This window comes from Brachypodium distachyon, chromosome 1 (genome assembly GCF_000005505.3).
Source record: "Brachypodium distachyon strain Bd21 chromosome 1, Brachypodium_distachyon_v3.0, whole genome shotgun sequence".
NCBI lineage: Eukaryota > Viridiplantae > Streptophyta > Magnoliopsida > Poales > Poaceae > Brachypodium > Brachypodium distachyon.
Window position 1 is genome coordinate 32,953,269 of NC_016131.3, and position 68,460 is coordinate 33,021,728.

The following is a 68,460-nucleotide window of genomic DNA, read 5'->3' on the forward strand; positions in this document are numbered from 1 at the left end:
GCCATCCACCGGGAATCCGGTAGGCCTGCGTGGTATGCTGATGCAAAGAATGCCGGTCGTGCACAACATGCCCATGGCCCCGGATCATGTCAGGGTGCAAGTGGACTACGTGCTCCTGGAATTTGACAAGATGCCGGTCCCTTATCCTCCAGAGGAGGAATCAATGACTCTAGGGCTATGCCGGGGCACGTACATCCAGTGGCCCAGGAGGTTGGTTGCCCTCGCCACCCAACCTTCTCCCTCTCCGTCGTGTCCCAGAGCGTCTCCACCGGCTTCCGCTCGACGACTTCCCTCTCCATTGCCCCTTGGCCCATCCCCCAATAAGCCGGCACGTCCGGATTCACCAACGTCGGGGCAAGGAGGCTTCGATTTCAAACCAGTGCAAGATTGCAGCGATGATGACGCTGCACCAGCTCATGTGCCGCCGCCTAATCCGTCGCCGCCCCACTGTAAAGACAGCCACCCCTCACAACCACCACGACCTGCACCCGTGTCACGGAAATCTGTGGCGGGCGCGCTGGAGTACGCGTCTGGCAAGCAGATCTCCCAGACCTTCAAGGATCAAGAGGAGGTCGAGTTTTTGAAACGCCGGCGCACCAATAAGAGGGGGTCCAATATCAGCAAGAGATCCAGTGACTCGAAGAGTAACGAGTTGCACTCAACGGGCAAGCAATCCGCCAATAATCGAAGGGAATTGGGAAAACCGGCCAGATATTTTGAATATGAAGCCCCCCCCCCCCTGTAGCTGGTGATTTAGTCGGCGGAGCCTATTTCGTGGCAAGGGAATTTGATAAAGTGCTGATGTTCTACCCTGGACAACCGATGGTCAGCCTTAAGGACCTAAGGAGCCTGCCGCGAGAGATGCAAGAGCTACATGGCTACTACATGGCATCATCAGCTAATTCTGCACAACATGGTCAACAGATGAATGTGAAGGTGCCAGAGTATATGGCTTCTAGGATGCTGAAACGGGGGACCTGCAGATAAAGGAATTTACCTTCGGCGTGGACTTCCTTGACTTGTTTCACGTCTTCAACAAGAAGTGCTTAGACAACAACATGTTAAGACTCCGGTGTGTATACTTCACAAGGGAGTCCTTCTGCCTGAAAGAACCACACGTTGCCATCGCCAATCCTCTCCTGTTCAGCAAAACCATCGGTTTAGAAGAATGGAAACGAGGTTCGAGAGAGAAGGCAATTTCATACCTAGCTAAGTTCTTCGCAATGCACAAGCAACGCCGTTATGTTCTTACACTCTACCATTTAGAGTAAGTTGTTCTCACGACCATTGCTTTCTTTCTCGTTCCACTAAGTTGTTCTCTTTTTGGTTATAAATGTGTGTTCTTTTTGTAAACAGCGAACATTGGGTGGTGGTGGCCTTCTCTTTCGAAGAAGGGTCCGTGACGTATCTTGATCCACTCCGACGGAAGAAAGGCTACGAGCAGCTCGACTTCAAAGCCGTCGGAACACTCTTCGAAGAGGCGTGGAAAAATGCGGTGACTGAATATTAGTTGCCAAGCTACGGCAGGAAGAAAATAACCCATCACAGAAACTTCCCGTGCATACAACAACCGCAAGGTACGGTCTTCTGTGGATACTACTGCGCATACATAATCCGCAATTGGATCACCAATTTCCAGCCCAAGACGAAGATGACCTACCAGCAGATGGTGGATTACTTCAAGACGGAATCAGAATATGGACACAACCCAGCTGTTCTTGTGTTCGATATTCAGAGGGAGATAGCCACCATTCTCAACAAAGAGGTTCCGAAGGAAAATGGTGATTTTTATGAAGGCGGGGTTGTGCTGATGTATTGAAACTTTGATGTACAATGTTAAATATTGAATATCTGTGTTTTTGTAATAAGTTTTGTGAACGGATGATGTTATCTATCATGGATGTGTGATTTTCTCATATATATTGTGTTATCTATCATGCTGTTATCTATTACTGTGCTGTGATATATTCTGTTACAGGAATATTCTAATATAAAAAAAATATTTTTTTAAAACTGAAAAAGAATAGTGGCGGTTCCTATTCACCGCCACTGGTAGTCCCACCGCCACTGGTGCAGTACCAATGGCGGTGACAGAGAACCGCCATTGGTGCTATGAAAGCATACTAGTGGCGGTGAGGCATCACGGCCACTGGTATACGACCGGTGGCGGTGGGTAAGCACCGCCACTGTAATGTATCAGTGGCCATGCGTACTCACCGCCATTGGTACACTACCAGTGGCCGTGATGACGCACCGCCACTGGTATGTAACAGTGGTTGTCCTTCTCACGGCCACCGGTGCACTTTCTGAAGCTCCCTACTGAATACCAGCGGCGGTTGTGCAAACCGCCACTGGTGCTAGGCGGGTATCATCACCGCCACCGGTGCTCGTTAGCACCAGTGGCGCAGGCTTAGTGCCGGTCCGGGTTACCGCCACTGGTGTCTAATTCGGACCGTCACTGCTAACCTTTTCCTGAGCAGTGCAACTCTAGGTCAAAACATGTGTCGTCATAAGTGTCCACGACACTGCTGATATATGACTGCGAGAGAGAATAGAGGAGAGACGAGGGATGATGTCAAAAGGGGATGTCAAGCATCATCCTAAGGCCATGGTCATAAAAGACGTAGTAGAGGATGGCCAAATCAGTTAAGACGACAAAAGTGCAGGACTTCAAATGTAGTCACACCGATATGCTCACGGTACAACTGAGGGCGGATGTTAGATATGGTTCGGACGGGATATAAGATAGAGTTAATTAGTTTAAACGAATCAGAACTTATACCATGGGGTCAGATCAATTATCAGACAACAACAGCTAATTAGGCTTCAGTTTCATCATTATATAGTGATAACACGCAATATTTTGCTTGCTGTAACGTAACACAGCCGATCACATAATTAAACAAAGTGAAAGCAACAGAATCTATTAATCCGAACACGTATGCAGGCCCTCAAAATTAAAATGCAGTACGATGTCAATCAAACTTTCCTTACGTGGTCTGAAGAAGGGAACCGGCCGGTGAGAATGCAGGCGGTTGGGAAAAAAAAATTACTCAAATAATCAACTACTCCAGTATCCACCAGATTTGTCTACTACTCGAGTCGTGTCTCCGACGTACGTGGTAATTAAAGCTGGAGCATCTTACAACTTGTGGAAATGATATATCCTGTTTGTATCGATCTCAATCTAGCTGTAGGTCAAATTGAGATGTGGAACTTAATTTATAGCACGACACGATAGCTAGATACATCTCACGGCAATAGTATATACATAGGATCTGAGCATCAAATTTCAGAAATAAAAATCGTAAACATTTGGTAGCACTAGAGTTGATCTCTCCACGGTCTCCACACGGTGGTTACAGGCAAGAAGTTGAGCAAACCACCACCGCGCTCCTATAAAAACCCTGCGCGCGGTTTCGCTCCACGCAGGCTAGCTGAGAACGAGAACTATATATCGAGCCAGGCTAGCAGGCAAACAAAGCAAAAGAAGCTAGCCATGGGCGTCTTCGCGGTGACCAAGGTGTCCGAGGGCCCCGTCCGGCCGTCCGCGGCCACGCCGTCGGACACGCTGCCCCTCGCGTGGGTCGACCGGTACCCGACCCACCGCGGCCTCGTCGAGTCCGTGCACATCTACCGCGACGCCTTCCAGCCGCCACCGGCGCCCGAAGCAGCAGCGGCCGCCGCCGCTGAAGAAGAAGAAGATCAAGAGAAGAAGAAGAACAACAACAATTCCAAGAAGCCCCCGGCGGCCGTGGTGCGGAGCGCGCTGGCGGACGCGCTGGTGCACTACTACCCGTTCGCGGGGCGGATCGTGGAGGACGCGGCCAAGCCAGGGCGCCCCGCCGTGCTGTGCTGCGCCGAGGGCGTCTACTTCGTGGAGGCCACGGCCAACTGCACGCTCGCCGACGTCAACTTCCTGGAGCGCCCGCTGCTGCTCGGCAAGGAGGACCTCGTGCCGTACCCGGCACCGGAGCTCTGGGCCGTCGAGCCGCACAACACCCTTGCCATGATACAGGTGTGTGTGGCGCTTAATTTTGCTTTTTCACACCGTTGTTTTGTTTTGGTTCATTTTGTTCTCGTGTTTTCTGCCGGCCGGGCCGGCTGGCCAGATGCTCCATCAGGAAGCGGTTGGGGACCTACTCTACTGATTAAAATATATCAACCTTTTGTCCTAACGGATCGCATGATCGATCTGTACGGGCGTAAAGTCAAATGTCAATGCACTTAGTTGCATAATATAGTATGTTGCACAGGGGTACTGCAAGTCAGTTATTCCTACTACTGTATACGCCAATACAGTTGTCAGAGCTTCCAAGTCTTCTCATTCTCCCAATCCGGTTGCATGTAAACAAATACTTATTAGATAACTCAAAACAAGTCAGGGTTAGGAACCAGTCGTCAGATGATAATTGTTAAAATTGTTAAAAGTAACTCACGGTTGTAATCATTGGATTTAGATCCAATGCCCCAGATCCATCTCAAATTCAGCTCTGAAGTCTGAACATGACAGAGAGCTTGACCCATTTTTTGCTGCTCTGAACATGAACAGGTGACGACATTCACCTGCGGAGGCTTCGTGCTGGGCCTGCGCACCAACCACGCGGTGGCCGACGGCACGGGCGCGGCCCAGTTCCTGAACGCCGTCGGCGACCTGGCCCGCGGCCTCCAGGAGCCCCGCGTGAAGCCTGTCTGGGCCCGAGACCGCTTCCCGGACCCGGACATCCAGCCCGGCCCACTCCCGGAGCTGCCGGTGCTAGCCCTGGAATACATCGCCTTCGACTTCCCGGTCACCTACATCGACAAGATCAAGTCGGAGTACAACGCGTGCAGCGGCGGGAAGCACTGCTCGGGCTTCGACATCGTCATCGCCAAGCTCTGGCAGTCCCGGACGCGCGCCATAATCGGCATCCCGGAGTCATCACCATCAGCGGACGTCAAGCTCTGCTTCTTCGCCAGCGCGCGCCACGTGCTGAAGATCGAGCCGGGCTACTGGGGCAACGCCATCTTCCCGGTCAAGGTGACCGCGGCGGCGGAGAAAGTGGCCGGGTCGTCGGTGGTCGAGCTCGTGAGCATAGTCAGGGAAGCGAAGAAGCAGATGGCGGAGGATTGCCTGAGCTGGGCCGAGGGCCGCACGGGGGGCCGCGACCCGTTCCAGATGAGCTTCGACTACGAGTCGGTGTACGTGTCGGACTGGAGCAAGCTCGGGTTCTCCGACGTGGACTACGGCTACGGCACGCCCATGACGGCCGGCCCGCTCGTCAACTGCGACCTCATCGCGTCCGTCATCGTCATGAAGGCGCCGGCGCCACTCGCCGGCACGCGCCTGCTGGCCAGCTGCGTCACCAAGGAGCACGCCGAAGGATTTGCCAGCCGGATGAGGGAGGACATTGCCTGAACTGCCTGATCTGAAGGAACCGTTAGAGTTTACTTTGTGTGTTTTGCTCTTTGGTACAGTTGTGCAAAAGTGCAAAGGGAAGTGCTGCCTGTGGAAGCTATGCATACGTTACGTACGTACGTGCTGTCTGATGAATACGCGGAAGTATATGCTTGCCTGGTTGTGTCTTGTGTGTGTAATTCCTTCCTTTTCTTTTGAGGGGTGTGTGACTGTGTCAATGTAATTCCGTGTTAACAGGTAGGCTAAATTAAGTGTTATCTCCAAAACAATCATATATTGAGGTCATCAGGTCCAAATTCCGAAAAGAAATAGTACCAATTTCAGTGTGGCAAAGAGATCAAATTTAAACAATTTTAACACTTGAAGAGGCATGGACATCTGGTATTGAAATTGAGGCACCAAACACATGGATCTGACAATAGAAGTGAAACCAAAACTACATGTTTTCTTCCTCTCAAAAAACTAAGACATTTTCTTTACCCTTTTCTTTAACAGTATATACTACATGTCCTCCTAAATTAACTGCATGAACAGTAGTCCTTCTCGTTGATCCCAAAATTGGAGTCCTACTAAAACAATTAAAGCTTGATTTCTTGCAAGAAACGCCAAAGAGTACAGTGATGGTCTGCTCGAAGTACGTGTTCGGCCAAGAGGCTTGCTACGTAACCGTTTCTTTCTGTCCCCTTCGGTCCTAGTATCATGCATGCCAACCGACATTCATTGCAAAAGACTTTCGTTTAAGCTCACACCTGAACACTGTTTTTCCTTGACTCTTTTGCTTTCCTTATTTTCATACTATAAAAGAGTCGGAGAAATCAGATAGAGTATCACATCAAACTCTTCATGAATAATACAAGGACAATGATGTATTACATAGGGCCGGAAGCTTATAGTGCGTGGCTTCATTCCTTTCCCATTCGATTCTCACTTGCCAACTCGGAGAAAGTAGGTACAAGAAGGCAATATCTGGTCCAGTAGTGCAGATGATAAAGGAATAAGAGTGTGGAACCAGGAGAAAACATTTACCCATCGGGTGAACCTGAGCAGGTCATTGCCTGATTGGTATATATCGCAAAAAAGAAACGGTTTTGCTATTGATAAGTCGTCCGTTTTTTAGTTAGTGATCAATCAATATGTTAGCCATTCGATTTTAATCCAACAATAGCAAATGAGAGATGAGAAAATGGAAATGACCCTCAGATCTTAATCCAACGATTTTGAGACGTCGATTGATATTTAAGACTCATTTTTAAAAAAACGGGCAACTTAGAAATAGTCAGAACCAAAAAAAAAGGAAAAGATTGCATGATTGGTAGATGACACTTCTGCTGATGTTTTGCGTGTGCCGTCCTCGCCCGGCCATGATGCCAACTTTGCGAGTCACTAGCGGTTTCCGTCCACGTATTTTTTTAGGGGAGTTTCCGTCTGGAGCCCTAATCCCAGGCTTATTTGCGTGGGTTAGGGAGCCCATGTACATTACCGAAAAAACTGGACCGGCCCAATTTGCGGCTGTATTTCTTATTTCTTATCTTTCTTTCTCTTTGTTCCTTTCGCTCTTTTCATTTTTTTTATGAAATGCATTCATTAATTAAGAACGAAGAGAACAAGACAGAAGCCCTGGAGTAGCTACAAGAATTACAAAGAAAAATGGAGCAACTGAAAAGGCTTACACGACGACCATCGCCACAACGAGGGACACATTCATCGCTCTTTTCGCTTCATTGTGCATACTCAAGCCTAACCTGGTCATAACTCTGCACAGTAGCACCATGGACGGATCCAGTTTATACGCTATGGGGGACAATGCTCCCACTCAATTTTAATATACCAATGTAAATGTTAGAATTTCACCATTGATATCTCCTCTAATTTAAGTTATACTCTCTTAAGAAAATCTAAGTACCCCCTCTCAACTTTTCTCCTGGCTCCGCCCCTAAGTAGCACGTGTACTTTGTACAAACCGGATTAGGCAAGCTTATTCCAACAAAGGGGGAGTATAATTTTTCACAAGTACTGTAGTTAAGAGGGAACATTAGAAGGAACAAACTCGGAACACTTTTTCAGCCATCCGATTATGCTAAATAAAGCACGAAAGTTTATGTCAAAAACCCAGAAATGAACGGCATCGGGTCGTTCTTGCAGCTCGTGCCCGAGCTCGACGTGTGCTGGAGAGCACAAATATGACCATCTGCAAGCCAGCACAAATTCACTTGTTATCGAGCGAGCGAGTGAAGCAGAGGTCTTCGTGCGTCCAGCGTAACTGAGTCTATTTGTCTGACATATTTAAGAAATTTGCATATAAGACGCAAATCGATGGCTGAAACGTGACAAGTAGCAATCGCGTAAGAACAAGAAGCCATTGGGCAGTCAGCATTCAGCATCGACTCTCCAAACTATTCAACACAATCGCCGCAGAGTAGTATACAGCAGGAAAGCAACGGTGTTGTACCGACGTGCCGGCGTTGAATATTCCATTGCTGCAAGAGGAAATCGCCACGGGCAACTTATGCTGATCACTAACAGTAACAGGTGACAGCGGCTCCGTTGAAACATCGACTGTATTGCCGAAGAAGTCCGGGCGATCTGCGTGGCATCTCCCACCAGTCAACAAAAGGATCAGTCAACCATGACTGTCAGTCGCTCGACCGAGCGTTGTACACTTGTACACCACCACATCTGCCAAGATCCTCGATCGATCCACAGCTGAATCATTACTGACAACTCAACCATTTGCGTGGCCGCGCGCAGCTCTGGTCTGCTCCGGTCAGACAGACATGGCGGTCGGCGTCGGCGTCCTCTCCGGGAGCTCCGGCGGCGGCAACGGGAGGGTCACCGCCTTCGTGGTGCTCTCGTGCATCACCGCGGGCATGGGCGGCGTCATCTTCGGCTACGACATCGGGATCGCAGGCGGCGTGTCGTCGATGGAGCCGTTCCTGAAAAAGTTCTTCCCGGAGGTGTACCGGCGGATGAAGGGCGACGGTAGCATCAGCAACTACTGCAAGTTCGACAGCCAGCTGCTGACTGCCTTCACTTCCTCGCTCTACGTCGCCGGCCTCCTCACCACTTTCCTCGCGTCCACGGTCACAGCCCGGCGCGGCCGCCGCCCGTCCATGCTCCTGGGCGGCGCCAGCTTCCTCGCGGGCTCGGCCGTGGGCGCCGCGGCCGTGGACATCTACATGGTCATCCTCGGCCGGGTGCTCCTCGGGGTCGGCCTGGGCTTCGCGAACCTGGCCGTGCCGCTGTACCTGTCGGAGATGGCGCCGTCGCGGCACCGCGGCGCGTTCAGCAACGGCTTCCAGCTGAGCGTCGGGGTCGGCGCGCTCGCGGCCAATTTGATCAACTTCAGCACGCAGAAGATCAGGGGCGGGTGGGGGTGGCGCGTGTCGCTGGCACTCGCCGCCGTCCCCGCTGCGCTTCTGCTCGTCGGCGCCATCTTCCTCCCGGAGACGCCCAACAGCCTGATCCAGCAAGGCAGAGACCGTCAGGACGTGGCCGTGCTGCTGCGGAAGATCCGCGGCACGGATGACGTGGACGCCGAGCTGGACGACATCGTGGCCGCCGCGGCAGCTAACAGCGAAGGGGCAGCCGGAAGTGGCCTGCGGATGCTGCTCACTCAGCGTAAATACCGGCCTCAGCTGGCGATGGCCGTGATGATACCCTTCTTCCAGCAGGTGACGGGGATCAACGCGATCGCGTTCTACGCGCCGGTGCTGCTGCGCAGCATCGGCATGGGCGAGTCGGCGTCGCTGCTGTCGGCGGTCGTCACGGGCGTCGTCGGCGCGGGCTCCACCTTCCTCTCCATGTTCCTCGTCGACCGGTTCGGGCGCCGCACGCTCTTCCTGGCGGGGGGCGCGCAGATGCTGGCGTCGCAGGTGCTCATCGGCGGCATCATGGCCGCGAAGCTCGGGGACGACGGAGGGGTGAGCAAGGCGTGGGCCGGGGTGCTCGTGCTGCTCATCGCCGTCTACGTGGCCGGGTTCGGGTGGTCGTGGGGCCCGCTGGGGTGGCTCGTGCCCAGCGAGATCTTCCCGCTGGAGGTGCGCTCGGCGGGGCAAGGGGTGACGGTGGCCGTGAGCTTCGTGTTCACGGTGGTCGTGGCGCAGGCGTTCCTGGCCATGCTGTGCCACATGAGGGCCGGGATATTCTTCTTCTTCGCGGCGTGGCTGGCGGCCATGACGGCGTTCGTGTACCTCCTCCTGCCGGAGACGAAAGGGGTGCCGATGGAGCAGATGGCTGCCTTGTGGGCCGAGCACTGGTTCTGGAAGCGGGTCCTCCTGGGCTCCGAGGAGGCGCCAACAGCGAGCGGGAAACTCTGAAGAAACAGAGCAATGTTTTTAGAACAAAGGAGATCAGCACGCGTTGCATATCTGCACGCACGTTGTACCAACCCTGATCACGAGGCACATGTGTGGCCATTTGTTTACGCGCCTACCCACGGCATTTCGAATCGTTACAAAACTTGTACTCCCTCTTATTTTAGGATTTGCATTAAAACGACGACAACAATTTAGTATGGGAGGAAATATTGTTTACAATGGGACCACTTGCGTATAATCGATTTGCTTTTGGCCTGATCGACTGACATATATCAAGGGGTTGTTTGGTTTGAGCCCAAAAATTCGGTTGAGATTTTGCTTGCTCATGAATTGATCGATTTTTTTTAAAATGAACTAGAAATGATGGTGGGGCATTGGCTTACCAAAAAATTGGCTTTTTTTTCATCCAAACAAGAACCGAACTTTTTGTAGGGTAAAGTTTGGTCACCATCCAAACAATCCCCAAGTTCACGCCACGTACAAGCCCACGAACATGTAGCAATTCTCGGAAAATATATAATGCTGCAGCAACAAACCAATGCCAACAGAGGGTGAGACACCCATTGTTCATTTATAAAGACAAACTGCAAAACGTACTTATGTGGACTTTCAAACTTCAATATGTGCAGACTGTAAAATGCATATTTCTAAACCCAGTATTACATAAATGTAATCATGTTTAATTCGGAACTAAATAATGTGAACCCTACCAAATAGCACATTTCTAAATACAAGATTGCACAAAAACAATCACGTGTCGTTTCTATTTTTCCTTTTCCTTTTGTTTCTATTTGCCCTTTTCCTTATTTTACTTTACTTTATTTTATTAATGATCTTTTTATAAATATATTTAAATTTATTTTACAAACATGGATGTTTTCTAGAAAATATATGAACTTTTTTTTTATAAAAGAACATTTCTTTTCAAATGCTTGTTTTATTTTGAAATGCGTAAATTTTAGAATACATTAATGTTTTCGATTGATTTAGTATAACAAAATCCTACATATAGCACTACCTCTTTTATTTACAAGAATATTTTATTTAATACTCCTACGTGAATTGCATGTACAAATTACCAAAATGGATGGAACGATTTTAATTGACCTGTGAAAGTGATTTTAATATATACTATATGTTCATTAAATTACTTTTTGATAATAATTTGAAGTTCGTACTTTCTCAATTCCAAAATACACCTCATATAGATTTGTGCACTTGGACCAAGCCAGCTCTCGTTTCTAGTGCTTAACCATCATATTAGGTTAATAATAAATGGATGTGAGCAGTTATTGACCGGATGCGGGTAACAAGAGAAAATGAGATGTATCGTGAAAAAAATGAAAAAAAATCTTTATGCGTTGTATTGTGGAATGGAGGGAGTATTATTTTTTCTCGTATTTTTTTTGAGAGGTTTTCGAGATTTTGTAATAAAAACTGTATGCGTTAACGCATAACGTTATGGCCGGCCCATGTGACAGCGCTCAGGCGATGCGGCCTCTGTTTACAGCAAGTCCGCAACGGTCTGTAGGGACGAACTGGTCGGGTTCGTATAACACAGAAGGCCATGACTTATCCTCTAAAAAAAAGAAGCCCATGACTTCTAAAAAAAAGAATCCCGTGACTTACAGGCTGTAGGCGCTCATGTCAATTGCCGCTCTGACTTACACGAAGGAACGAGTCAAAGCGCGACACACCTTCGCCGTGCCGGTGGAGCCGTCGATCCCACGGCCCAGTCGCGAAGACAACAAAAAACGACGTTGATCCGATATCCGTAGAGTCCAAGACCTGCAGCAACTCAATGTCTCAATCAGAAGTAGCAGCAGCAGCTGCCATTAATCGAGCGAGCCAAAGCCGCCGACCACGTGTCGCCGACAACGTCCAACCCGGTCACGAGCACGATCGTCGCGTTCGAATCGGTTCGCGGCTCGATCGATCAGCTGCCGGCGCTGCCCGGTCTCACATGGTCTGCGCGACGGCGAATGGGCGATGGATGTGGGCCTGTGTTGACGAATTCCAGACGTTCTTTTCAGCGGCTAACTTATTGGAGCTAAGCCAGAGTAGATAAGATTGAGCGATTAGAAGAACCTGGGGCTGTGGAGAAAGGAAATCAAGCCTCCTCCAGACCATAGCTAAGTCACGGCGTTGTCACGTCCATATCCTACGAGTCTACCAGATAAATCAATACCGATACAGGGTACGAACACTCTCAGCAACAAGACCCCGTTTGAATGTTTGATAGGTTTTACTTGTGGTTTTTGATTTTAGTCTACGTTTTGGTTTATATCCTACGAATCTAAGAGATCGATCAATACAGATACAGAGTTGCGGACAAAACTGGGCTAAACGAACGCTCGACAACATGATTTTAGAATTCCGACATCTTTGAGTACTTAAAACAGAGAGAGACAAAATGAAAGAATTCCAGCGTTTTGAAGCCAGCGGCCGCCACCACAGTTGAGTGCAAGCAGGCACCGAAAGCTAGCTGAGAAAAGGCGACGTTTGCAGCGAGAAGACGACAGAAGGTGCTCGGGACTCGGGGTATCATTCCAAGTTCGGATAAGCCATCGGTGCGCTCCCCCCCCCCCCCCCCCCTCCTCTCCCCTCCCTACTGTTCACAGAGCAAACCCTAGATCTAGACTGGAGCCCGGCCCGATCCCAGCCCCTTGCCGCCGGCGAGGCCAATCGAAAAGGGGATGGGGGAGGTGCTCGGTGCTCCATAGTTGCTAGGTTCCCCTTAGGGGTCGTTGGCTTGATGCCGAGGTGTGGCGATATGCTGTTAGGAGGAGGTCCGTGGCCGTGGGCGAGTAGCAGTCGGCGGCGCTTGGCGACGGAGATCCCGGTGGTGGCCGATGGAAGGTCGCTGCTGAGAGGGTCGTTGACAACCTCCAGAATAATCTCGAAGTCCTTTCTTTCCAGGTAGTACTCGGCTCCTCCTCTTGCTGTTGCAGTCACCATGGAGGTGGTTCTTCAGCGAGTTGTAGGAGGCAGGTTGAAACTTTCCTCTTGTGGTCGATCTCATCAGCGGTGGCTACCGTGGAGGAGATTCGGTGCCGGCTCTCGCCGTGCCACTGCATCTGCTAGTCGAAAGGCGGCCATCCTTTCATCTCCCGACTGGTGGGTTGCACAAGCCTGCTGCGACGGCCTCGTCGTCCCAAGTGGCGTAGTCCCCGGTGACGGCGAGGAGATCTCCGATTGGGAGCTGAGGACCCAATTGCGTTTCTTCATCCCCTTGCAGGGTCCTTTCTGCAAAGTCCAGGGACTTGTTTGTAATTCGGAGTCTTTAATGTTTGTATTTTGTGCTAAGTTCGCTGCTAATGAATAAAAATCTGGATCCTACCGTTTTTTTAATAAAAAAGTTTGGATAAGCCGTTGCAGAAGCTTCTGAACTTTTCACTCTCGAAATAGAATCTTTTTTCCTTTGGAGTAGAACAGAAGAGCTCTGCTCTGCCGTCCAGAAGCTCCGAAAATGTTCCAGCAGAACAAGAACAGACAAAAATGGGCACCCCAATTGGAGTAGAGCAACTCCATCTTCTACACCTCTCGTTGTAGCAAAATAAAAAACATAAGCGGGACCACAAACTACTTTGACGAACATTATCTTTCTGGACTCGTTTACCGTCCTTTTCTTCCATGGCACTTACATTATCTTTCTTTACTCGTTTAACCATCCTTTCCTTATTTACATGGTTGCTACGCAAAACTCGAGACATGGCGCACGAAAACGCCCCTGTTTAGTTACATCTATGCATGATTCTGTACATGCGCCTGAGCGTTCAGATCTCTAGGAAGCAGGCAGCCTGCACGTGCCCGGAGAACTCCGGCGGCGCCGGCGCGCGCGCCCAGGAAGCGGGCTTCCCGGCCACGTCGCGCAGCATGTACACGGTCTGCTCGCCTCCGTGGCACCCGGAGCCGATGACCACGACGTGTCCCCCGGGGATAGCGCAGACGGTCGACGCGGTGCGGGCGTCCTCCGGCACGGGCGCCACCGTGCGCCACGCGCCGCCGCCGCCATCGCGCGCCACTAGCTGCCCGTCTCTGAGCATGTACATGCGCTGCCCTCCCGGCGCCGCGCAGCACGTCCTCGGGCACGCGCCGTCCTCGAGCAGGCCCTCCTGGACTTGGGCCCAGGCCCATGTCGCCGGGTCGAAGGCCTCCGCCGAGCCCGCGAACCGGCCCTGGGCCTGCGTCGGGTACCCGCCGACGACGAGGAACCTGCCGCCGAAGCAGAGCCCGCGCGGCTCGTCTCGCTCCTCCGCCATGTCAGGGAGCGTGGCCCACGTGTCGGCGTCCGGGTCGTACGCCAGCGCCGACCGGAGCGCGTTCTTCTCCTCGTCGTGCCCGCCGGCCACGTACACGGCCTTACCGACGGCGGCGCAGGCGAAGAAGGACCGGCGCGGGCCCGGCATGGGCGCCCCGCGGCGCCACGCGCCGGTCAGGAAGTCGTACACGTGGACCGCGTCCGTGGGCGCCCACGTGTCGGGGTCCCACCCGCCGACGACCACCAGCCGCTTCCTGCTCCTCCCATGCTCGCCGTCGACCGCGGCCACCTGGCAGAACAGAGGCAGGCTCCCGGTTGGGCCGGGCAGCACCGGGATCGGGGCCCATCGGCCCTCCGCCGGGTCCAGCAGCACCATTCGGTAGTCATTCGCCGGCCCACCGTTGGCCGACGAGTGTTTGTGGGCCGGGCCTGGCTCGACGGGCTCCGGCTGGGCCTGGACCAGAGCGAGCACCGGCCGGGCCAGCCCCTCCGCGCGGCGAAGGCGGCCGTAGTCCGGCGACTCGACCTCCTCCTTCCACTGCCGCGAGATGCGCCGCACCGCCGGCAGCTGGTCGAACCCCACACGGATGAGGCACTCCCTTGCCACCTCCTCCGGTAACCCAGGGATCAGCTCGCTCATTGCGGCTGCCAGTTAATGGCCAACGCGCTTCTGATCAACTAACGCAGCGTGCTGGAAATGAGCTGAGCAAGGAACGAGTGAGGGGATGAGTGAGAGAGCTTTCTTTTCTTGATTTGTTCTGAGAGCTGCGTGTTGATGTTCTTGTGTGCGGCGAGTGGCGGGAGCGGGGCGCCGCGTATTTATACGGGATGCTGGAGGCTGAGGAAACAGGGGAATAATCCGTTGATAGATTTGCGATTTGGAGGTTGGAGCTTATCGTCGCGTACTGACTGGAGTGGGGTTGGATTCTTCTAGATTTTTATTGCGGTTCGTGACGGCGACGACTGCCGTGCTATACGAAGCGACCATATGTGGTATGGCGGCGGCACAAGTGAAGAGGATAAGATGGATTTTTCTGAGGTTTATCGCTTATCCTGGACCTAGAGTACGTACCATGCGTTTAGCTGATGTTCTTTTTTCGTAAGGTTGCATCTAGTTGAGACAGATTAGGTTCACAAGCAAGCAGTGCCAAAGGATATCGTCGCCTGGCTGGAGATATATGAACTGTGTGCTGTACGCATACACATGCATCCGAACTGGTTTACTTGACGAACTAAAAAAAATGGAATGCAGAACTTTCCCTGTGCTTCGAACACGCGTAGTCCTCTGGGAAACTTTTGTTCGCAGCAGCAGAAGCAGTTTCTGTCGCAAATACAGCATGCCGCATGCCGGTGCAGCGTGCAGTTGATTGAGCATCGGGAGGAGGAGACAAGGTGTTTTCAAGAGGAAAAAAAAATCTGGAGGAGACAAGTTGCATTATTACCGATAGCAGCAGCAAAGGTTGTGGAAGATGTGCGGCCTGCGCCCAACACGGATAGAAAGCAACGGTAGCGCTGCACCACATGGATGATCCATGTGTCCGGTTCGGATGCGGTACGAGTTTCAATATGAAAAATAGAAGACCGGAGACCGGAGGTGGGCTGTCGAGCGCAGGTCGATCCGCTTCCGCCATGTGTCGGACGGTTGGACGGTTGCAAGTCGGGGCCGTTCCGGCACTGCCGGCGTTCCAGTCCCATACGCCTGTTGTTGACACGACACGACAGCCGCAGGCCGTCCCTGCCCCCTTGATCGGAAGCTGGTCGCGTCTAGAGTGATTCTCAGCTCATCCCTTATCTTGGACGATTTCTTTTGTTGTTGAATTGAAATTCATGGGTGCATGCGATGTCCCTTGCTCAGAGAAATGATACTACTCGGGATAGAGCTCCCGCTTCGAACCAAGTACTACTCGGGTATGCATGGTCACGTATAGCGTACCGGCCGGAATCAGTTCGCATCCGTTGTCCCATCGGCCTCGTGCGATGCGGCCCTTCCTTCGTCCCACGTCCCAACTCGCGTTCACAATCAGTCAAGTTGTGCTATCATTCCCGTTCCGTTCCGCTCCCCCCATCTCGCCGCGGCGCCGCCCCTTCGTTACTTGTCAGCCTTATCCCCACAGCAGCACGGGAGCCCACTGCCCACCCCGTCGTCTCCTTTACGTTTTCCCCTGATGATAGAGCCGGTCGTTTCAGTCCGTTGTGGGCCGGGATTGCGCGCGGAGACCGGAGACGGAAGATCTCTGTTGAGACAACAGGGCCGACGCGACGTCGCTGTCCCGGTCTGGGTTTGGGGTCTGGGTTTGGGGTCTGGGTTTGGGTTTCCTTTTTACAGAAGGGTCATCAGTTCGTAGATATGTATGCGTTAATGCGTATGCTAGGTTCGGCCGGCCGAACCATTGTTTTTCAGTCCCAGTGTTAATTTTTCCAAAAAGGTCCTAATGCCTCTGGTTCTTACACAACATAGACATGGCACATGTCATATGGTATGAAACGCTGGCCAGTGGCACCGCAGAAGGCAAACCCGAATCCTGATGTTCAGTTTTGGTCAAAGAAATGACTGAATCAAATGGCGATACTTCAACTGGTTTCAGATACTGTATTTCAAGCATTTATTTATTGGTTCGATGGGTATAGTATTCATGTTTGTAATATCTTAAATACTAAGGAATATTCAGGCAGTAGTAACATTATGGGTTGCTGTAGAAAATCATACATTCAACTCAGCTTCAGCAGCTAATGGTTCAAAAATCGATTCAACCTCATCGGTATTTACATCTTCCAGAGTTGGTGGATTCCACTTTGGATTCTGCAAAATGGGAAGCAAATTCAATAGAAGGATTAGGGGCAATGATACTGATCCATATTCCTTCAAGTTAAATGAGCCACTATCATGCTAGATTTACATCGTTCCACCCCAAATTACTTCCTCCGTCCAAAAAAAGATGTTTCAAGTTTGACAAAATTTGGATGTATCTAGACATGACTTAGTGTATAGATGCATTCAAATTAAATCAAAGTTGAGACAACCTTTATTGGACGGAGGAAGTATTAGATTTAGGTTAGATAACCTTCCCTGGTACAAACATAAATGCACAATATATGCCGCCTCTTCAGTAAAAGGCACAAATATATATTTGATCTGTGCCAATGTGCCTTGCATCTTAATTTTACTTTCTATATTGGAAACAAAGATACTTTGTAGTTTGTACCTCATCTTGAAAGGTAACAACTGTCCAAGTTGTGCCAAAGTTTAAATGTAATTACCGTTTGTGCAGAGCTTACACCCAGTTTGCAAGACATTGATGACAAGGTATCCGGTATCCCATAGCACCCCCCCCCCCCCTCTCTCTCTCTCTCCCGGATACTGTTTTTGCGCCAGCACATGTGGTCCTATCGTGGTATCGGGAAGGAGAATGATCTAACTGGTTCAACATCCTCTGGGTTCAGAGCATAGATCACACACATCTAACAGTATGTGTCTGGTGGACATTAGAACCCTTCTGGACGAAACAACTTAAGAAATAGGAGACTGAAACCCTATAGATAACTTGCCTGGTCCTTGTCAACTAAGACAGCACGTACACCTTCAACAAAATCATTTCGAACTGATGACCTCAAGGCAATGCGATATTCCATCTTCATAACACCAGCCAACTGAAAACAGCGAACTCCAGAATTAGCAATGTAACAGAAATGGTAACTTCAACTGTACAAGATACCAGAGCCTACCTTAGATAGACCGTGTCCATTGTTCCCATACGCTGATGCAACTTGAGAGAAATGCTTCTGTGTTAGGCAAAGAGAAAATGGGGCACCTTTCTTAAGTCCTGCTAAAGCATCATTGGCCCATTCTGCCACTGAAGCCAACAAAGGAAAGAATAAGTACATATATAAAGTCATTCTTCTCTTGGCAGTACTGTACTAGATTTAATTTTTGTATACCCAGGCCCTCTTCAAACGAAGATGCAGTGGGCAGGTTCTGCTACATTAGTGTTATTTTGGTGCCTTAAAAGATGACGTCTCGGGGAAGATTACCTGCAGCATCACCACTTTGGCTACACTTTTTTAGCTCTTCAACAGATTCAGCAGCTGATTTATCAGGACCAAAAGAAGAAATAATATGTTGTAAAAGCTTTTCTAGTTGTGGCTCTGTCTCTGGCTCCTTCTTGTACCCAGCCAGGAGTGTTTCGACATCTTTGTGAGGATCAGCAGTGCTGCAAAAAGACGATAAAACACAGATGTCAAGATACCAGTATACCACCAATATTTTACAGAAATATATCGATGAATAATAGAAAGATAGTTATAACTTTTTTATCTTATTTGCTAACTTTTAGGATGTTTTGGCCAAACAAAATTTAGAAACGCACAGGTTAGCACTCAAGAGGGATTCCTTGAGCGACCCCAAGTCCCCAGAAGGTACATAGTGAGTTCCAAGACCTATGAACAGAGCATCAGCAGGTGAAGATATCCTTTTCCCTGTCATCCCAAGGTAGGCTCCTGAAAGTGGCAGATGTGGCTTTTGGTTAGTGAAGAGAACTAAAGTACAGAAGTATCATTGTGTGATATAAACACACTTTACCCATGTGGGGACATAGTTTGTTCTCAGAAAAACAGACAAAAGCCAGAACAATGCCGTAGGAGTTTTAATAGAAAGATCAAGCAAAGAGAAAAAAAAAAGGGCATAAACAATGATCTGTCATATTGTCCATTCAGGCATTCACTATAATTGAACAAGATTTGCATTGCATGCAGTATTTAGAACTGTCGAACACATTCCAGAATAAAGAAAACCGAGAATGTTCACTAAATCGACTTGATTATGCTCCACTAAAAATTATCATCTTAAAACACACACATAGTGAGACCACAGTCCTGCAAAGAAAACGAATGGAGACAACAGAAAACAAAACGAGGTGTGAAGATCAAGATAGATAGAAGTGTATCAAATTCAAGAATCTGGAAGGATTGTAGGCAGGGAGGCTATGTGTTATGTCCCATAGTTATCCAATCAGGATGTCATGTGGGGCATGACTGGAGATTAGGAGGGAGTTGGTCTAGCTTAGGGTGCAGCCGACCTCCAACCAGCAAGAAGACTTCCAGCGTGCAGCAGTTAGGTGTTAGGGGGTAGGCACTGGATGCAGAAGTAGGAGATAAGGTTTCTTCCTTTGTAAGTTAGTGTGTTTCCCCAGTCCAAATCTTCTCTAGTCCCTCCCTCAGCAAGTTTGTGTGTTTCCCAACGCATAGCTGGCTATAAGAGTCTGGTCATGATGTATGGAAGAAGGCAAAGCAATTAATCAAGAGTTTATTTCGTCTTTCTTGGAGTAGTTTAGCCTAGTTATCCCTGAATGATCCAAGATCCTTCCAATTTGGTATCAGAGCCAACAGCTGATCTTCCATCGATGGCAAGCGGCAGGGTTTTCAATCCTATTGCTGTATTGCAGAACAATCTATCTGTAGCCTTGGCCGTACTGCCAGGACTCCAGGCCAGCCATCGTCAAGCAAGTGGACGGTTGCAGCAAAAGAAGCACCGGAGGATGGAGGAGCCACCCGGTCCCCCTGATGTAGTGGTGGCGCGCAGAACACCTATGCATGCAGCACAACCTTCAGCAGCAGCAGCAGCAGCAGTGCAGCTCTCCCTGCAGCGGCAGAAACGACAAAGGGGTCGCACTAAGCTGAACTAGTGACCACAATGCCCACATCCGCCACGACGGTGGGGTGGTCTGCATCGACAACCACTGCACAACTTACTCGCTTGATGGCCGCAGTGCTCCACCCTCTAACAATGATGCCTGCCACGCTCATACTGATGCCACGCGCTGCATTGTCGATGGCAGCGCGGCTCGACATGGAGGTTTGATGTTCCTCGTGGCACAGATGACTGCTTCCACAATGGGGAAATGAACAATCGTGGATGGAATTGCTGCCTGATCCTCCTGATTTTAAGACAACGGTGCTGCTTCCAATGGCAGCGATAGCAACTCCTACACAGCAGGTCACAACAGAGGAGGTGCTGTCTAGCGTGTCGGCTACAGCGGCAGCTTTTGGGCTTTAGCGGAGGCGTAACGCTGGGGCCACGGCCTACGGCCTGATGTAGCAGAGGCCAAGAAACAAGAAATTAAGAGTAGCAGCATCAGTGTACATTGGAGGGTTGCCACTTGGGCCAGCTTGATGGGTCCATCAGGCAGGAAGGACACTGATTGTGCTGATGGACTGCATGTGCATTGTGCATAAAGGTTGGGTTCTTGCATTCCATGCTCCAGTACACTAAGTATATTCAGCTCCAAGTACAAGACAGCACCAAGTGTGGCTCCGCTCTTTCTATTCTAAGGTCATGGAGCGGCACCACTGTTATTTGTCGTCACTGTGGAGCTTCCTCAGGCTTCAGCCATAGCTACCACCACAGCTCGACGACGAGCTGCATGTCGAGGAGGCGAGAGCTGTTTGGTCCCCTAGTTATCCAATTAGGATGTCATGTGGGTCATGGCTTGGAGATTAGGAGAGTGCGGATCCAGCTTCAAGTTGAATCCAGCTTAGGGTATAGCAGACCTCGACCAACAAGAAGAAGACTTCCAGCATGCAGCAGTTAGGGGGGTAGGCGCACGAGATAAGGTTTCTTCCTTAGTAAGTAAGGGTGTTTCCCAAGTCAACTTTTCCTCAGGTTCCTTCCTCAGTAAGCGGCTATAAGATCCTGACCATGGTGTATGGAAGAAGACAAAAATTTGAATCAAGAGTTTATTTCAGATTTCTTAGAGTAGTTCAGCCTAGTTATCCCAGAACATTCCAAGTTCATTCCACTATCAAGTTAGAAAAGTTCGACGATGATAAAACAACACAGAATTAGTAGCTGAAGACACCACTTATGAATTACTGCAGGGGGCGGGGCAGATACAGAAGCATACCAACTGCACCCCCTCCTGGAGCTTTTGCACCAATGTAAGCAAAGCCAACATCTGGGAACAAGCCAATACCATTTTCTGGCATGGCCAGGAGAGTCCTCTGTAACAACAGCACATCGGACAAACATGATAAGTCTTCATAATGAAAAAGTAAAAAATAGAACAAATTAAAATAAATAGAATACTGAGTGACAAGCAAAATTGCCTCGGTAATCACACGGTAGCGGCCATGTCCTGACAATCCAATTCCAAATCCCATGGTCACTCCATCCATCAAGCAAATGTAGGGTTTTACATACTCATGTATCTTACAAATCAAAGAGTACTCGGCTGTGAAGACCTGAAAAGGAACAGTGTATCTCGTAGTGATGCAAATGATAACAATATGCTTCACAAAGGACATGATAACACCATAAATATTTCCATTTACCAATGCAACACCTAAAAACACACCAAGGAGCACTCACAAGTCACAAGCTAATGTACTACTCCCTCCGATCCATAGTAAGTGTCACTGATTTAGTAAGAGTGAAAGACCAGCTCAATCATGTCTTTCAACATTAGTTTATTCAATAGTAAGATGTATATGGCTTTTCTCAATAGTTTAAGGTCATTTTGAATCAGCTAAGCATACAAATCAACACTACATCAAAATCACATTTGCTACCAATGCAACAAAAAGAAACAGACCGAGGAGCACAAGACGAGGTACTAGTAAGGTCTACTTAGTTTGGATGTATAGCCCTGAGACGACGAACAGAAATGCTTTCATTTCCTCAAACTTTAGAGGGGTTCATAGAACCATAGTTAAGGTATATGTTATTCAAGCCATCAATGGAGAACCCCCAATATCAACAAGATACAGCGGGTGCTTCTCAGTTCTCAGTAATACAGCAGTTAAGTTCATTGTAAACCAGCTAAACATTACAAAATCTCAGCACTATAAATATATAGATTTATTGTGTACTTGTAAAGAAGTGAGCATAATTATATTTACAATGTAATTTTTAGATTGTAAGTGTAAGAGAAGCAGAGAGTGTTAAGCCAATAGATAGTGACTTATGTGTGATATATAACTGAATCTGTTTGGAATATATGCACACATTCCACAACTCAAGAGTCAAAACAGGAAGAAATGAGCATCAGTATATCGAAACTATAACTTGTTATCTTCACTTTCCATGTAGAATAAACCAATAGAATGCTTGCAGCTTGGTTTCTTCTTCTTTTCTTAATGTTATGATAATCGACCAACGGAATGCTTATATATCTGTTTGTTCTATAACTACTCATGTAATATGAATTGACCAATAAAATACCACATCACTGTCAGGTTTTTGATAATGTACAGGCTGTTGGATTTACAGTTTTGTTTGGTATCCTCAAGTTTCCTCTTGGAAATTCAATTTCAATAATCTCATCCCAATAGGACCTTTAATTCATATGTTACATGGTAGAATTAATGGTATGAATTTAATTATAAAGCAAATTTCAACACAATGTTCGGATGCACCGATGAGTAAAATAGTACTAGTAAAATACAAATTCAGAACATTGCAGAATGCTTGGGATATTGCATTACTTTGAAGTTGGTTCTGGAGTTCAAATTCTAACTATGTTCAATTGTCCCTTCAGATTGGACTGCAATTTCAACTCTACTCCAAAAGTACAACCCATTTCTCATGTACAAAAAAAGGCCACAGTTTTTAAGATTATAACAGAAATGGCCTGGTCATTAAAACGTTTTCCATCAAGCAGTGTGAAGCTATGTCCAAGAAGGCATTACTGCACTAGCCATGCTATTACTAGACCTCTATTATCTCTGGCATTGTGCAATCATTAGCAAGTCTCTTCACATCCCCACCTGCAGTTCACACTAAGCAGTAGTCACTATCCATGCAAGTTTGAGCAAAGCAATAACCAACACCATATACCGATGCCGCATAAAATTTTGAACATAAATAAATAAATAAAATAACCATGAGTTCTCAAAGTAAACTCAGATAATAAAAACTCATGAAAAGGTGAAGACCTTTTCCACAAGTGATGTGCTCTTGTCCTTTTGAATTTCTGCTGCAACACCCTTAATATCCATCCCTGCATTGGCCATGAATCTTATTTGAAAACATATCCAATGCTCCGGACATAAAAAGGCAATACATCATGTTCAACATCCAAAGCATAGCTTATTTACCAAAGGGATCCCTTTATCAAAAGAAGGGGAGAAAGTAGAGGACAAACTTACCTGCTGAGAAGGCACGTGGAGAACTGCTTTCCACAAGAATGCACTTCACATTCGCATTTGTTTCCCAATCATCAAGTAGTGCCTTGTACCTAAGATCCATTTCTGCATTCATTTGAGATCTCGAATATGTGAGTGGAGTGCCATAAGGTATCAAAGGGAGATAGATGTAAGTGGACAGCATCTACAGGACATATATAATCATAATTCATATTGTGATTCTGAGAACAAAATTAATATGGATGTTAGTGGCTGCTTAATCATGTGCTCCAGCTCACATCCCAAGGCTTGACACCAAACTGAAGGGTAAAGACACCAACATTTCCGTACGTTAATCAGAGTTGTTTTCCTTAGGGGCTAAGTAAGCCGTCCCTATAAAAGGAGCAGGATGTATCCATTATCATCCATCCAAGCAAGAAATAACTAATCTACCTTCCATTGCCCCTCTTTCCCCAGGCCAGAGCTACCTTGAGTCAGGCTTAACGCCTATCTACTCTTGCATCAGACCTGACAATCACAACATGATCAGCATGTATTGTTCTGTTGAGTCCATGTTCTATTTCATCAGGTCTCGGTTAGTTTAAAGAGCACGTGCAACCGGCAGTAAATCCAACAAAATATGTTCTGCCGGTATTCTGAGTTACAGATAACTAGCAATACACCTGCCTCTTAACATGTCCAAATTTTCTTATATACGGGTAAGAAAGTTAATATCCCTAGACTGGTGGAGAAACCTAAGGATGTTAGTTCAAAAGTGATTTTTTTTGTTCAACTAAATATATGCAATCTCATTTTCTCCGAGTGATGAAGACCATAACTATCTATAGGCATAGCATAATATATCTCGTGAATATAATTAGAGTCTCTCTGGAATGCTGGAATTTTACAGAGTTCATCACCGAGACACTGTCAATTTTTAAATTTCAGATTAGCATATGCATGCTACCCTTCCCATGATGATGCCATTACATGCCTTAGTCAGACCCGATACTCCATAACATAAATTTAAGAAAAATTGCATCCAAATTGTTCTGGAACCACTGGAAATTTAAGCAATGGTTTTTTCTACAACTGGCAAACATACATTCCAAAACATACATAAACTGCCCTAGGCTTTCTTCCAAAGTCCACCTTTCTCCCCCACATCTCTTTAGCCTCTCTCTCTCGGCTCCCAAATTACCTCAACTGAATAGTAAATTCACAATTTCTGCAAATGGTAAACATACAGTTTTACCTAAATTAACCTGGTAACACAAGCGGAGCTGAGGGAAAATTTGACATATATTTTGTACTAAATTGCACCTCACATCACCTCCATTGACACATGTTACACCCAAGCATCTAGATTTGTACATCAGGTTCATGCACCGCAAGGACAGAAGCGCAAGTCACAACATAGGGACAACTCCTGCAATCTTTTCCATGATCAACTGGGACATGATCACCGCGCGGCAAGAAAGAAGACAGTCATGGCACCCGTGTGACGTGTTCATGTGGGACATGCTGTCATCAGGTCAGCTTGGAGTGGCTAGATTAACAGGCTGGTGCAAGCAGCAAACAATTGCAAGAAAATGGCAATATGAAAAAATTGGCGACATCTGGTGCTGTGTAGCTCATGTCCGTTTAATTGGGTGAATTGTACACTTTGCTCTATATATTTCAACTACTGTACCATCCGGATCTCAAACCACTTTACCTTAAAAAGAAAGATCTCAAACCACTTAACCCTCTGCTATTTAGCAGCGAATTATTTTGGTTGCGATCTAGTCAGTGCTTCGAATGTATAAGTGGAACTAAAATCTCATACAGTGCACTAGTTAGGAACTTATAGAAACACTATAAGTTCAAAAGCTTCACCAAACGTGCAGCACGAATTTCACCTAATTCTCTGCAACCAAGCAAACTAGCATGGTAAAATCATGAATCCACAGTTTGTCTGAATCTCCATGCTAAATCGACATATTCCTGCTCAAATCACACCACATGACACACCCAACCAGGCAAATAAAAAAAAACGGGAGCGATTCGCACCGAGATTCATGGCGTTGAGGGCCTTGGGGCGGTCGAGGGTGATGACAGCGACGCCGTTGGGGAAGACGCGGCCCTTCACGAACTCCTCCACGGCGGCGCCGGCCATGGCAGCGAAGCGGCGGACGAGGCGGAGCGGGACGAGGATAGGGCTCGGGGCTAGGGTTTTGGAGGTGGCGACGGAGTAGGAGGAGGAGGAGAAGGAAGCTGTTGAGATCGGGATGCGAGAGAGCAGAGCTCGCATAGCGACGTGACTGAGACTGGAGGACGAAGCTCCGAGCCGAGTAATAGGATTTTTCTAGAGTGGGTTACTCGCCGGCTGAAGTGCCGTAGCCGATGGAGATGAACAATGAGATAATTTGATTTGATTTTGTAAAAAGTTTAAACGTGGCATACTTTGAACTGGAAAATGTCCAGAGTACTTTCTTTCTCATATTGGAAATTGGCACGTGAGAAATTACGCCACTTTAAATGTCACAACTCACATCCCTATATTACTATCATGCTATGTGATTTGTGAACAAAGGTTTTTGACATATGAAAACTTTGTCACAACTTTGGTGTGGTGAATCTTGCCATGTCATGTTAGCACGATTCTACGATTCTTATTTAGAACGTTCTTCTTTCATGATCGATCTCTTCATTTTCGTACTAATTTGTCTCCTTGTGTAACACGCAAGCGTTTGTATGCTTAATGCAGGAGCAACTGTTCAACATTTAGGGCCACTGGCCTTCACGTCAAGGAAGAGGGGACAGGGTGATCGTCGTGTATTATGACAGTGCATGTAATGCCTTTAATGTGAGATTTTTTGCAACACATGGCCTCTGGAGCTTGCAACAAAGTGGGAACGGGACGAGAGGCATGGACCTATGTTACTAATTTTTCGACACTTATCATGAACGGATGAAGTATTTATTTTTAGGAAGATTCGACATTTAATCAACACGGATAATATAAATCTATCTCCCATCACTTCATTAACCTTAGATCCTTGTCAACATCTTAGATCCCGAATCACTCGACTACAATGGAAAGTAAACAGATGAAGAAGGTAGCGAGCAAGAATTTCTGGGAGTGTTTGTTCATCCAGATACCAAAACCGACCGGAAGTGTGGGTTAACCGCCGATTTCAGCAAGTTAGGGACGTAAAAGAATATTCACCCAATCTGCTAAGCCCACTTCGGATCTCAAAGCCAACTGGTACCACACCACGTCACACTCAAATGTATCGTGCCGGCTGGGAGTGTGTGCTCCGTCAGATATCAAAGCCCACGCTACGTCTACACATGTCCTGAACTCCACATAGGTCGAGGTCCGTCGGATGCCTCCACTGCAATATGCCTTCCTTATTATCCGAAATGTAGGTTGTTTCTGCCGGCCCCCATTGAAAATGAGAGCATGTACTAGTTTGTCAAAATGAGTGCTTGAGCCTCCAAACACTAAATACAAATGTCTTGACCATCAAAGCCAAAGAAACGCAAATGACTGGATCAGGAGTCAGAACGGCAGTGAGAGGACGGCACCAGTGTCCAGATCGGCCGGCCGCCTATGACCTATCGCCGTCCTTGCCCTCTGCCTTGCATGATTGCCTGTTAGCTTAGGTCAGTGATGATGATTTGGCTTCCATGCACCGATGACACAGCATTGCAACTTTTGACGTTTGTTCTTTTCTCTTCGGTGGTCGGGCTGTAGAGTCTTTTCTTCTTTTTATAATTCGGATGATTTTCAGTCGCCTGAAATTTTCTTTGGTTATCTTAAGTACAATCTTAGTTAACTTTGCTACAACCTCTTATCTAGGAGTATACGTTATATGTGTGGATAAGTGGGAGCGTACATCTGAAGCTCGGGATATAGCTTAGGAATTAGGATGACTCAGATTAAGACAATCGGCTCACCTGTGACCTAGATACTACTCGTGGTGTACATGCTTACTTCTTACTAAAAAAAAGAATCAAAGGACTCTCAGCGTAAACGAGTGGCGTACCTGGTTACCAATAGATATGTCACTGTAGCTGCAGATTGTGGAGCGTGGACACCTGACGAGATGTGGGCAGCCCTGCCCTGTCCGCATAAAACGGAAAAAAACACTCCCTAGCTCTCTGATCACGCCTCCACACAACACAAATCGCTTGCCAGATCGAGCCAGAGGAGGAGAGCATCCATGTCTCCTCCGCGGCCGCACTTCCTCGTGCTCACCTTCCCGCTCCAGGGCCACATCACGCCGGCGCTCCGCCTCGCCAGGCGCCTCCTCGCCGCCTCCCCCGACGCGCTCGTCACATTCTCCACCACCGCCGCCGCGCACCGCCGCATGTTCCCCCCGCCGGAGACCACGAAGCCGCAGGACGACGGCCGCCTCGAGCTCCTCCCGTTCTCGGACGGCACCGAAGGCGGGTTCGTGAGGAGCAGCGACCCACAGGCGTTCAACGGCTACATGGCGTCCTTCCACGCCGCGGGCGCGCGCAGCGTCGGGGAGCTCCTGGTCGCGCTCGCGGCCCGCGGCCGCGCCGTGACCCGCGTCGTCTACACGCTCCTCCTCCCGTGGGCCGCCGACGTGGCCCGCGACAGAGGCCTGCACTCCGCGCTCTACTGGATCCAGCCCGCCGCCGTCTTCGCCGTCTACCACCACTACTTCCGCGGTGGCCACGCCGCCGCCGCCGCGATCGTCCAGCACGGCCATGACCCTTCGTTCCTCGTGCGGCTCCCGGGCCTCCCGCCGCTGGCCCTCCGGGACCTCCCGTCCTTCCTCACCGAGTCCACCGACCCCTCGGACCAATTCCACAGCGTCTACACCGCCATCCGCGACCTCTTCGATTTCGACCCACTCGACGACAAGGACGCGCCCAAGGCCACCGTGCTCGTCAACACGTGCCAAGAGCTCGAGGCGGGCGCGCTCGCCGCCATGGCAGAAGAATACGACATGCTCCCAGTCGGCCCGTTGCTCCCGACATCATCCGGAGACGACGAGGCCGGCCTCTTCAAGCAGGACGAGGACGCCAGGTACATGGAGTGGCTCGACGGCAAGCCGGCCAATTCCGTGGTGTACGTCGCGTTCGGGAGCCTGGCGAGGATGGAGAGGGAGCAGCTGGACGAGCTGCTCCGCGGCCTCGAGGAGAGCGGGCGGCCGTACCTCTGCGTCGTCCGGAAGGACGTCAAGGCGGAGCTCCTCAACCCCGAAGGGACGACGTCGGCGGGGGAGACGGACGCCGGCGATAAGGACGGCATGGTGGTGGAGTGGTGCGACCAGGTGCGGGTGCTCTCGCACCCGGCGGTGGGCTGCTTCGTGACGCACTGCGGGTGGAACTCGACGCTGGAGAGCGTGGCGTGCGGCGTGCCCATGGTGTGCGTGCCCAGGCTGTCCGACCAGCGGATGAACGCGTGGCTCGTCGAGCGCGAGTGGCGCGTCGGGGCTCGCGCCGAGGTGGGCGGCGACGGGGTGCTGCGAGCGGCGGAGCTGCGGCGGCGCGTGGAGGAGGTGATGCGGGAGGAGGAGGCTGTGCGGCGGCGCGCGGCGGCGGGGGAGTGGAAGCGTGCGGTCGCGGACGCTCTGGGGAATGGCGGCTCGTCAGACCGGAATCTGACGGCGTTCGTCCGAGGCGGCGGCGTCAGCGTCGGGACCGGCTTGCAAGCGTGACGTGTACTATTCTGTCTGTATCATACTGGCATTGATTTCAGCCTGGTTGGTCAAACGGGAATACCTACGGCGTGTCAGTGCGAATTTGTTACTGCCAGAGTGAACCAATCGAGAATGTTAATTTATCAGTCATTGCTCTTGGTCAAATTTCGGATGCGATCGTCCAAGACTTCGAAGCATAAAATAGTTTTGGATATCAGGCGGTTGGTACACTGGCCAGCAATTCCTGTTATATCTGAACATAGAACAACTCAATTTATTACTCCATTAAGAAAGAGGAAGAGAAAATTATCTACGTAATTGATTAGAAAAAACCAGGCAAACCCGTTACAAACGTGCACGATACCATGGAACATGACCGCACAGAGAACCACATCGGGTGCAAAGATACACAGGCAGATTGCATGGGTGAATAGTATAAACCTGACCGTCAAACATTAGGAGTTTATTTCTTGCAAATGATTTCTGAATTCCAATGTACCACTGCCACAGTATATCAACTAATCAGCCACACTAAACAGAGTATCACCAAGATTCAAGATACAATATTAGAAATGGGCCAAAGAGGTCACTAGACTGCTCAAAATCATTTCAACAGCCAGATCCTTCTTTCTTTTCCCTGCCCCTCAGCTCTTAGGCTAACTAAGCTCTTTATTAGAGAATCAAGCCTCACTGGAAAATGTATACCTCTACCAAAATAATGTCTAAGACGATACCGTAGGGCTGTCAACCGCAAGCCCCATGGTATTAAGTCCGTTGTCGACATAAACAGTCGAGCCAGTGATAGCCGAAGCCAAAGGAGACACCAGGAATGCTGCTACGTTCCCAACTTCATCTGTTCAGGATGAAAATGTTCTTTGTAAGATAGAAGTACAGAGAAAAAGTTGCATTTCCTTGCAATTAAAACAAGGGAAAGCGTTAGCGAACCATATACTAGAGAAAGAACTATTTTAACCTGCCAAAAGTTCCTTCTGCAATGGTGCATTAACATAAGAGTACTCGATCATCTTCTCAATGAATCCAATCGCCTTAGCGGCTCTGCTTCCCAAAGGACCTAGAGATGCATCAAACAAATCACAATGAAGCAAATTTGATACACTTGCAAAGTGCTGCCGAATTGTTAAACCCATATAATCCTTAACAACTGTGCAGATGGTATATGCACAGGAATAACATATGATACCTACCAGTCAAGCAAAGCAGATTATCATGTAAGAGTAATGTAACTATGACATGTAGGAATGGCTTGAACAAACATCTAAGGAAGTATTGATTGATCTTTTAGGTAGTAACTAAATTCATTCATTTCATTCCGATGCCATCTCCATACACCTAATATTGACGTACTGCAATTTAAGTGCACGGATTTATGCTGGTAGCTTTCTTCCAAGATAGTCAGCTACGTTCAAGACTAATCAGTTATGGAAACAGTGTTCATTTATGAAGGATACCTGCAGATATGGTGTTAACTCTGACTTTGCCTTTGTGTCCAGCTTCAAAAGCAAGTACCTACATTGGTTTGGAAAAAGAAGTAATAAAAATAATATTCATGCCAATCCAGAACTGATGTTCAAAATATGCATAATCGCAAAGAGTATCCTACTCTTGTATCACTCTCGAGAGCTGCTTTAGCTGAACTCATACCACCACCATATCTATAAGCAAAAAAATAATTCAAATAATCAGTTGAAAGTAAAGATAGCTTGATAGCTTATCACCATAAATCTTTGAACATTATTTACCCGGGAATTGTCCTTTCAGATGCAATGTATGTTAGCGAGATACTAGCACCACCTGGAAAAATATTTAAATTCATAAAGCAGTGCCAATAAAATGAGTGTGGCGTTCTGTATCAAAACAAATTATTTCACTAAAGAAACTGAGTCAGGTCACTAAAAGGTGAAACAAATATTAAGCATTGATGTCGACACAAAAGTTCCATGCATATGAGGTATGTTATAAAAGCTGAACAATATCTCTACTATGATTCACTGGCACAGTAAGATTGCAACGAGACATCATGCAGTATTTGAAGATTTGATCCTAGGAAACTGGATTTTATGACATGTGGTCTGTATGTCTCCACAGATGTTTAATGCTAGAGGATAGATTCAAAATTCACCACAAATAGAACATGCACAGGTCTGAAAGTAGATTGAATGGTCGTGGATTTGGCTGGGTACAACACTAGTGTGAAAGACACTGGTATCAGTGCCAGCATAGTAGTGAGGGTATGAGCATTACCTGAATTCATAATAGGGAGAAAGTGCTGAAGCAAAGAAACAAAGGAGTAACTGGATGCTGAAATTGCAGCAAGATATCCACTTCTTGAGGTCTCCAGCAAAGGTTTTGTAACCTTTAAGTTTAAAGTTAGACGATTTTCAGTGAAGGTGCTTCATACATATTGAGCACAATGTCATGCGTGCTTGCATGCACAAACAAAAAAGATAGGGCAGGACAGATGGAGGGTACCTCAGGACCATTAGCAAGAGAATGCACAAGTATGTCAATGCTGCCAAAATCTTGCTTGACTGATTCAGCAACTTCCTATCAATTGAAGAGATATGTACATCAGTCAAACTCTAAAGCTATTGGAAAGCAAAAGAATCGCATTGCAAGAGCTGTATTTGCCGAATTTGGAGAGATATGGCAAATGGAACTTGTACTGCAATGAGGCCAGAAGCCCAGAAGAGATGACATATAGAACCATAGGAGACACGAACCTAACAACCATAACAATATTATAATACCACATAACCCCTTAACATACACACAATGTTACACTGCTACCCGTAAAACCCACCTTCAAATTCAAGGCATGGTGCAATAGCGCAGAGTTTGAAAGGGATAAGGTATAAGTGGTTTTTTCTTTTTGTAATGGTATTTATAGTTGCGTCTTTTGTTGACCTAACATTCACTCTGTTACACTACAAACCTTAACAATATTATCTGTAATGTTGTTCTGAAACAAGTTTAGCAATTATGTAGTCACATGTAATGGAGATGGTGTGCATCTACATACCTTCACAGTCCACTTTGAGGACCCTGCGTACCTTTTGTTTGCTTTGACCTAAAATAGTGAAATACAATGTTCATGATAAAGCCATATTGGGAAATCAAAAAGAAAATGCATAAAAAAGAAGATTACATCTTCAGGAACATCATCGGGGGAATCATAGACAGCATCAAGTGGATAAACTTTAACAATCTCCATAAGAGATCCATCAGGCAGCCTGTAACAACAGCAGACCAGACGACTGTTAAACGATAAGTTCCAAATAAAACTAGGAAATACATGGAAACTATCTAGAACTATAGTACATACTTCCGTGATTCGTCAAACTTTCCACGCCTCAGGCTTGTCTCGAATATGTTAAGTGCCTGCCAAAAGGTACAATTATCCATGAGATAATTGATCAACAAAAACCTCCAGTATGATGAACAACGCAAGCACAGATCAACATACCGGCACCCATGTACCAACAAGAATTTCAGCACCAGCTGCAGCAAGAGCCTTTGCAATGGCCCAGCCATAGCCATTATCATCAGCAACTCCAGCAATAAATGCTCTTTTACCTGAAAAATCACAACTAAATGAGAAAAATGTAGTAATCGTAAAATGCTAATATCAGATTGAGTCTCTCGAAAAAAATGAGTAAACCTTTGTTCGGTATGAGAACATATGTATACCATTGTATATTTCATTATCTGGGTCTCTGAGAAGCCAGTGATATAAACAAACATGCATGAAACGTGTTTATCAGTGGTATCTAGGTTTTATTAAAATATAATCCATATGAAGCTGTAACAGGCTGCAGGCTGTCGGATAACAATGTTTTGAATGGATCATTAAAATATGACACTCACCAGGAAACCCAATTTTCAGTTGTTGCAAATAAGAGATGATTTAATCATGCCGATGCCTAATTCGTTAAACTCTGGCGAATCCATATGCGTAGTGGTAGGCATAAATCCAATCGCATAAGAAAAGAGAACAACAGATACTGATAGGTGAAACATAATAACTATCCATGCATTAGATCTATATAAACACTCAAATAAAATTACAACTAGATTGTGGAAATATATAATTTTACTCCATATGCGTAGAATTAACAAACATAATTATCCTGATAAACTTCTTTCCCTGATATTGCTTACCTCTAAGATCAATGGGTAGCCCTTGAGAGCTGCTTGCTCCAGACATTGCTCTCACGGAAACACCACTGCGCTTGGAAGAACTAAGAGGCCTGGAGCTGGAGATTCTGGGACAGCTCGCAAAGCTACTAGTGCTGAGCGCCAGATCGACCCGTGAGACGGCTGCCCTCGAGGTAAGCATCCTTTGGGAGGCCGAGATGGCGGGGCGCAGAGCCATCATCTGCACACCGGCAGTTGCAAAAGGTGCCATCTTCCGCAGTACTAGCCTGTTAAGTCAGAGCTTCATCAGTTCATCACAACATACTCACAACACAGAAGGGTCTCGGCAATAATGGGCTAGAAAGTCCAAGGAATCGCCGCGAGGTCGTTCAAAAACCAGATTAGACGAACACAAGTACCCAATCCTCTCACCCTGGAAGTGGTTAATCCAGCTCGCAGCTCGTGCCGAAAGGATCTCGTCGAGCAAAAACAACAATCGCTAAACAGCACAAAGCAACAGGTGGATTCCGTGGATCCGGGACGAGAGGGGATACCTTTGCCTCGGGGAGTGCGGAATGCGTGCACGGAGGAGGGATCTGAGAGCACAAGGAACGCGTGTGCTGTCGCTGCCTGCAACAACAAGGTGGTGATTTTGGAGCGGAGGGGCGGAGAGTAATAGGAAGAGGGGAGGGGTTTTTCGATGAGACCGAGGGGGATAACAGGGTTCGGGTGGGTTGGACTTGGCCGGAGTAGCTGAGAAACCGAGGGAGCTACAGGCTACAGCCTATAGCCACTTCCTTGGTGTTTTGAGCGATGGAGCCGAGGTAGGCTGCAGCTGGGCTTTTCAGCTGCACAGGTACGAGATCATAGGTGGGCTTCCGTGGCAGTGACCAACTGGGGGCCTGGTAAATGGTAATGGGCATTTCATACACACAATGGGCCATTTTTCTTAGAGATGCGTTCTTTGTGTCTAGAAAAAAAAAGGAGAATTGGCAATGGAAAAACTACCAGTTTGGCATGATAATTGGATTCCGTGGAACAAGAGGATGTGGCCATACGTGAACTTGTCATCTGATCCGCTAGACAAGGTCTCTGAACTTATTATCCAGTCGATGGCGTGTGGGATATTGCAAAGCTTCAGAAGCACTTCTTACCAATGGACGTCTAGGCGATTTGTAAGATTCCAATTAGCGCAGCAGATCATGGAGATTTTTGGGCCTGGCACTTCGAGAAATCTGGAATTTCAGTGTCCGTCCTTGCTATTGCATGATCGTTACCACTTAAAAGATCCGAGAAAACTGGTTAGAGGAATGGCCGGCGTCGAGCTCGTTGTGTGCGGAGAAATCATGGACTAAGCTCTCGAAAACTAGGGTTCCTTCCAAGATGCGTGTTTTTTCATGGCGACTAGCACATCAGTCTCTGCCTACGGATGATGTGCTTCATCAGTCTCTGCCTACGGGTGATGTGCTGAAGCACAAGCACATGGCCGATTCTAAAGTGTGTGCTATTTGTAACCTTGCCGAAGATTCATGGCGGCACTCTCTCCTTGATTCCACTATGGCGCGTTGCGTGTGGGCACTAGCGGATGAGCAGCTGGTTGAGCACCTTTGCATCTCGACGTGCCCAGATGCCAAGGAAATGGATCTTCCATCTTATTGACACCACGTCACACGCTGAGTTCACCGAGATCCTCCTCACACTCTAGGCAATCTGCTCAGCGCGACGGAAGGCAATCCACGAGGCAATTTATCAAAGTCCAGTGTCTATTCATGGCTTAGTCTCCTATTGTTATCTGAGCTTTAGGTGGTTCATGGCGCTCCTTCCTCGGGTGGGCAACCGAATCTAGCTCCAAAGGCGCCGCGCTGGCTCCCTCCACCGGCAGGCATGATGAAAATCAACGTCGATGGTGGGGTTGCTAAGACTCATAACAAAGGCACGGCTGCTGCTGTGTGTCGTGATGAACAGGGCACTTATCAAGGTTCATCTGCTTGGGTGTTTGAGAATCTCACTGATCCTCCTACCTTAGAAGCTCTGGCCTGTTGTGAGGCGCTTGCACTAGCAAAAGACCTGAACCTGCAGTAGATTTGCATCGCGTCCGACGCTCAGGCTGTCATCAAAGGAATCCTGGAAGGCAATAGGTGCAGCTATATCACAATATTGCGGGAAGTCGCAGTTCAAAGTAAAGAGTTTGAAGGTGTTTGCTTCGTTTATGAGAGTAGAAATTCTAATCTAGATGCTCATAGTTTAGTCAAGAGTGCTCTTTCACTCCAGCACGGTAGGTTTACTTGGCTCCTTCAGCCATGGACCGACTCCAATGTACCTTCATTCATTGATTAATAGAGCCGTGTGATTTCGCTAAAAAAAAGAACCCCCCCTAAAAAAAATGTAATTCCTCTTAAAAGAAAAAAAGAAAAAAATAGTTTTAAGGGAGAAACCCTAGCCGCCGAATTAATTTTTTGTTCGTTCCTTGTCGAGAAAAACCATGGATTAACGTCTGTCAAGTAGTTTGTGTATCTTTTTTGTGAGGTTTTCTGTCTTGTGATGGCGTCCCGGCGGTGTAGGCAATGGTATGGAATGATGGTATGCTGGCTCCATTCCCTTCTTGGAATAACCGATGAGGAAGAAGATCTTACGTTTATACTTCTATTATTTTGATGTTCTTCCTCATCGGTTCGGAAATGAATCAGCAATTTGACAACATGTATTGTAAGGAATGTGTCCCGGCCACAGTGAGTTAAGCGATTTTAGGTTCTCATCTTTTTGGTTGAGCGATTCATGCGGCTATTCAAAACACATGGGATTAGTTCAGCTTGTGCACTTCATGTGTTCAGTTGTTTCATCACTAAGGCATAGAGAGATATCAAGATACAAATGACGGATCTACCGATTTTGACTCAGAAAAATCTACACTCAACTGTTAGTTTTATCATAAATCTTGTTGACAGTTTTTGTTTCAGTTTTGTCACCATGCTTTACCTCCAATAAAAGATGCAATGCCTTACCAAACATTTTTTAGTTTACTCGAGCCAAACAGTTCTGACACATCTTCTTCGTCGTCAGAGAAAAAACAGAAGCCCTTCTTGTATAATGATATCCCCAAAGTTGATGTGCATTTTGATAATCTTCTCTCAACTATAAAATACATTAAGTTGACATCTCTAGATTTTTATAACTGAAGTTGACATCTCTATAGTTTAGGTGATATTATCATGCATCGACATGAGAGGGGGAATCATCGAATCCACCCTTTACACAAGCACATTCCATCAGATGGATAGTTACATTTAAACAAACATGCAAGTCATCGCTCAAGACGCCAATATCGAGCCATGGCAATGTTTGATAGGGACCCAATTATTAATCGTCGCGTCCAATGCGGGAACTGAAAGCTAGTACACCTCAACCTCGCCGGCTCCTCATGCGTCGCCGATCACGGCACAGCAGAGCTCCGACGCGAACGCCCGCAGGTTCCTCTCCGACGCCCCACCTCCGGCGACCGCCTCGTTGGCACGGCCCATCCAGCCGTCCGCCTGAGCCCGGATCACCGACGCGGCGTCGTCTCCGTCTCCCATGATCGTCTCCACGCACCGCTGGAGCTCGCCTCGCCCGACCACGCCCTCGCCGTCCACCCGGGCGCGCACGCCGACGCCCATGCGCGCCTCCAGCAGCCACGCCACCGTCGGCTGGTCCGTCCACTGCGGCACGCACACCATTGGCACGCCGCGGGTGACGCTCTCGAGCGTGGAGTTCCACCCGCAGTGCGTCACGAAGCAGCCCACCGCCGGGTGCGACAGCACCTTCACCTGGTCGCACCACTCCACCATCATCCCTTGCGTGCCGTCGTGATCGGCGCCGTTGCGCGCCACCCACAGGTACGGCCGGCTGGTGGCCTCGAGGCCGCGCCGCGTCTCCTCCTCCTGCCGCTTGCTCATCGAGACGATGGTCCCGAACGACACGTACACCACGGACCGCGCCGGCTTCGTGTCGAGCCACTCCATGTACGCCTTCCCGTCGTCGCGTGGGAACAAGTCCGTGCTTGACGCCGCGGTAGATGCCTCGTCCGGGTCCGGCACCACCGGCCCGACGGCCACGAGCTCGAACTGCGCCACGGCTCTCAGCGCGTCGGGCTCCAGCTCGTCGAACGTGTTGACGAGCACCTTGGACTTGTACTCGTCGAGCGTCAGGAAGAGCTCGCGCATCATGTCCAGCAGCAGGTAGTGCGGGTGTTCTGGCGAGGTGATGGACACGACCGACGGCAGCGCGCTGGACTTGAGCCGCGGCAGCCCCGGCAGCGCGGCGGTGCCCGCGTCGGGTCCGGCGTCGTCGTCGTTCTCGCAGAAGGAGGCGAGGATTTGGGCGTCGTGGCCGTGGAAGTAGTGGTAGTACACGGCGAAGACGGCGGCCGGCTGGATCCAGTAGAGCGCGGCGGGGATCCCGTGCGCGCGCGCGACGGCGGGGGCCCAGCCCACGAGGAAGGCGTAGACCATGCGCGTGACGGGCCGGCCGCGCGCAGCGAGGCCGGCGATGACGGCGGAGAGCGTCTCGCGGCCCACGGCGCGCGAGCGCTCCTTGTAGGTGCCCGTGCCGTGCACCGCGGGGTTGAAGCCCTCGTCGAAGCCGTCGGAGTAGGGGACGTACAGCACGCCGGCGTCGTCAACGGCGTCCTCTTGGTCGTCGGTGTTCGAAGGGAACATGAGGCGGTGCGCTGCAACGGCGGTGGAGAAGGTGACGCGCGCGCTCGGCATCGACGCCATCACGCGCGCGGCGAGGCGGCGTGCCGGGTTGATGTGGCCCTGCATCGGGGTGGTGACGAACAGAAAATGCGGTGTGGGTGTGGCTGAGGATATCTCCATTGAAGAAATAGGTTTCGGAACGGACTGGCACGCTGTAAAGGAAGGCGGGACGATATTTATCAGGTAGGAACGAGGAAATCGAGCAAGTCTGCCGTCGGCCTCGGCGAGGATATGTGACGTCTTTCTTTTTTAAAAGCAACCATGTATTTCATTGCACAATCCGGTTGCAGACATTACACATGAGACAAACATGTTTATCAAGCAACTTTGAACAAAGTACTCCGCACGAAGTAAAATTACACTTTCACCATTGGAGAAACTCGTGCCTTGTCAAACCGTCGTCCAACCTCGTCCTATGCCGCCACCATGGTAACGCCGGGAAATTAGACGAACAGTCTTCGTATCCAGATCTGAGAGAGCACCTTCGCATACAATAATGCTTTTTGAACCGATGAACCGGACCGTCGCAAGCTACGAGACCGAGACTTTGTGGCACGTCGGCCGAGAAACTTCCCCATGGTCACCAGATCTCGACACCGTCATCTTCATCCAACGCAGTCGAAGAAAAACAACGCCGCCTGCCGTCATCCGCACGCCCAACTGCAAGACAACAAACACAACTACAACAGCTGACGTGGCCGCCACCAACGAGAGTGTCGACTGCCGACCACGGACCACCAGACACGAATCTCGCCAGATCCAAAGAACGGCAAGATGACCAGGCCACCTGCCCTTTGACGCCACCGACTGTAGCGACGTCAAGATGGAGAAAGAGGAGAGGAAACAACGTCCCAAGAAAACACCAGACCAATCCTAACTACAGGCCGGAGCACCGGGGCCCCCGCCCCCTCACGTTGCCTGAGCGGCGGACGGAGGAGGCAGGGACCGGCGGCTGGATGCTGTAATTCTCGGAGGCAGAGATTGCCGCCTTCTCGCCATGAGCGAGAGCGGTTCCTGGGTTGCGTGCAGCTAGATGATTATATGTGACGTCTTAACGACGTACTAAGCTGCCTGATTTTCTATATATCTATCTAAAAAATATGTACCGCTTCTTTCGCCACCGCGTGCTTTCGTCCTCTGTCAAACCCCACTTCGTCGTTCGTCAAGCCTTTTCGGTCCAACGCTCGTCTGGCCCGTCCTTTGTCAAACCCCCCGTCTGCTACCCCTTCGATCCACCCCGTACCCCTTTCTCCTCCCGATGTCGCCGCCCCCCGATCAGCCGCTGCTACGCGCCACCACGACCACCACCTCCTCCTGATCTCGCTGCCCAACCACCACCCGCCGCCGCTGCCACCAACCACTCCCTGATGACGGAGATCGCGCAGTCCCGCCCGACTGCAGCGCCCCGGCTGGGCGCGCGCTAGCCACGTCGCCGGGCGCCCCACTTCTTCGTGCGCTGCCCTCCACGTCGACTGCAGTGCCCCGGACGCCATTTCCCTCCTGCCACCGCGGCCACTGCCTCCGCGCCGGCAACCCAGGTCGATCCCCAGTACCACTGCCTTGGCGTTGCCGCCGCTTACGGTTCCTTGCGCCGCTGGATTGTTCGTGCTCTCGATTTACGACGCCCAGACTGTTTACTGCGTGATCACTTGCAGGGGACCTTCATGTACATCATTACAAGTTGGCGAAGGAGGTGACATGTAAGCGTGCGGTTTGCCTTCCTTGCCGCCACGTGTAAAAATTCTCCGTTGTGAGGTATGCGCTGGATTTTTGTTGCTGACTTAATTTGGGGTTCACAGAGCGAAGAGATCAAGAAGGCAAGGGGCGTCCAAGGTAAGAACACTGGTGTAGTCTGTAGTATTTACACCTACAGGCATGAGCAGTAGACAAGGAATTGTTCAGAATTCAGAAACTTGCCTTCCTGTTTGGTACCATAGTAATACTTCTGTCACATACTCCCTCTGTCCCATATTAAATGTCGAAATATTACATGTAGCTAGATGTTTTTTAGGTATAGATACATCAATATTACATGTATCTAGACACTTTTTAGGTATACATACATCCATATTTGGACAAATTTGAGTCACTTGATATGGAACGGAGAGATTACTTGTGTTATCTGAAGATGGTTTGCTGGTGGTTCACACAATTGCTCTTGTTCCTTACTATCTGCACTGCAATCGCATAATACACGGTGACCTCAAGGTAAAACAGCCGGCCTAGATGAGTTCATTTGGAAGCCACTATTAGCATCGCCTAACATTTTCTTGTCTCCTGTTGCATTTGCAGTGTTCCAATATCTTGTAAACAAAAGATTGACAAGCTGCAAGCAAAGTTGTCGAAGCAAAAGTTGTCGAAGCAAAAGAAACAACTCTACGCAGATACCTGAAAATCCTGAACTCCCTTCTATAATTTTAACCTGGTGTTAACTATATTGACTTGTTTCGTTTCGACAGATTCTGTATCTTTTTGCCATGTACCGAATTATTCAATTGGGATGGTGATAGGGTAAAGGTGGCCCAATCTTTCGATGAGGAGATAGCTATCGATTTGGATGGAGGTCGACGTTGACGAACCGACTACAAACGTGCGAAACGTTGTGCCTTAGCGATCGCTACACCAACTTTCGAGGTTATTGACCACGCCGGAGCTAGATCAACCTGATCCTGAAGGATCAATCCATGCAGGCAACCGAAGAACCAGCAAGAATAATAGATGCAATCAAGATAATGCGAATAAAGATGAAGCTTTATATATGGGATTCTACAAGTGCATAGTATAGGAGGTCGATTTGACTCGGTGTGGAACAGATTATGGCGCTGGTTTGGTTCGGCCATGGTCACTTGTGCACTCAAAACTCGCTGGGCAATTAAGCTCGGGTATTTCTCCGCTTCTTCTGCAGCCATAAAGTGCGACCCGTGCTCTTGGGTGGCTACGGCACATTGCTCCTCATGTGCAATAAGAGCTAAAGTGTCCTCATCAAAATCACTGGCGGAGTCGTACCCACCATCCTCAAGAGCAATCATGACACGAGCGGAGGGGCATTCACGTGCAATGTGATCAAGCCCGCTGCATTTGCGGCATTGAATCTGGCTAGATTTGCCCGTAGAAGCCATGGAGGACGAAGAACTTGGGGCTGGTCCAGCGGGAGTACGCTTCGCTGCAAATGGAGTTGATGTAGGCGCTGCTGAGCGTGTGGGTGTGGGCGTAGAAGTGGAAGGTGCAGCAACCCATGACGGCGAAGGCGATGGTTTCCAAGAAGAAGAACGCCCTGCAGAAAAATTAGTTCGTGTCGCCTCTCGCCGATCCTGCACTTCACATTTAGCATTGCACGCAAGATGGAACAAACGGGTTATAGTATGGTATGACTTATATCAGAGAATAGTTTGAATTTCCTTATTTAACCCACCAAAGAAACGTGCGAGCAAAGCTTCATTATCTTCCACTATACCACAATGCATCATACCAGTTTGTAATTGTTGATAGTACTCCTCTACAGAATTTTTACCTTGATCTAAACGTGTTAACTTGTTGAGCAAAGTACGTTGGTAATATGGTGGCACAAAACGAGTTCGCATGGCCCGTTTCAAAGCATCCCAACTAGTGATTGGATTAGCAGCATTAAGACGACAATATTCAGTCCACCATATGGAAGCAAAACTAGTGAACTCACAAGTAGCAGCACTAACACGTTTATCCTCGGGATAATTTAAACATGTAAAACGTTGTTGTATTTCTAATTCCCAAGAAAGGTATGCATCAGGATTATATCGACCATCAAACATGGGTATATTCAATTTCAGTTTTGCAACATGGTCATCATCACGTACTGGCGTGCGTGCGTTGTGAACGTAGGGGCGTGGGCGGCCACGCGGTTGGTTAAGAACCTCCTCCTCGTCCTCGCGTTCGCCCTCGGAGTCGTCTGTCCCGTAATACTCATCATGCTGCTCATCGTGGAATGCGGCGGCCGTAGTCGATGACTGGCCTTGGTGAAGGGGGACACGCTATGCCCGCCCAGCGAATGCTTGCTAAGGAGGATCCCGAGTTGCGGTTGGCTGTGGTAAATGCGCCATCAGCTCTTGAAATTTGGCGTCAAGCTTGGTGGTGAAAGATGTTTCGAGGTCCTCGATGTATTCCATCATATCATTAAAACATTTGTCAACGTCCTGCATGTGGTCGCCCATGAGCTTGGTGAAGTTAGCTTGCAGTTCGGCGCTAGTGGGTTCTTTCGCATCGTCCACACCTGTCATGATTAGTACTCAAAAGCACAGCTAGCTACATGGGTGGATATGCTACATGCAAGTGGTGGAACACGCGTAATCCGTCAAGCAAACTAAAATTCTTACCCGTTCTTACCCTGCAGCAGGTGGTGACTAGGCGGTGTCAACGCACGGTGTAGGAATATGTGGAGCTCTGGGTGGCTGTAATATCTGTAGCAACAATTCAAAACAGCAATGCCACAAGTTGAAAAATAGCTCAACGACGGTACCGTGCTGGTCCTAGGCTAAACCGGCTAGAGACGCGAGCCTAGAACACTTACGAGCAACACCAAAAGCAACAGGTAGCAGCGCTTGGAAAGTGATAGGTAGAACAAAAACAAAAGGACGGAAGGTGTCTCAAGGTGAAAGACAAACGCAACAACCTGGATACCGTCGAAGAACAAAGTGTCCAGATGTGCGAAACTGCAAAACAACTGCTCTGAAAAGCGCACAGATGCGAGAAAATTTCCGCTACAAAGGCGGATAGCTAAACACAGTCTCGGAAGTATAAAAACAACATAGGTACGAAATTTTTTCGAGAGGGTTCCAGACTCTTTTTTTTTTTGCTCTCCCCTCCTCTTTTCTTGCGGCCGAAGCTTCGCGGACTTGAAACAACTTACAGATCGGATCGGAGACTCCGTGTATGGGAAGCAAACTCTAAAAAGGAAAACAAAATAAACCTGATTTGATACGGATAGATATGTAGTGGTGGAATTGATGGTGGCGGAATTGGTGGAGGTGGTGGAAAATCTGCGAGCGAGGCGAGGCGGTGCACGGCGGCGTGACGGCTATGAACAGAACTCGAAACTCTAAAGGTCTAGACGCTAAAACCAGCACTCGACACGACGATGCAGACTAAAATTCAACAATGCACTTACTGAAAAGAAAAGATGCAAAGGCTCGAAATTGTTTGTAGGACAAGATCTAACCCTAATTTTTGTGGTTTTTCGTGGATTGTAGGAATAAAAACAGAAGAAAACTACTCTAGGAAAACAGTAAGATCTCACCAATAAACCTGAAATCTGATACCACTTGATAGGGTAAAGGTGGCCCGATCTTTAGATGAGGAGATAGCTATCGATTTGGGTGGAGGTCGACGTTGACGAACCGAGTACAAACGTGCGAGACGTTGCGCCTTAGCGATCGCTACACCAACTTTCGAGATTATTGACCACGCCGGAGCTAGATCAACCTGATCCCGAAGGATCAATCCCTGCAGGCAACCGAAGAACCAGCAAGAATATAGATGCAATCAAGATATTGCGAATAAAGATGAAGCTTTATATATGGGATTCTACAAGTGCGTAGTACAGGAGGTCGATTTGACTCTCGTGCCTATGACGAATATTAGCAATGGCTAAGTCTTAAACTACACAAAATCCGAGTCTAAACGATGACTTAGAAGGGGTTTATATAGAGGGGTATGCGGCCAGCCTTGGAAAGTGGGCCAAACCCTCTATAGGTCGGTTTACATGGGCCTGGCCCAACTTGAGGTGACGCAGCACCATATCTTCACGTGGACGTAAATAGGATTTGGAAACTCTATATGTCGACCACGTCTTCATCTCTCCTTATGGTGGCTTCAAAGTTCTGAATTCTCCCGTTGCGGCATCATACTCAATCCTTACATGCTTGCTGCCATCATCTCCATGCGTGATCATGCTCCAGTGCTTGTCCCTCTCATCCATGCTAGGTCCATCATTCCTAAGTGTAACAAGCACATCTGATTTAGGCAGCATCATATGCTCGTGTATGGAAGGAATCGTTCCAAGAAACGAAAGTACCTGATAGTTAAGTTGGCGTGCACGAGCTCTTGTGAGAGGTTCTTGTATTGTAGCTGTAGGTGAAGCATTGTATCAACATGGGGGATGTCCTCATCATATGGATGCCGAGAACCTGGCCAAGGGGATACTGTGGCGCGCCGAGATGACGGCGGAGAGGCTCCGGTTGGGAAACAACTTTTCATATTGCTTGAATTATGAATATATAATGTACAAAAAATCTGAATGCAATTGATGTTTGAGTACCGCACGAGACAAGTCGGGGGCGGTAGTGTGACGAGAGGAAGAAAAGGAAAAAAAATGTGTCATTGACATGTGGGATCTATCAGAAAATACAGGGAAATCCTAAATCTGCTCCTGTTTGGTGGTTTTCAAAAAAGACCAAAAAGAAAAAGTTTTAATGCATGTTTTCAAGTGTACAATTTTATTTTGTTGTCCTGTTGTAACGCACGGGCATTTCGGCTAGTTAAGAGAAAAAAAAATTTAAAATCTCAGTTTCAAAGCCGTTGGTTTATTATTTGGATGGCATCTCACCTTTTTCTTTCTTTATTTTTGAGGAAAAGACAGTAGGTCATCATAGACTTACTGCAAATATACAAAGACTAGTGGAAAGCCCGTTGTTATGGAATAACAGAAAATTTTAAAACATGCTAGTGAACTTTTCCAAAAGTGACGTATTTTATAGAAGTTACATGACTGCTCCATTCCATGAGTAGGCAAGGCACCGAGGCACCCTTCTCTTCTTCTTCTTGTTCTCCCATAACGCTTGTCGCTCTCGATTCTGCCTCTGGCTCTATCGACTGTACCGTTTGGCCCACTCTACTTCCATCGCCTCTTGTAGCACATTAATTGCGTAGCATAATATGAATATCCATGGAACCATTCTGCTACTCTGCCGCCCTGCAGCTCACGCTTGCTGCTCCACTGCCGCTGCTTTGTGATGGACGACGCCGAGGCACCGTGCCGCCGCAACATGCACCAAATCGGCCTCCACCTCCCTCTTATCGGCTCCCCTCCTCAGCCTTGGCGCCAGCGCAACCTTCCTCTCCACCCACGGCTCCCTCTGCTTCCCCGGGTGGCTGTAATCGGCTGCAAGGGGGTGCGCAGGTGGTTACCGGAGGCTAGAAAGGGGACACTAATTAGGGCGCTGGGGGATGCGGTGATGCGGCTGCACCGGGTCGCGAGGTCCAGCGAGGAGTTGACGCGGTGGGCAGAAAGGAGCAGGCAGCTCATGACGCCGTCGAGGTCGGCCGTCTCCCACGAGTCCGGTGGCTGGCGTTGGTGGAGGTGGAGGTGGAGAACAGGAGAAGCGGGCGGTGGTGTGGCGGCTTTGCTCTATGGAAGATGAGCCATAGGCTCTTCTTCTAACTCTATGGAAGACCAGTGAAGCTCGTCTTGAAGAGATCCTCCGGCAGCTGAACAGAGAAGCCCGAGTGCCATTAAAAATGCAATCATTCCGAGTCTTCCATATGCTCCTGCAGACCAAAGTGATGATTTACATATGAAATGGGACATTTAAGTGCTACTTCAATGAGATGAGATTTTTTATGAACAATGAACATTGGTCTCAGGTTGAAATCAGGGCAGAGATGGTTCCAGCATGCCCTAGCAAATTGGCAAGAGAAAAAGAGATGATCTCTGCATTTATTTTGCAGTCCTTGACAAAGGGCACATTCATAGGATGGCAGGAGGAAGTTCTTGGTTTGTACCATCACCCTGGTGTTAAGCCTGTTTATGAGCATAAGCCACATGAAAAGTTTGTGCTTCAGCGGACAGCAAGATTTCTAATTCCACATAAGAGAGGCAGGAATATCAATATGCTCGATCAGGTTGGACCGTTGGAGTGTGGGCTACATCGTTTTTATTGCAGTAAATTTCAAGGAACCACAGTCTTTGAGGCATGCTTCTCACATAGCCGTCCAGCGACGGCAAGGGAGCGGCGGTCGGAGGTGAGCACGACGCGGGAAAGCTCCAGGGCGCGGCTGCTTCGATCGAGGGTGTCGTAGGGTTCGTGTGCATGCTGCGATGCTCCTGGAGTCGTCTCTGTGGTGAGGGAGGCGGTGGCCGCGTGTGACGCTGGATAATCTCTCTCACTCGAATAATTCGGATACAAGTTCCTCAGGGTCACGCTGAGATGCAAGGTTCCTTGGATTTGAATCCTTGGAGACGAAGGAGAGGGGAAAGTTGTTCAGCTTATGCTGTTACAATAATCTCGATGCCCTCGACGGCTTGCAGGAGATCGCTAAGTAGTGTTGTCCTCCGTCTGGGCCGAAGTGGGTTCACCATTCTTGGGCTTGGCATACGCCTTGGCGGCCCACTGAGCTCGCGCCAGCCTTCTGGTTTTCTTGATCTTCTTCTTCTGTAAAGCCCGTTCCTTCCTCCACTGTTCACCACACAGGAATGTCGTGACAATACCCCCGCCTAAAGACGCAGCATGCCCCCATGCTGGTGCAGCAGAAAACTGACGATACAGATCATGCAGCCCTTCCCAAGTTGCAAAGTCATCAGGGCAACCTGTCCACTGTACGCGCACCTGGGGCACAAGTTTCTTGCCTTGGTTGATCAATCGCTCACCCAGCAACATACGAGGAACAGAAGGAATGCCAGCCTCAAGTGCAAACACCGGCAAGTCAGCAGCAACAGTAGTATCAGCTGGTACAGCGCGCTTCAACTGGGAGATATGCACTACAGGATGAACTTTAGAAGCAGGAGGCAATTGAAGTTTATAAGATACCTTGCCCACGCGCTGAAGCACTTGGAAAGGACCAAAATAACGGAACGATAATTTCTGCGACGAGCGTTGTGCCACTGACTGCTGAACATAGGGCTGTAGACGCAAGAACACCATATCACCCACCTCAAATGATCTGTCAGAACGATGCTTATCTGCCTGACATTTCATCCGCTGCTGGGCTCGAGCAAGATGTTGCTGAATCAATTGTTGCATGGAAGCACGTTCTGCTAACCATTGTTGTAGTTCCACAGGCGCAAGATCAGTTGGTGGAGCAATGCCAAAGTGCCGCCGCTTGGTCCCATACAGAACTTCGAAGGGGGTACGACCGAGCGAGGAATGGAAAGAAGTATTGTACCAGAACTCGCCTGAGGCAACCAGGACGCCCAACGCTTCGGATTGGCATGCACCAAACAGCGCAAAAAAGTTTCAAGACACTGATTGACGCGTTCGGTTTGTCCATCGGTCTGCGGATGATAGGACGAACTGAGGTTCAGAGTTGTATCTGCAAGTTTGAACAGCTGCTGCCAGAGTTTGCTCGTGAACACCTTGTCTCGATCCGAGATGATGGTCTGCAAGTTTGAACAGCTGCTGCCAGAGTTTGCTCGTGAACCAAGACGTGCATTTGCGAGAGCAAGTTGAGCATCTTGGTGGTAGGAGGATGGCACTCCAACTCCTCCGGCAGCAGGTCTCCACTCATCACCATATTTGCCTCCAAGAGTGTATATTTCACATTTGATATGGACGAAGCCATTCATAAGCTTGTCGTCATAACATAATTGCTTGAACAATCTGACAACCTTGAACTCCTTAGTCGAGGAATCAAACCCGAGCCCGGCGCTGGCGTGCAGGACGTCCGTGCAACGCGGCAGCCGCGTGACTGCCCTGGTGGCCGCATTGAGGACATAGTAGGCTGGTGGCACAGCGTCGTAGAGGAGTAAGGCCACGACACTGCGCGGCCATCGGACCGACGAAGCCACCCTTCAATTCATTAAGGGTGAAGAGCATGTCTGGCCTGCGCTGTGCAGGCGGCGAGCATGAATATATCGCTGTAGAATTGTATCCGGCAGAGGGTGCTCCGAGGAAAGGAACGCGGCCCAGGAGCGGCAAACAGCGCGAAACCGGAGGAGGGACTTGACCGGCAGCCGCAGAAACACCTCCGTCATAATTTCAGGCGGCAGCTCCGGCGCGCTTCTGGATGGAGCCATCTTTCTCCTCTTATTACTATTGCTAGTCGCCATGACGAAAAGTAACTGGGATAAACCCGCCAACAATAGGTATGAATAGATCTCGATTCTGCCGTGATTCCTGATTCTGCCGTGCAGTACTAGTCAGTCAGATGGTTCATATAAAAGCCGAAGCCCGACGGGAACGACTCCAATCGGAAAACGAATCCTACAAGCACGAGGGGAACGAGAGGTCCGAAAGAGAATCCTATCCGGTAATCCTGATGAGAACTACCGTACCATGTCCTATTCCTATATATCCGGTAATTAATCCTTCCGGCCGCCACCATCTCGCTCGACGGCCGATTGGGCTTAAACCCTCAATTTATTTCTCCGTTTCCACATCATTGATTGCCATTTAATCAAAGAGACCAATTTAGCTTTTGAGTGTTTGCGCAGCACAAGCTCAAGATTAGAGAGATGGCGTCCTTCTTCTGCCGCATCCAAGAACTGCACTAGAAGCTCGCCATTTGCTTGCCTCACTCCTCCTCCAGTCCACCGATGCCGCCGGCAGGCAAGAGGTTCAGGGGGAGGCACCTACGACTTGGGTGGATGTGCCGTGCCCCTGGGCGCTGTCTACGGCGGCCGCCACACTACAATCTGGCTCTTCTTGCTTTGTCAGGCTGAAACTCGAGTTAGGATTAGGAGCAGGCGTGCAGCCCAACAGTACTAGTCAAACAACAGCAGTCGTAGGCACTATACTGCACTTTTTAGCAAGGAAAATCATAGTTACAATTTTATCGGTCAGTGAGTGTGCTCAACTAGAAAAGTGACAAGTAATAAACCTCAAACAACAGAGGCCACTTGTACGGTTCACAGTTGAACAAAGAATAACAAATGCTGTGAAGTGTAAAGAAAGACTATTCAGACAGTCGTACCCTAGCTTGTTCAACTAACACCTCCTAATGGTTTCACTCTCTACACCTATGAGACGTGTCACTTGTTCGTCTCGAAGCAGTAAGTTTCGACTTGTATTGATTGCATCTCCGTTTGATATGCGATCTGGCCGACTGCGGCGAAGGAGTAGCGAAGAATACCCTTCGCCCTTGATGCTGAAACCAGTGCATGTGGGAACCTAGGAAACTGGAAATGGTTCCAAAGAAACAAATCTGTACCCTGAAGCTTTACTTTAGGCAGCGCCATCTTGTGCATGTTGCCGCATAAACATGCGCATGTGTTACACACGGCTGTATCGCAGCATCTGACATGGTAGCTTGCGGTGGTCTTCCGGCAGCTTAAGCATTTCGAAAATGGTGGTGGGAAAGGAGGCTCTGGGTCATTTACAACATCTTTGAAACCCATATCTGAACTTGGAAATGTGTAGCTGGCTTTAACCTAAGCACAAAAGAGCAAATTCACAGTGAGTTTGCCTAAATATGGTAGCTGCTCATCACTCCCGACACAATAAGTACAAAGTATGAGCTTTCCATATTCTCCTTTCCATCCAATGAGTTGTTATTAAATAACTGCTGACATGATAAATAGATAACTAGACAGATTTTTGTTCTTTCACACTGAAAATATTAAGATTTTCTTGTCCTCTACCCTAAGTCAATATTTTGCTTACACATGACTAAGGGGGGAAATAGAATAGAGATCAAGGAAAGCAAATTTATGTTACTGTAAATGTGGAAAATACTTACAGAAACAATACTTGTGAAGAATTTATCAGGATTTGAGAAGTAAGATTCCCGCAATGAAACCTCTCTTGCTGTTGCGACATGTTCCACTGGATGAGTAGGCTCAGAGTGACTATAGTCAAGCGTTTTACCAAAATTCACCTGTGTACAGACCTAGTAGACTTAAATTTCGATGCAAAATAATGAAATGAGTATACAAGAGTAATCAAATTACCATGTTTGTGAAAAGGAAACTTCTGTAGAAGCAACTTCCATCTCCTGGAGGAAGTCTCAAGACATAATGCTGGCTAAGAATCTGTACAAAAAAATTTAGATTCAGGTATTCACATAATACTTATAAAGACTAATGATCGCCGAACTTAGTTGCATCCAACGAACCTTCAGCATTTCCTCGATAACATAATGCCCTGGATGTTTATGCACATTGGCTAATAGCTTTTCCTACCATGTCAAGAACCAAAATCACAAAAGGCATATGGATGATTATGGACAAGCACGCATTTGCAAAGAGATAGTTACCATATAGTTGAAAAGGAATTCTTTATAGAAACAGTTGCCATTTCGCTGCATTCGTCAGATATTCAATGAATGTTGGTTAAGAATCTGTAGGAAAAATGATTTCAGGTATACAAAAACACAATAATAGTTGTATACAACATGAAGCAAGTTTCATAAGAACAGACCTTTACTATATCATTGACAATATAGTTCTCAGGATGCTTCCGGATCAATGCCAAAAGTGGCTCCTAGCATACGTAAAAATAATAATGAGTGATTTATAACGTTCATCAAACTTAAGTTGTGTTAAGCATGGATTCAAATAAATAATACTGATGCAGAAAAGACAAAAGTTGTACAGAAAATAACTTTTTTATGGATAAACCATCCACTTTCAGTTGAAAAATAATTTGATGCCTTCATGGGGGCAAAAACTTTGTATGAACAGGCAAGAATCATTAGTCAGTGCCAAAACAATAGTTAGATTAATTTTTCATGCAGGCCATAAGAACTTCCTTGTAGCTAAATTTTGCTATCAGTTCGGATAAAAATGAACTGTAATAAACTATACATTCCAGAATAGAAAATAACATAGAATGATTTAATAAGAAGAGGAATTTATATTCGACATAGTTATGTCTCACCTTGCATTCGGAAATAGGAAAAGCAGGCTCTGGACAGTCAAAAGCATCACATTGCACACACCGCTCCCTTAGGGGTCGCTGGTTAACTTTCTTGGCATTGAGCATCCGGTTCCATTTCTTGTTGAGTGAGAAGGACAGGCGCTTGTAGTGAGGCCTTGAGTAATCTTTCTCATCTTTCATTACATAACTTACCTACAAAATTGTATAGCCATGCATGTCAATACAATAGTCAAGTGACAGATAGGAGAATTGACCCATTACTCCATGCAATGGATCAGCTTCAGAAGAATCAGAACACATCATAACAGGTTGTATAGGTGCCTGCTAATTATAACAATGGACTGCAATTTATTACAGTCCATAATAACTTCCCTGTGCTGCCAAATATAATTAGTCCATAAGAGTACTTTGCACTGTAATAAACTTTGATTAGATGAAACTGGTACAGACGAATATATTATGCTAATGGAGTTGTAATGGCTACCGAACAATGAAATTCACCAAAATTCTAACAACTAATTCTTACCCAAAAGAGGGGGCAAAAATAATCAGAAATACAACATTTGATTTCCACTATATTTTCTTTTTATGGTGACCACTTGAATTGGGGTTACAATGTAGCATTGCGCTGTTCAAAAACAACATTATGGTGACAGGAACTACCAGCGAGAATTTTCTTGCACACAAATAAAACAATCCACATATGGAAATTTCCTCATCCGAGGAACAGCAAGACATAAAGTAAAGGGTTTTGCTAGATCTCAGACGCCTGAGAAATAAGAAGTTCTCGGTCGATTCTCTTGACCGTCCGATTTGATCATTCTTAGATTCGTTCCGTGTGTGCCTGGGTATGGTTCGGACCGTTTCCTTCCTCTGCCTGCTGTATCGTGGACTTTTGTTCCACTGGGCCTGTTTTGTTCTGGCCCATCTTTGGGCTTATGTGTGTTTGGACCTTCGGCTTTTCGTTTTGTTGGAGTTTTTTGCTTTTGCGTCGATTCAACGAGAGACAGGATGGACAGGGGATGAGAAGCATTTATATTGTGCGTGTTTTTCTGTGCCTTTTTATTTCTGTAATCAATATAATGTTTGAACATTATATCCCCGTAGAACTCAACCATCACCAATTTGCAACTTGTGAGGATAATATAGTTCTCAACCGTGGATCTATCTTCTCATTGGTTTCTTTATTGATTTTTTTCTTTTAGAAACTCAATCAGTGATATGTCGATGTATGTTCTTGTCGTTTTTCTTAAACAATTGCACAAATTATGGCATGGCTACACATTATATCTTTATGTGAATCAACCATTGCCAGTGCACAGCTTGGCTGCATTTTCTTTTTATTCCTCTTGATTTTTCCCTAAAAACTCAATAGCTTTTAAGTTGATTTGAGTTTTTTAGGCCAGTTTCACAAGCCACCTCCTCATGTGCAATTGTGTTTTTTTCCTCAGTTGCTCATGCCTCATATTGGGTTAGTTTCACATCATCCCTCCTGGTGTGCAATTTAGTTTTTTTATGTGAAGAGTTGCACATTAAAACTCTTGTCCTACACTTTTGCAAATGATTTTTTCTAGTTAGTTGCATAGGATCTCTATTAATGTGCAATTTAGTTCATTAGGGGGTGAGTTGCGCACTAAAACTCTTGATTCACAATTGAGTTCTTTTTGAGTTAGTTGCACATCATGTCTCTTGATGTGCAATTTAGTTTTTTTTAGGAGAGTTGCACAATAAAACTCCTGATATTGCAATTGAGTTTTTTTTTGACTTAGTTGCACATCATCTCTCTTGATGTGCAATTTAGTTTTTTAAGAGGTATGTTGCACACTAAAACTCTTGATATGTAATTGAGATTTTGGGGGTTTAGTTGCACATCATAATCTTCGATGTGCAATTAAATATTTTTTAGGGGGTGAGTTGTACATTAAAAAGTTTGATGTGCAATTGAGGTTTTCGTAGGTGAGTTGCAAGTCACTTCCCTTGATGTCCAATTTATTTTTTAAGGGTGATTTACACATTAAGATTTGCGGTATGCAATTTGAGTATTTTTATGAGTGAGTTGCACATGATCGAGATTAAAAAAACTTATTTTTGACAATATTTAAATCAACTCTATGTGAATGTTGTTGACATTTTTTCTTTTGGTAGTCAACAATTTAAACCGTGGTTGCACATTATGCTCGTGTGCAACACGATCATTGCCAATGTGCTGCCAAAAGTAATTTCTTTTTTCACTACTTATCTATTTTCACCTTTCGATCTCTTTTTTTTTGTAAAAAAATAGTTCTTTATATGTTGTTGTTCTTGTCGTTCTTCCGACACTTCCAAAAGTGGTTTCACAATATATCTTTCTGCAACTCAATCTTCACCAATATGCATCTTGACTGAATATTGTTTTTTCTCTTCGCTAATATATATGCTCCTAGCTGAGTACAACGCATATAATATGAATGCATCCGCATGCGCAAATTTGTACACGAGGGATGCTGCAACTTCACTATTTGAATGAAAGATAAACAACACAAATGAGAAATGCTTATGATCATATCTGAATTGTGCAGCATGCATGCCTTATACTCCCTCCGTCTCATACTAAGTGACAGAATATTACATGTATCTAGATGCCTTACACAAATACATACATATTTGGACAAATTTGAGTCACTTAATATGTGACGGAAGAAATATAATTTTGTATCATGCTTCTTTATAGTTTTGAAAAAAGAAGAAGCAAATGCATACGTGTATACGGCATGTAGTTTAGTAGGTTGGAAAATTCGTTGGCTGTAAAGCCCACAAGCAACAAAAAACAAAACAAAAAAACACACCGAACACACTGGAGAGCAGTTTCGGTGTGGTGGGGGGCCAGGTTTCAATCGGGTGGATCAGACGGCATGGAGGAATCGACTGAGAAATAAGAAGAAAAGCATATTTATCACGCAACTGATCCATAGACAGACCCTAAAGTAAAGGTGCAGAGAAAGGAGAGGGAACCAGAAAAAGAACGAGTTGGAAGCCACGATTAGAAGGGTAGGCAATTAGAAATCCGAAGAATCGGACACGGTGGTACTTACATCACCATGATGTCTGGTAACGAAGTCGCGAGGGAGCCTTGAGGGCTCAATCTTGGCCTCCCGTTCGACGCAGGCTGGCCGCTGCTGATTCGACATGGTTACCTGTCGCGGATTCCAGTTCTTGCTGCCTGACGTGCCGAGGACGTCAAACAGTGCCTGCGGCTGGTGCAGGATCTTTGCCGCTAAGCTTGGGGAAGAGGTCCTGGCGACGCCAAGAGCCTTCTTGGTCCCCCGCTTCGATTCGACGAATCTTGATCGGGACGGCGAGACAGAGGGTGGTCGCCCTTGTCCAGCTTCTCCCTGGATTCTGCGAAGCTTCTCTTCTTCTGCACTTGCGTCCGCCGAGGTCGTCGAGCCCAGGAAGGGTGGCTTCTCTCCCTGAGCCGCGCCGGTTCCGCCTGAGCTTCTGCTTGGCGACATTGCTGTGCGACAGGGGTTCTTTTTTTTTCCCGAGAAGGAGGAAAAACCCCGGGCTCGGCATCAATCGATGCACACAGCCATCGTATTATTAAAGTTCAACACAAAATCATCATCCAAAGTTACATCTCAAAAATAAAACAAGAGACCAAGAAATCAGCAAGCCTCAAGTCTAAACTCGGCGCGTCACCCAAACTGGCTGTAAAACTCCCTTGCTGCCATCTCCATACGGCTGCACTCAAATTCCATACACTCCCTGACCACCATCGGAAGCAGTAGGGATCAGGTACGGAGTCAGTGTGTTGTACGAAAAATAACCTGCAAGAAATTGGAATCTTTCTTTTTGTTAAACACCAAATCATCACGACAATTCCAAATGGACCAACAAATCGCACAAGAACCAACAAGTATGAGCGATTTAAGAGAGTTCCCCATCCCATTAAGCCAGTGTCCAAACATGTTCACGATACAAGAGGGGGGTGGGAGATTAAAAGTCACAACGACAGTTCTCCAAACTAAACGCGCCATCAGACACTCAAAAAGCAAGTGGTGTATTGTCTCGTCTTGATCACAAAAAACACATTTTTGGCAACCATGCCGGTTCCTTTTGGCCAAGTTATTTTTAGTAAGCACAACACCACGACAAAGGAGCCATGCAAAAATCTTTATTTTCAGGAGAATCTTGAGTTTTCATATTATCTTATGACGAAATTGACAATCATCGTTAATAAGGACCTGATAAAGAGATTTCACGGAAAAAAGTCCGGATGTGCGACAGGAGTTCCTGAGTTCCTCCTGCCGTTGGGTTTTAAGTTTCGGAGGGAATCTGAGGCTGAGGTCTTGGGGCAGAGGGATTGAAGGCCTTTTATAATGTCGAGGAATATGGGGGGTGGCTTGGCTGTGTGCGGGACCGTCAAATTCTGTTATTCTTTCAGTTCCTGATAGGAATGCAGGTCGTGTAAAACAGCCGAGCATTTTGTCTGCACATGTTAGTATTTGATCGAACAAAAGTACAAAACCAGCGCCCAGAATGTTTCCTCCTACGGCATTTCGTCGAGCATCTGTGCCGCCTTGCACCTCGCCACACCGAGCGCAGACCAGCTCAGCTCACGGAGGATCGGGGGGGGGGGGGGGGGGAATAGGCAAGCGGAACACTGTAGAAGGAAACGGATGTGCCGGTGGCAGCGGCAGCGGTGGCCGCCATGAGCGCCGCCGCCCGCGCAGTGGCTCACCACACTCCCGTGGTTCGCATATCCGCCGAAGATCGACGCGACGTCAATCGGCTGGGATTGGGATGGGAGTATGGGACATGGGCATGGTAGAGGGATCCAGGAAGGGAGGGAGAACGAGGAGGCCCATTGCTCGTGGGAATTGGGGAAGGCCCGAAGGAGGAAGGAAATGCGAGGCGGGCACTGGCCTGACCGCGTCAGGTATGAGCTCTAGCAAGTGGCAAGCGGCGAGTAAAATGCACCAACAGTCCCTGTACTTGGGCGCGCGGATCGCTTTAGTCCCTCAACTCAGGATTTGCATCTTTTAATCCCTAAACTTGGCTTAAGCGCTCACTTTCATCCTTAATTACGTACACGTGCGAATTCAACGCCACGTCGGACGGTCAACCCTGCCAGCATGGACAAAGAGAGAGCGCAGGAGGTTTCCCACTCAGTGTTATTTTTTGCACATAATCCCCCAATAACTTTCTTATTTTTGCAAATCTGTCCTCCACCTGAAACATATTAAAAAATCCCCACGCCTCAAATCCCTAGATCCCAGTTCATCTCCTCTCTCCCGTGCTCATCTCTTCCCCCCGATTTGGTTCCCGTGCTCCCGTCCTCTTTCCATGGCAACCGGCTCGACCTCTAGGTCCTACCGTGTGCCAACCCAGTGCCTCCCTATCATCAAATGCCCTTGCTGCGTTGTTCGTGATGTGAAGAAGTACACCACGAAATAACATGCACGGGTCTGAATACATGATTGTACAGTTCTTCAAAAGTTTTTTTGTGACATCTTGTCATCAGCCCTGAATGCCTCAAGATACTTCTTAGCTAAGAATGTGGATGTGAAAGCCCTGACTTTCCATGCCTTTGAGCAGGTATGAACAGGATGGTATCTTTTGACTTGTATGCATTTTGTTATGCCGTCATAAGATGCCCACAACTCCCGTTGACAGCCAGACGCACAAACTGCATGAAGGCTCTTGCTGTCATTCTTAGGCATGATTATGTTTACTCTATTCTTGCAACTATACTCCTTGACTGCATTCCTAAGCACAAGAACATTTGGAAATAACATTTCAGGCTTGAACAATGGATCAACCATGTCCTCCTCTGTGAAGCTTGGAAAGTTAAATCTGATCTCCTCATCCTCAGAGCTTGCTGCATGAAGTTCATCATATGAATCCACTTCTTTTTCTTCCTTCAAATTCTTCCCCTTTCCCTTAACATCTGCTGCCAACTCACATTTCTTCTTTGCTTCTGTCACTATCTGATCATCTCGAAGGTCATCATCACCAATTCCAATGTCATTATCTGAATCCACTAACTTAGGCACATAATCTGAGTCATCTGAGTCACTATTGTTATCAATATTTTCAACTATAACATTTCTTGCTGACTTCCTCCTTGCAATCCTGAAACCTTGTGGCATCTCAACAACCTCTGGCACCTCTTCAGCAACATCATCTTCCACCACTTCTTCAGTTCTTGCACCCATTTCCCTTTTCACCTGTGGAACCTCTTTTACCACTTCCACTGCCTTTAACTGGAGAAGCTTCCAAGTCAATGTAAAAAGGTGGAAGCTTCTGCTGAGATTTCTCCTTGATAACACAGATAGGTTTACTTGGACTGAAGACCTTTGGCTCACAAAACCCTAACCCCCAAAATCGAGTCTCCATCAGTCAATACCAACAATCTACCACACGAACCGACTAGATTGCATAACAGTAAGGCCAAATCGATCCACATCGCATGCGCACAGAGAGAAAGATGCACTCATCGTAGAGGGGCGGTGGGTCGCCTTCGGGTCGCCGCGTTGGCGCCATCATTCCGGTCGTCCGTCCAGCGGCGTCGCGAATCGATCTTCGGCAACCAATTTCCGCGGAAAAAACGGTCTCCGTCAACCGATCGTCGACGATCAAGCTGGCAACCTCCGTCGCCTCCGTCGCCTCCCCTCTCCCTTTACTCCCGTCTCTCTCTATTCTTCTCCGCGTCGGGGGTTTCTTGGTGAAGGATGGGATGGGAGGGGGCAACTGAAAAACACGACCAAGTCTGACTAAAAAAGTTGGGAGGGGGGTTACTGCAAAATAGTCGCCAAGACGGGCATCTGTTTGTCCATGCTCGCAGGGTTGACCGTCCGACGTGCCGTTGAATTCGCACGTGTCCGTAATTAAGGATGAAAGTGAGCGCTTAAGCCAAGTTTAGGGATTAAAAGATGCAAATCCTGAGTTGAGGGACTAAAGCGAGCCACGCGCCAAGTACAGAGACTGTTAGTGCATTTTACTCGGCAAGTGGCAGTGGCAAGTCTATAGATGGCCAACGGGCCGGCCCGGCCCGGCTAGAGATAAATGGGCCTTGCCTGGGAACGGCCCGTTGAAGCCCGCCAAAAGAGGGGCCGGCTGGGACGGTCCGAAAACTCCTCCTTCAAGTCCAGACGCGGCACTAAGCCCGGTCGGGCCAGCCCGGGTCCGTTAAGGCTCGGGGCCTGAGGAAGCCCACCTCACCACACATGGGCCAAATCGGTGCAAAAAAGAAAAAAAAAGGGTTGGGCTAGGCCAAAACATAAAGAAATGGTGGGGCTAAAAGATAAAAAAAGATGGGTTGGGATAGATTTGAGAAAGTTAATTGTAAAATGTTCTAATCCTAATAAAAATAAAAATAAAAATATAAACAGGCTGTGTCGGGCCGGTCCAAGGACGTGAGGTTGAAGCCTAGGCAGGGCCTCGAAAAGGCCAGCCTGATTAATTTTATGCCGGGTCGGACGCAAACGGACGAAATCGGTGGGCTTTCAGCTTTTTCAAAATGGCCCGGCTCGATGGCCATCTATAATGGCAACCATGAGTGTTCTGTTCTAAAAAAAATAAAGAAAAGAGAGACTAACATAGGAAGAGTAAAATAAATAAGAGAAAAGTTGATTTAAATCTTAAGTGCATGAGTATGTGAGCAAGATAGGGGAAATTTGACAGCATGACGAACAACACAGGAGGGCTGAGCTGAGCTCCCGACGCCGTTGACCACTCCGGCGTCCACTTCCCATACCGCCGACCACTCCTGTTACGACGACCACCTCTAAACACTGTCGGCCTTTCCAACCTCGGCAACCGTCTCCAAGCCGGCACTGTCAACATTTTTCAGATGATGAGAAGCATTGATGTTTGGGCCTTGGCGACTACAACGTACGGCTGCCAGCTTGCATCCCTTAACGCTGGTTGGCTTCGTCGGTAGCTATTCCGGCGCGGGTGGAAGCTCGGCTCCGTTGCAGCTGCGGCCACAACTCTCTCGTATCCTCGTCTGTAAGCTTGCTCTGGCCTCTCTCATCCTTCTGCTGTTACACCTTTGCTACACCGACAGATATCTCACAAGTACCTATCACTAGAGCTCGTACACGTCAATTAAATTACCGGCTATTTTTGCTTTTTAGTACATATAATTTTACTGAGAAGATGATGCCTTCAGGCATCGATTTACTTGTACTCAGGAACGAGGGAACCGGAGAAGTGACAAGAGGAACTCGTGCGAAAGCAGAAGGAGGAAGACATCGTATAGCAACTATTTCCAATTAGTACCAAGCTGGCCACGTCCAAGTCCAAAGAAGCAAAGAAGTGGGCCCCAGGCCTATGAGTTATGCATGTATTGCACACATACATGGGTTTTGCTTGCCCAGGCTGCCACGATCGATTCCACGAGTAGGCCTGGCAGCTTTGTCCAGAGCTGCTTCGTAGCAGCCAACAAACGGTGGTGACGGCAAGTCTTTCTTTTGCCTCCTAAATAAATAAATAAATTGTTCATCTAGGTTAAGATTCGGATTTCGTCGAATTGTTTAGCTTTGCTACGATATACATCTGCGAGACACGTAGGTTTACCGTCTTGTTCAGATCATCAGTGGAATCACAACTTGATCATCTATTCTCGCGTCTACATTATTATTCGCAATTTTAGATTGCATTTTATCATAGTTCACGATGGTTCTTCGATTGTTTGCAGGAACTCGAACCTCGTTGTTCAGGTTGATCGTGCCTACGACAACATCAATAACCATCGAAGATTGGTTTAGTGATTGCTTCGGTGTATCGTCGGTTACGGTATAGTTGGATCGTCAAAATCCACCAAATCGATATTTATCGCCACTCTCATCGAAAAATCAGGCCACCGGCACATCACCTCTTCCCGTCCTATTATTTTTTATGCATATATGGTGCCCCATCCCCCTCCATCGTGGCAGATTTTAGCCACGAAGCCAGAAAATAACACAGTTGGGATCATTCTTCAAAACTTACTAGTGTCACTGCATCTATTATCTATCTATGCATCTATTATCTATCTATTATTACATACTAAAAACAACATGAGAGGTAGCATGGAAAGACTCCAGACATCCACATCATTAATATTATGGGGTCTAATTCAATACGCCCCCCTTCCCCAAACTCAAAAGGGTAGGATAGTCTTTTCACGTTTTCTTCCTACTATTTCCTTCGTCCTGCTTCCTTTATCTCTCGCGAGGTATCAACTGCATCAAGAACTTTTTCAACGATCCCTTCGGTGAGATTGTGCGGAAATTTGTGTACTATCACAATGTGAAATTTAATTGCGATTCAACGGTAGAATCACCTGAAAACTTCAAAATACCTAGTGTTGTTTGGATTTCTCGTGACCGTGTAGGACAGCACGAACATCCGACTTGTTCACATGTTTCCCATTTCCTCGAGAAGTGTTTCGCCGATCCCTTCGGTGGGACTGTGCGGAATTTTGTTTACTACTACAATGTGAAATTTCATCACGATCCAACGGTGGAATCTCCGGAAAGCTTCGAAACACCGAGTGTTGTTTCGAATTTTCGCAGCCGTGCGGGACAGCATGAACATCCGACTTGTTCGCATGTTTCCCGCTGGCTCAAGAAATATTTCGTCAATCCCTTTGGTGAGATTGTGTGGAATTGTGTCTACTACTCGCGTTAAATTTCATGATGATCCAACAGTGCAATCTACGGAAAAATTGAAAACACCGAGTGTTGTTTGAAGGCATACGAAAATGATAGAAGAAAATATTGTTTAATGTTCATCGTGTCCTTTTTTATGAAGGGGTACGGATTAATCTGGACCGTCCTTGTGTTTTTTTTTAGAGGATAGGGGTTGTATTGAATCAGAAGTGTAATGTTATTTGGACCTTTCTATTATACTTGTAAAATGCCGTGCGCTGCTATGGTATCACATGAAATGTGGTCCAGTATTATTTCCGCTTATTGCCGTGATTGTTGTTGCAGTCATGGTGCGGCTGCCCCGCCGATGAGTTCGCCTTAATCTGGATAGTTCCTGTCTCTAGGGTTCATACATGTCATCTCTAGACAGCACTCAAGGTAACTTCGTACACTAGGCTGTGTTTTCAGTCATGTGTAGGTCAGTCTTTTGGCAATCAATCCTCCGAGCAAACCGCAACTGCTCATCACCGAAATTGAGGAAGGAAAAAGTATCAGCCGCACACCCTGTCGATACAACGGCAAAAAGCCATCGGTAGCGACCAATTTTTCAGGTCCGCAAATCGTCTGTATTTCTATCGACAGACTCGTTCTCTCTCTTCCCTCCTTTCCCTCCACCTCAACCGAAATTCTTGTTGCCAGACGGCTCATGACGGACTGTTGTACATGCCCTCACAGCAGATCGCCCCCATGGCCAAAATAAAAGTAAATTTGAGTATGTTAGGGCATCTCCAAGGGAAGCACCTAAATCCTCCCCATTTGTCCAAATCTCTATCCATACGGGGGTGCATGAGTAAAATACACAGCCCAATGAAACTCTCATTTGTTCAAAAGTGATCCACACCCATCATTTTTTTCCCAAATTTGGGGAGAATATGGAGAGTTCTCATTTGTGCAATACTCATCCAAACATTATCCACTTGTCTTGTTGGTGGGAGGTTACCGTTGGACAACTTGATATTTTGCTCACCCCATTTGTCTAAAGACCCTTCAAATGAACAAATAGGGAGAACAAATGGGGGCTCATCCTTGAAGATGCCCTTATAATTTAGATTGGAGTGTACATTGTAATCTTCTCGTGTAACAAACGTTGTCGTCCTATAAATATACACCACGCGGAAAATTGACACGGGATAATCATCTTTTCTGGAAGGCGCAAGTCCTGCCTGCTATTCGAGGTGCCTGACTCACTGGGTATCTTGATTCCATGGCTAAGCCGCTGGAGGAGACCTTGAAGGTGATGAACGACAAGAAAGGAGATGGAGGAGATACCCAATCCCACCTACTTGCTACGGGTGGCGCAAAACCAGCAGTGTTGAGCATGGTTCTCAATTTAGGTTTCAAAAATATTTCGGCCATAGCTGTAGTGATTTCGGTTTTCATTTCAGCCAAATGACTGAAATTCTCAGATGAAATTGACTATAATCCGACCAAATTTGAGATATTCTAACAATAAGGATTTGAAATTAATTTGAATTTGTGTGTATTAGTGAAATCATTGAAATATTTTGACCGAAAGAGAATTATTTCGGTGTTGAGCTATCTGCTGTCGTCCATTTTCAGGGAAGTCTTGGCGCAGGTGGTTGAATTGACCACTGCGGCCAAAGTTTGGAGGGCGATTAAGGAGATGTTTTCTTCTCAGTCGCAAGCCCGTGTGATCCAACTGCGACAACAACTGACATGTCCAGAGCATCCTACTTCACGAAGATGAAGGGGCTGGCGGATGAGATGGCAGCCGCCGGCAAGGGGCTGGACGAAGACGACGTGGTCTCGTACATCCTAGATTCCTAGCGGGGCTAGATACCGACTACAATCCGTTCGTGTCTGCCATCACCACACGGACAGGAGCAGATTAGCCCATCTCCCTGAGCGACCTGTATGCTCAGCTTCTCACAGCCGAGGCGCGGCTGGAGGACCAGAACTCCAGAGGACAGTAATACTAATACAGTATCAATCATATGCAAATACAGAAATACTGCTTCTCGAGGAGACGGGCGTGGTGGATCTTCTTCTTTTTTCGAGTAAAAATAGATATATTTAATAATTAATCATTACAATCTTGGAGAACCATCTCCCCCACATGCAGCGGACTGGAACTCAGCCAAAGAGACATGCAAGTCTCAGTTCTAACCATATTTGCCAAAGCATGACTCGCACGATTTTGTGATCTATACTCTTTTAAAAAAAAAATCCTCCAACCGGAATCTCAGCAACTAAATGCGCGAATCCGGAACTGTCACGACCTATGCCACGGCCAGCCAGCATCAAGCACGGCGTGGTGGATCTTCGAACGGTGGCGGCAGAGATGATGGCCGTGGACGCGGGAACGCAGGCAACTACAATGGTGGTCGTGGTGGAGGTGGCTTCAACTCCAACAACAATCAACAGCAAGCACGGCAGGGACAAGGCGGTGGCTACTCCAACAACACCGCCAAGTCCACGCAAGTGTGCAAACTGTGTGAGAAGACCGGCCACACCGTGCATCGTTGCTGGAAGAGATTTGACACTCTTCCATGGACAGGAGAAGTCTGGCGTCGGCCAGCTCCTATGGGGTTGACACAAACATAAACTCTTCCTCTCGAAGCAACACAATTCATTGCAACTTCCCCCAGTAGTAGAATATAGACTACCCAGCAATTTTTAAATAGTCGACACTATAGCAATTACCAGACATTTCGCACATGTTAGTCAATGCAAACCTTTATCCTACAATTTCGATGGGCTACAGTAATGGTCGCCCAGATATCTAGACAACAAATGTGTGCAATCAAAGTTACAAATCAGAACGAGCTTATAAGAATTGAGATCATTCCTTGTGGTCTCTGCCCTTTTTTCTCTGCCATTTGAGATATATTTGGAGAGAGAGGCCAGAGAAGACCATCACAACACTTCCCCATTGCTCCAAGGACAGTGGGTTGCCACTGATAACAGATGAGATGACGATGCTCATGAACTTACGGGTGGTAGTGATGGTAGTGTTAGTAAGAGAGCCAAATCGGCTGATGGTTAGGAAGATGAAATTTTGCCCCACGGCACCACATAGGCAGAACATGATAATGTCCCAGGCCACCTCCGGGTTCTGCTGGCAAAATCTCACTGCCTCAAAACCATTTGCGTATGGCCAATTACTGAAGAGTAATGGCGCCACAAACATAATTACTGTATTGTATATGGTCCCCCAGAGGTTCATGCCAAGCATAATATCCCAAGGGTTAGTTTTGGGGTACCTGCAATACCACCACATTACTTTCCATTTGGAGAAAAAAATATCAAAGTTTTGCTATGATATGGAATTGACAGCTATGGTCACCTGGACTTTATTAAATCTTGGGTTGAGTTGGTATAACCATCAAAAGCTAAGTTGAGGAAGCACAATGTGTAGCCAAGAGGAGCATTAGGGTTGGCAAGCTTCTTGATAGTCTTTGAGCTTGTCTGATTTAGTAAAAACAAAGAAAAATTTCAGAAGTGACATGACGTTATCAATTGTTTTGATGTGTCTTGTATAACGATATAATGAAAGATTAGCAAAAGGTATTGACGGTCCAAGGTTCATGGGCACCATCAGACGGATGCAAAGATTAGCTCATCGCTGGTTGTTGATCAATATAGGAAATGGAAGAGCTCCTCACCTTCAGCAATGCAAAGGATGACACGCCCCCAGCAACAAGAAAGGTGCAGAAGTACTCTGGAAGTGTATACTTGACACCATAGAGTAGAGTCCCCATCAGCATAACTGTACATAATGAATCAAATTAGAAAGACAAGTACAACAGTGTCCAGGCTAAGAAGCATGAAAGGTTATCCTCAACATTACTGCACAATGAATCAACAATGAGAAAGACCAGTACAGCGCTGTCCACGCTAAGAAGCATAGAGGTTTATCACTACTCAAATTACTTTAGCCAGATTGCTCAGTTACACAGTTATCAATAGGGCATCAACTACACATGGCCTGAGATTGGAAATGTAAACATGCATGTAAGGTTTTTCAGTTGTGCAGGACGTACTGACAGTTAAAACAATCACATGGCGACAAAACGGAAGCAAAATTCTCCTTCTAACAGAAAATGACATGCTTTACGTACGCGTTTGATAAAAAAATGGTATGGAAGTTCCGAAAGTTTTGCTAGTGTAGTGGTACAGAGGTTTGTATATAGTTAGTCATTCTCAGACAATTTAACAACGCTAATACTTTTAGTTCATTTTTGGCTGCTGCATGTGCTTATAAGTTAGTATGCATAGCAATAGTAGTCCATGCATCCATTTCCTCCAAATTCGACTGGGAGATTTTGATCCAGAATAACCTTAAGACCCTATTGTTTGTTTGGTGCCCCCTACTTAACACAATGATGACTTGCAAAGCCTATGCATATTCGTATTGAAGTGTACTTTTCTTTACTCATTTAATGATGAAGTGAACTGGCACACCAAGCACAAATTCATAGCCATTATATGCAGTATCCGTATGCAAAAGAGAAAAAACATGTAAATATAAACTTCACAGTATGCATAAATATTTGCAAACTCACCTGGAATCATCTTAGAAGACTTTGCCAGGACCTGTAAACGCAGACCAAAAAAATTCAGGACCCTTGATCTCCAGTAGTTTTTGGCATCATTTCATATAAAAAGAAACAGCAGCATTTCTTCCATTTTAAGTACAAGCAGGTACAGTATGTTACCACAATACCACTGTCCTAATAGTCAGGGCGGGGGAAAATCAGTTTAATGTATTGCATTCTTGCCATACAAGATTAACTATTGAGGATAGGTTGGAAGAGTATCAGTATATCCAATATTGTACTGAATGTATGTGATATCCAGTGTTCGGTCATCTGTGTTGTCGGGATCATGGATCACTACATTTAAATCAAGAGCGCATTAATCGTGACTAAAATGAATCTAAGCTCCCAATGTATGGCAATACCAAGTGCAAAACCACAAAAACTGAGTCTCCAATTTCACCACATCACATTCAAACCTCTAATATTCTGGCATAAATCTCTAACTAATTAAGTATCTCATTTAGTCTGGTAAGATCATATACTGCTGCCTAAAGAACACCAATTGGCCAAATTCCTTAGCACATTTAAGTAACTACAAGATAGACATTCTACTCCATAAGTAACACTTAGTTGCAAATACAACATCCCCACAAAATGCGAACGACGAAAAAGCTGAGACGGCAAAAGCAGCTGGAACCTAACCTGAGCCGGGTAGCTGATGTACTTTAGCGCCTCGATCCCCATGGTAGGGCCGATGGTGTTGGTGATGCTGACGCCCCAGTACTTCGAAAGCGGCGCCCGCCCGGCAGGATTGCTACCACCCGACCACAGCTTAATCACTGCAGGAATCAAGCAAGTTATGAACCCTTCTCATCCAAAATCACGGTCACATTCTGTGAGATGCAACAACTCAGCCCGTGCGGGAGAGAGAGGATGCTCACTTATGAAGGACCAGACGAAGCAGACGACGTTCTGCGCGAAATTGAGGAACGCGAGGTGGTCGAATCGCCGGGCCTCTGGCCCGAACCGCTTCGTCGACCTGAGCCGCGAGAAAAACGAAACAAGGAGAACTGAGCCCGGATTCTCTCTGTTGCGGACATCATTGGAGACTGGAGGAAATACGGTGCTTACAGCGTTTCCTGGAGGACGCCTTGCGTGATGTAGGCCGACCAGATCCCGGCGACGCAGAAGGCCAGCACGGCCACACGCGACGCCAGGCTGCCGCCGCCGTCAACGCGGGGGCGGCTTCGGACTCCTCCTCCCCCGCCGCGGCCCTTCCGCACGGACACCATGGCGCTTTCGGTATGGTTCCGTTCGCCGGCGAGTGGGGAATCGGTGGCGATGGCATGGTGCTCGCGGAGGCGCTGGTTATAGGAGTTGGGCGCCGTGCAACCGTGGACAAGGAGAGCGCGCGTCAGAGGAGGGACGTGGCGTGGCGCGGTTGGGCAAGAGGTGCCAGCAGGGACGCCATATTGGCCTTTTCTTTTCTTTTTCTTTTTTGAGAATCTCTCCATCTTGGATTTTTTTTTTTAGAAATTCCTCGACATATTGACTGGGTTGGCGTGGAATGATCGGGAATGATCAACAGCCCGAGCGTGTTGGCTCCACTGAGCTTTGGGCTGAACTGGACCTAGTGAAGTATCGAGCTCATGGATTGTGAAACTGAAAGGGCCATGGACCGGAAAAAGCCTCTAGCTGGTGCAAGGGGCGTGCAGAAGAAACATCACCCACAGGAGACAAAACTGATGTCAAAAGAAGCACACATAGCTGTCTTCATGTTGACCTGCGTCGACCACACAAAAATCCTCCTCACTCCGCCATCTACGTACATGTAATATTTCGTCACTTAACATGGGACGGAGGGAGTATGTGAAGAACTAAATCTGGATAATTGAAACGTAAGAAGAAAAAAATTATATAAAAGAAAAGGAAAAGAGAGTGTGTTCAACACTTCAACTATTAGATGGTCTCAAGCTCCGAGATAAGAGAGACAATCAAATAGGATGGAAACGTTTTTGAAAGTGAAAAGGAGTGTTTTTGAAAAATCTTTGACCTAAAATCCAAAAAAAAAATGAATTTTTTTAGAACAAATTGGACTTTGTTTTGCCGTGGCAATTGAACCGTAGAGTAGTGCGTAGCCCCCAAGCATAGTGAGTTGGGCTTTCCGTGGCACCCAAGTCTCTGTAAGCCCATCCACAGCCATCCCTTGCTCTATCTGCCAAATGAAGGGCCCAAATATAACTGATTCATCTCCCAGAACCTTCCGGATCACACGCGCAACTACACCGGTAGCCTGGAACCTTCCCGAACCGCCATTGTCCTGAACACCTCTTGTATTTATAACTCTCGTCCCAAGTCCCAAAACATCCTACCAGATCATATCATAAACACGAGAAGGCAGAGAGATCGACCGAGAAAGAAAGGAAGAGAGAGAAGGCACGATGCCGACGGGTAGGCTGAGCGGTAACATCTCGCAGGACTGGGAGCCGGTGGTGCTGCGGCGGACGAAGCCTAAGGCGGCCGACCTCAAGTCCACCAAGGCGGTGAACCAGGCGCTGCGTTCTGGCGCACCGGTGGAGACGGTGCGAAAGGCGGCGGCCGGGACGAACAAGAAGGCCTCCGCCACTGCCGCGGCGACCCCCACGCGGAAGCTCGACGAGATGACGGAGCCGGCGGCGCTGGATCGCGTGGCGGGCGAGGTGCGGGCCGCGATCCAGAAGGCGCGCGTGGCCAAAGGGTGGAGCCAGGCGGAGCTGGCCAAGCGCATCAACGAGCGCGCCCAGGTGGTGCAGGAGTACGAGAGCGGCAAGGCGGCGCCCGTTCAGGCCGTGCTCGCCAAGATGGAGCGCGCCCTGGAGGTCAAGCTCCGCGGCAAAGCCGTCGGCGCGCCGGTGGCCGCTGGAGCGAAGTGATATATGTCTCGTGCGAGCGTGAGCCGTGATCCCGTGACAGGTTGAAAGTTGATCTATGATCGGTGGAATCGTGTATATTGCGTTGTTGGCTGTCCGTGTGGTAGGTTGCGATGCAGTGCATGTCAGAAATTTCATGTCGAGTTCGCGCAAACTGTAAAATCTTACTGTGAAACCGTTGATATTTCTTTATTGCGATGATACTTGATTGGGGAAATTTGTGGTAGGACACCCTTATTTTTTGTCATTCGCCAAAACACACCGTCGGAACGTGGGAATGTGTCTTTGCCTAGTATCATTACAATTTTGTGAACATTTGCTAGAACACACATCGACTAAAAACTAAAATTGAGAATTGACATTTTTACTCTGGGCGACGACGATCTTAAATTTGATTTTGAACATTTTTTTCTTTTGTACGAATTGATATTTGACATCTACTAGAGTTCGTTGTTTATTGAGGTGGGCATTTGTCTCCTGTGTTGCTGCACTCTGCATGAGAGGAAAACGATTCGAACAAAGAGTTCAAAAAATTCTAGACACATTTGATAAATGGTAGAAGATAATTCCATGTGAAAAAAATAATCAAACTTTCCGTTTTGGACCATACAATGTGTTCTGTCAATGTCCACAAAATTTAATGGTACTAAGCAAAGACGCATTTCGGCGGTGTATTACGGCAAAGGCCACGAAATAAGGGTGTCCTCTAGCCAAATTTTTCCCGACGGTGTGTTACGGCAAAGATCACGAAATAACGGTGTCCTCCAGCCACGAAATTGATCTTTGATGTTATCTTCGGCCTCTCTTTTTTTCCGCTTCCACAACCTAAAGAACCTGATATATATACTTGAAATTTCCTGTGGAGAACTACTGCTCTGTGGCCTGTGTTGCATAACGAAGGCCCTCGAAACCTGAGTTCTGTCCTTGCTGCTAATGAATTGTCTATTAGT

General features: G+C 47.5%; 9 protein-coding genes and 1 long non-coding RNA gene across 12 annotated transcripts; 5 read left to right on the forward strand and 5 right to left on the reverse strand.

The window, feature by feature from the left end:
• Window positions 1–3,374: 3,374 nt before the first annotated feature.
• Window positions 3,375–5,721, forward strand: LOC100822619 (acyl transferase 10). Its single transcript, XM_003563639.4, has 2 exons — window positions 3,375–4,018; window positions 4,553–5,721. The coding sequence occupies exons 1-2, from the start codon at window positions 3,500–3,502 to the stop codon at window positions 5,396–5,398; spliced, it is 1,365 nt and encodes a 454-aa protein (XP_003563687.1). The 5' UTR covers window positions 3,375–3,499; the 3' UTR covers window positions 5,399–5,721.
• Window positions 5,722–7,969: 2,248 nt separating this feature from the next.
• On the forward strand, window positions 7,970–9,984 carry LOC100822933 (hexose carrier protein HEX6). Its single transcript, XM_003563640.4, has one exon. It carries the CDS (start codon window positions 8,173–8,175, stop codon window positions 9,712–9,714), a length of 1,542 nt encoding a protein of 513 aa, XP_003563688.1. The 5' UTR covers window positions 7,970–8,172; the 3' UTR covers window positions 9,715–9,984.
• Window positions 9,985–13,104: 3,120 nt separating this feature from the next.
• Window positions 13,105–14,831, reverse strand: LOC100823238 (F-box/kelch-repeat protein At1g80440). Its single transcript, XM_003563641.4, has one exon. The coding sequence runs from the start codon at window positions 14,613–14,615 to the stop codon at window positions 13,491–13,493; it is 1,125 nt and encodes a 374-aa protein (XP_003563689.1). The 5' UTR covers window positions 14,616–14,831; the 3' UTR covers window positions 13,105–13,490.
• Window positions 14,832–16,536: 1,705 nt separating this feature from the next.
• LOC100823548 (3-hydroxyisobutyryl-CoA hydrolase-like protein 3, mitochondrial) lies at window positions 16,537–25,466 on the reverse strand. 3 transcript variants are annotated; one of them, XM_024455723.1, is made up of 11 exons: window positions 25,142–25,466; window positions 23,114–23,215; window positions 22,921–22,965; window positions 22,680–22,732; window positions 21,074–21,208; window positions 20,872–20,968; window positions 18,340–18,469; window positions 18,005–18,183; window positions 17,699–17,826; window positions 17,522–17,623; window positions 16,537–16,775 (listed from the first exon to the last, which is right to left on the reverse strand). In XM_024455723.1, the coding sequence occupies exons 1-11, from the start codon at window positions 25,380–25,382 to the stop codon at window positions 16,677–16,679; spliced, it is 1,311 nt and encodes a 436-aa protein (XP_024311491.1). In that variant the 5' UTR covers window positions 25,383–25,466; the 3' UTR covers window positions 16,537–16,676. The 3 variants fall into 3 exon arrangements, with proteins under 3 accessions (XP_024311491.1, XP_024311477.1, XP_003563690.1); XM_024455709.1 differs by lacking the exon at window positions 22,921–22,965 and having other exon boundaries at window positions 25,142–25,465; XM_003563642.4 differs by lacking the exon at window positions 22,680–22,732 and having other exon boundaries at window positions 22,901–22,965; window positions 25,142–25,462.
• Window positions 25,467–27,136: 1,670 nt separating this feature from the next.
• On the forward strand, window positions 27,137–28,902 carry LOC100843520 (cyanidin 3-O-rutinoside 5-O-glucosyltransferase). The gene has a single exon (XM_003560573.4). It carries the CDS (start codon window positions 27,301–27,303, stop codon window positions 28,768–28,770), a length of 1,470 nt encoding a protein of 489 aa, XP_003560621.1. The 5' UTR covers window positions 27,137–27,300; the 3' UTR covers window positions 28,771–28,902.
• A 292-nt stretch (window positions 28,903–29,194) lies between these two features.
• Window positions 29,195–33,669, reverse strand: LOC100824053 (enoyl-[acyl-carrier-protein] reductase [NADH] 1, chloroplastic). The gene is made up of 13 exons (XM_003563644.4): window positions 33,462–33,669; window positions 32,932–33,194; window positions 32,237–32,346; window positions 32,096–32,151; window positions 31,919–32,003; window positions 31,793–31,840; window positions 31,243–31,317; window positions 31,015–31,126; window positions 30,513–30,564; window positions 30,374–30,425; window positions 30,222–30,279; window positions 29,726–29,824; window positions 29,195–29,605 (listed from the first exon to the last, which is right to left on the reverse strand). The coding sequence occupies exons 2-13, from the start codon at window positions 33,176–33,178 to the stop codon at window positions 29,475–29,477; spliced, it is 1,125 nt and encodes a 374-aa protein (XP_003563692.1). The 5' UTR covers window positions 33,179–33,194; window positions 33,462–33,669; the 3' UTR covers window positions 29,195–29,474.
• A 2,331-nt stretch (window positions 33,670–36,000) lies between these two features.
• LOC100843830 (cyanidin 3-O-rutinoside 5-O-glucosyltransferase) lies at window positions 36,001–37,900 on the reverse strand. Its single transcript, XM_003560574.4, has one exon. It carries the CDS (start codon window positions 37,758–37,760, stop codon window positions 36,324–36,326), a length of 1,437 nt encoding a protein of 478 aa, XP_003560622.3. The 5' UTR covers window positions 37,761–37,900; the 3' UTR covers window positions 36,001–36,323.
• Window positions 37,901–38,848: 948 nt separating this feature from the next.
• Window positions 38,849–40,874, forward strand: LOC112269985. The gene is made up of 3 exons (XR_002962261.1): window positions 38,849–39,178; window positions 39,296–39,848; window positions 39,933–40,874. It is a non-coding gene; the product is annotated as an uncharacterized LOC112269985 (long non-coding RNA).
• A 21,800-nt stretch (window positions 40,875–62,674) lies between these two features.
• LOC100824365 (UDP-galactose/UDP-glucose transporter 3) lies at window positions 62,675–65,982 on the reverse strand. Its single transcript, XM_003563645.3, has 7 exons — window positions 65,733–65,982; window positions 65,543–65,640; window positions 65,304–65,440; window positions 64,626–64,656; window positions 63,726–63,829; window positions 63,407–63,528; window positions 62,675–63,323 (listed from the first exon to the last, which is right to left on the reverse strand). Exons 1-7 carry the CDS (start codon window positions 65,891–65,893, stop codon window positions 62,903–62,905), a joined length of 1,074 nt encoding a protein of 357 aa, XP_003563693.1. The 5' UTR covers window positions 65,894–65,982; the 3' UTR covers window positions 62,675–62,902.
• An 890-nt stretch (window positions 65,983–66,872) lies between these two features.
• On the forward strand, window positions 66,873–67,747 carry LOC100824665 (multiprotein-bridging factor 1c). The gene has a single exon (XM_003563646.4). It carries the CDS (start codon window positions 67,043–67,045, stop codon window positions 67,511–67,513), a length of 471 nt encoding a protein of 156 aa, XP_003563694.1. The 5' UTR covers window positions 66,873–67,042; the 3' UTR covers window positions 67,514–67,747.
• Window positions 67,748–68,460: the final 713 nt, after the last annotated feature.

Bases quoted from the DNA above. Each gene is read 5' to 3' on its own strand.
- LOC100822619 (XM_003563639.4), top strand. From the start codon at position 3,500: ATGGGCGTCTTCGCGGTGACCAAGGTGTCCGAGGGCCCCGTCCGGCCG. The intron at 4,019-4,552 runs GTGTGTGTGGCG...GAACATGAACAG, and splicing joins ACACCCTTGCCATGATACAG to GTGACGACATTCACCTGCGG.
- LOC100822933 (XM_003563640.4), top strand. From the start codon at position 8,173: ATGGCGGTCGGCGTCGGCGTCCTCTCCGGGAGCTCCGGCGGCGGCAAC.
- LOC100823238 (XM_003563641.4), bottom strand. From the start codon at position 14,615: ATGAGCGAGCTGATCCCTGGGTTACCGGAGGAGGTGGCAAGGGAGTGC.
- LOC100823548 (XM_024455723.1), bottom strand. From the start codon at position 25,382: ATGCGAGCTCTGCTCTCTCGCATCCCGATCTCAACAGCTTCCTTCTCC. The intron at 22,733-22,920 runs GCACATCACTTG...TGTGAACTGCAG, and splicing joins AGAAATTCAAAAGGACAAGA to GTGGGGATGTGAAGAGACTT. The intron at 20,969-21,073 runs GCAATTTTGCTT...CTGTTGTTACAG, and splicing joins GCTACCGTGTGATTACCGAG to AGGACTCTCCTGGCCATGCC.
- LOC100843520 (XM_003560573.4), top strand. From the start codon at position 27,301: ATGTCTCCTCCGCGGCCGCACTTCCTCGTGCTCACCTTCCCGCTCCAG.
- LOC100824053 (XM_003563644.4), bottom strand. From the start codon at position 33,178: ATGGCACCTTTTGCAACTGCCGGTGTGCAGATGATGGCTCTGCGCCCC. The intron at 30,426-30,512 runs GTAAATAATGTT...TTTTGCTTATAG, and splicing joins TCTGAAAGGACAATTCCCGG to ATATGGTGGTGGTATGAGTT. The intron at 29,606-29,725 runs GTTAAAATAGTT...CATCCTGAACAG, and splicing joins GCAGAAGGAACTTTTGGCAG to ATGAAGTTGGGAACGTAGCA.
- LOC100843830 (XM_003560574.4), bottom strand. From the start codon at position 37,760: ATGGAGATATCCTCAGCCACACCCACACCGCATTTTCTGTTCGTCACC.
- LOC100824365 (XM_003563645.3), bottom strand. From the start codon at position 65,893: ATGGTGTCCGTGCGGAAGGGCCGCGGCGGGGGAGGAGGAGTCCGAAGC. The intron at 63,830-64,625 runs GTGAGTTTGCAA...CATTATGTACAG, and splicing joins GTCTTCTAAGATGATTCCAG to TTATGCTGATGGGGACTCTA. The intron at 63,324-63,406 runs GTGACCATAGCT...GTGGTATTGCAG, and splicing joins CAAGATTTAATAAAGTCCAG to GTACCCCAAAACTAACCCTT.
- LOC100824665 (XM_003563646.4), top strand. From the start codon at position 67,043: ATGCCGACGGGTAGGCTGAGCGGTAACATCTCGCAGGACTGGGAGCCG.